The sequence below is a fragment of the Cryptomeria japonica genome, chromosome 7 (assembly GCF_030272615.1).
Source record: "Cryptomeria japonica chromosome 7, Sugi_1.0, whole genome shotgun sequence".
NCBI classification, from domain to species: domain Eukaryota; kingdom Viridiplantae; phylum Streptophyta; class Pinopsida; order Cupressales; family Cupressaceae; genus Cryptomeria; species Cryptomeria japonica.
Window position 1 is genome coordinate 725,611,936 of NC_081411.1, and position 72,089 is coordinate 725,684,024.

The window sequence follows — 72,089 nt, forward strand, 5'->3', positions numbered from 1 at the left end:
GTCGCTGGCCACTATGAATCGCACAGTGAGCACAACCGCCGGCCACTGTGCAGTGCACAGTGAGCTCGGCCCGCCGGCCACTGTGTAATACACAGTGGTCTCGGCCGCCGGCCACTATGCCATGCATAGTGCGCTCGACCCCGGCCGAAACCCTTCGCTTAGGCTTTTTTTTTTGTTTAAAATTTTTTTTAAAAAAAATATAAATATATTATATATATAAATATATATATATATATATATTTTTTCATATATATATATTTATATATATTTGTTATTACGAATGTTAAAGGAAATAGTGATAGGAGTTTCATTTTTTTTTTTTTTTTTTTCTAAAACAGAGATGAATAATGCATATATTTTAACATTCTGATTTTTTTTGTTTGTTTTTTTTAAAAAAAACTGTTTAATATCTAGGGCATAAATTTGATTTTTTCTTTGCTAAAATCTGAAGTAATAAATGTAAAAGAAGGCAACAAAATAAATGGATATAGATTTATTCCCTACATTAAAATAACCATAGATATCAATAAATTAATAGCATCTTATCATTCTAAAGTTTAATAAACTCAAGTTAAGGAATTAGAAGAGAGTAATGTTGTAGATTTTGTTCCTAAAATTAATTGTGAAATTTCACTTCTTGCAACTGATATTTACTAGGGTTCATAAAACTTAGATCTTGCAATAGGAAAATAAACTGCAATATACACCTTTAAAACAACATGCATACATTCATTAAAATATTAACAATAAATATTATCATATTTTTTTGCAAGTAGAATGAAGGTAAATTAAATAAAAAGCTGATTTTTCCATATTTCAAAAATAACTTTTGCATGCAAATCAAAGCACCCCCTTTTCTTTTTAAAATAGAAAATAGAAGCATATCTGGCTTTTTAACTCTATCGATATTCTGCAAAATTACAAGATGTTTCTTTATTTATCTACAATATTAAATCTCATGTCCTATTTCAAAATTACAACTTGCCTCTCATTCAACGAATGAGGATATATTTCTCCTATCAAATTTAAACAATTAACTGCAAATGGATTTAAGTTTCTTCAACAATAATCTTCTGCATCTTTTCATTGTTCCTATTCTCTTCTCCTGACTTTCCTGCATAATAAATCACAATATGACCACGGAGTGCTCACCTCCCAGCCTAGGCTAACTGGTAGCCACCCCCGAGCTCAGAGAACCAAGTCCTAGACGGGTAACAAACATGCAAACACATAGTAGGCAAAAATACACACAGATTTTCAGGCACACTCCCATCTTGGCTACACAGCACCACACTTTGGTGATGATCATTTCAAGGGTGGTAGTGGACCAATACCCTGAGGAGAACTGCAAGTATGGAAAAACAAGTAGCCACCTCATGGCACAATAAATACATCAAGAATCTCAACCCCATTTTTCTTATGCCCCACAAAGGCATTCTAGCCTTATATCCCTCTTTATGACCCCCATTGCACAAACAGGTCATGCAACAAGGGTCATACAAAGATCCCTTGTGATCGCTCTCAAATGAGAGTCTCTCACTCGATGGTTGTCACTGCTACCACCCACAAGATCTTCCTCTCTCCCAAGTGTAAGAGGTCTTGAGAAAACTCCCAAAACACAACAAAGCATAATGCAAAATTTTCAATGAAATTCTAAAACAAGCCATTCAAGAACACAGATTTCTTCACCAATCATACATTCAAACACATGCAAGAAAATAAACATTTTAAAGAATAATCAAACCAACCTTAATCTGCCCAATGGTAGTATAATATTTGAGGAAGAGCTGCCCAATCCACGATTCTTCTTCTTCTACCCTTAGTTAAAATTTTTTTTTCTATTCCAACACTATTCTTTTCTTTTCAAAATTTCTCGTCTCCAAAAATGGAGAGTGGGTGATCACCCTCAAATTCTCAAAATCTTTCTTAAGAAGCTCCTTCTCTGAGTTCTCACAAGTTTCTAAAAACCAAAAAGGAAAGTAAAGCAGAATGGGAAAAAGACTCCCATTTGAATAGGAAAAAATCTAAATTAGATTTAACTTCTATTTTTCTCAATTTTCGCACAACTCAAAAAAGCCAATTTTTAAAGCATCAAAAAGATCATTTAAAAGTAGAAACTTGCCTAAAATTACCCCTAACCCCTAGGTATACCTTATGAGCTTTAGGAAACCCTATTAAACTACCCCTAGGTGTTCATTTAACCCATTTTAAACCCCTCTGAAGTTTATTTTCGGGTCAAACATATGTTGACCACTCCAAAGATTTCTTTCCCAAGGTATTTATGACAGCACATTAAATTATTAAAGAAAACTATAGTTAAACACTTTCCCACCAAGAGACAAAAATAAAACATTTAAATTTAAATCCACACGTGTCAAGTGACACAAATAAAACACTTTTACAAAATAAAACATGAAATTGTCTCTTGTGGTTTTTACACATTAAATTTAAATAACACTTAACACTCATGCAGCATATACTGTTACGAATAAAATACAACACAAACGGGGTGTTGTCTCTCCAATAGACAACCCTTGGCTCACGAACATACATAAGTCTAGGTTTGATTCTCCGTAATTTTCCATGGTCACATGGTAAATTTCTTGCGCATCTCAATTTACAAATCAGTACTTCCAAATATCCATATATAATATAATTCAATAATATAACAATACACATCATCACTTGCATAAAATTTTCATCTGCACAAATTAAATACATCTTTTATCAAGCAAATTCTCATAAGTAATTTCATCCCAATTCACATAAACTTAACCATACATCATAGTTCTATATTCATAGTAAAGTCCTGCAAAATTAATATGAAATCTATCATTGCAATATCATCCTATCTAACAATCATGTAGTGTTCTATCTCATAAAGCATATAAGTAAATCATCAAATCATAGCAATGTTATCCAAATCCTGAAATCATATAAGTTCTAAGTCTCAAAATGCATCAAAATAAAGTATCCATAATAGTCTAAATATAAAATCCACTGAATGTCAGACTGAGTCAAGGTGAGGCCTCACAGCGAGTGCGAGGGTGCTCTCCCACCACTCACATTGACAAAAATAAATGAAAGGAATCAAAAGCATCCAGTGATCATTACCACGGATTAAATCTAACCATTACCATTGAATTTGATTTTGATTGAGACAAGGAGCTTTGTAGGGTTAATTCAATATTTTAGAAAGCTTATCAAATCATATTCCATAATCTCAATTCTTTATATCATAGATTTTTGTTGTTTATATTCATATTATTGATTGCATAGGCAAATATTCATTTAACTTTATAAAAGGCCAACCACCAAATACACAAAATAGTTTGAGCAAAAATTAACCGTATCAATTATAAATAATCATTTATATATATTAAAATTCACAATAATCAATACAAAGAACAATTTTTGTATGTATCAAATATGCCTATCAATATCAATGAAATACACAAGAATGAACACAATACACATTTATTGGATAGAATATCAACATTTATATATATCAAAAAAGGCATTTATGCCAAGTCAATACAATATTTACAAAAATGTGTTATATGCCATGTCCAAATCGATATACAATAAAAATTTAGAATATATCTACAAGTATTGGTCATTCAATGAGCACAACTAACACTATATGATCCTATACTTGTGGCAGATCATCAAAATCAAGCCACTTTGATGTAGTACATGACTTTGTAGATGGCTACACAACCACAATTCAAAAGACAAGTTAGAATCCTTTTGTAGAAAATAGTTCACAATTACCAGCATAACTATGCATTTAACCATAATTTCTTTGCAATTGAAATATAGATTACCCCATCTGCTGATCTAGGATCTTCTATCTTCTTTGTCTTCTCCTTGTCAACATTAGGAGTTTTCTTGAACAAAAACTTCAAAGGATCCAAGTTATGGTCAAACCACGAAAGGGCCTATTGTAGATTAAATACAAGTAATATAATGTACTAGCATATATAGATCAAAAACACTAAAAATCTATAATATAGAGAACAAAAGTATACCAGAGCCTCAGATGCTTCTCCCATAGACTGAGGAGTACTCATCATTGATGGAGCAAATGTGGCTATTACCTATACGAAAAATGCTTAAAGATTAAATATAATTAATATGATGATAAGTATTGTAGATTAAATACAATTAATGTAAGACATTAAATAAAAGTGTATCAGAGCTTGAGATGCTTCTCCAATACATGGAGGAGGGCTCACAATTGATGAAGTAGCTATGGATATTTCCTATATGAAAAATGATAAGATTATAATTTATCACAAGTTCACATGTACACATGCATATAATCATCAAATCAAGAAAATAAAGTAGAGATACATACCTCTTCCCTCTCTCGATCCTCGAGCATATCAGGTCCATTCAACAATTCTACAAAGCCCAATGGCCGCTGTATATAAAAGGAAGAAAAATACTAATCAATCTATAAATTACAACTAAGAAAATTTTAACCTTTTCAAACAATTGTACAATTAAAAATGTGTTCAATTACCTTCTTCCCACATTTAGGCATCGTCGAGGATTTCTTTCATTGAGGATGAGGCCTAGACAGGAAGGGGGTACCCTAAAACAAACAAAATTAATGCAAGAGATATTAGAAGATAATATTAAACTTAATTTAACAAATCTAAAATTAAATGACTTGCATATTCCATCAAAAGAATACATAAAATAAGGTGTAGAAAATATGATACAGCATAGCTTTGTAGGCCAAAATCGATTACTGAGAGCGTGACATCATCAATGTGGGACATTTGGTCCCCTGTCAATGCCTACAAAACAAATAATTGTCAAGCATTAAAGAGAGTTAGTATATCTTATAATTTTTTTTGAATTCAAAGTACTATTCTATTTTAACATGTTACAAAATTTATACCTCAGGCGTCGAAGTTGCAACTGCAATAACTGTGGGAGGAATATCAAATGGTGTATTAACACCCGATGCTACATCTTGAAATACATATTGTTTGTATCAATTTAAATCGATCTATAAATAAAAATTAATTTACAATTATAAATTTAAAGTGACTAATAAATAAAATTTTATAAATTCAAATTAACACACCTATGTCTGCGGCTGACTAGAAAACATGTCCATCAATTCATCTATTAGCACCACATCCTCAATCATGTAGGTCTGACATCTACTCCCACAAATCATGCATAGATGGGACATGGAGCCATCTGCACTAGCTTCGACATCCATCCCTATGCATATGCATGAGCAAGTGGGACACACATGCTCAATGGGCTAACCAATGCCAACTACCTTAGCTAATGGATTATCGTTCAAGCCAAGAGGGTGTGCTAATTGTGTCCCATGATGGATACTCACATCAATCAATATTGTGGTTACCTAAAGAGTCTATAGCTCCATTGACTCTTTCAAGGTTGTTGGGACCATCGCATGCACCTTGGGTTTGGGTGCTAGAAGGCGACGACTTTGCAGGTCTATTACCCTATGGGCTCCAGGTCTATCTTGGGCAGAGCCACCACCTATACCATGGAACTCCCTCATACCAAAATAATTAGGCCACTCATTCAGGACAAACTCACAATATACTTTCCTCAAAAAATATAATTGAACCTCAAAATTATTACAAGGTGGTTTGGCAAAGACCATCCACCACCTATTCCAAAAAAGATTCTTCATCTACACATTGGAACACCAATGTATGGGAAAAGCTCTTTGCATTAAGAGGTAAGGACTCACCAGTTTTAGGATCAACAAAAAGAGCACATATTTGTGCTTTACTTATGTTTTTTCTTTTCATTGCATCATATGATAACCCATCAACATAATAAGTGCGACACCTATCCCTATAGTTTCCCTATTTTGTAATCTGACTCGAAATTGTAGTGGTATCACTATCTAAAGTTTCTAGGCTAGTGGCAAGGGATAAATGATGCTCAAGATCAGATGTTTTCAGTCTATTAATCAATCTACTTATTTCAGTAGTGTTTTACCCTAACTGATTAAGCAAATCCTCCTATGTAGTTTTTGTATGGTCTAAAGGAGGAGCTCGAGGTGTATCTTGAGGGTTTTTCTATGGGTTTTGAGGTGCATTGTGTTGTGGTTCTAAATTTTCAGAATCTAATATTGGTAACAAAAAGTCAAAAAACACTAATCAAAATCAGCGAATTTAAAATGAAAACGTAAATAAAATTTATCCAATGTGGAAAAAAATAAAAAAATGCATAACCGACCTCTTTCCATGGCATCTAGGTGTGAAAATATGTAGCTTGTGCATGGTTTGAAACAAAAAAATGCCTAAACCTTGCTCTCGATCATGAAAGAAAAGAATACAATCAACTATGAAAAAAAATATTTATTGATAGGGACCACGTATGCGGTCCTTTAGGAATTAAAACTGTGTACGAGGTCCTAGTTCCTAAAGGACCATTTATGTGGTCTTATTTCCTAGAGAGCCACATACATGGTTTTGTCCCTTTAGGATTAGGCACAACGAACCTAACCATGTATGGGGTTTTTTAAAATTTTAAAACCGCCAACACGGTTGCTGTTTCTCAACTTTTTTTTGGTGTGTATCCACTTTTTTGCACACCATCTTGGTGCACACACTCTTCATTCTTTCTGGATTGTACTTTGAATCTTATTGTAAGTTAGTGACACTTCTCTGAGGGTTGTAGCCTTCTAGGTCATTATCTTTTGAGCAGTGATCTCTAGGCAGTGTGCTTGAATGCATGTGCATTTCCCATTGTAATATTTTCACATACTACTATAGAGTATCATCTTATTATGGGTAGGTTCTCACTGCGGTTTTTCCCTTAACTGGGTTTTCCATGTCAAAATCTTGGTGTTGTGTGTTGTGCTTTCAATTTTCTTATCTTTGTTATTGTTGTTGTTTATCATATTTTTATCTTTGGTTGAGTTTTTAGATTTGGTGAAAACTGATTCACCCCCCCTCTTAGTTTTCCTTCATTGTTGTTACGAATAGATTCTTCCTTTTGAGAAGATCTTATCTATCCTTAGGAGGAAGAATAGACATATCCATAAGAAGAGGCATATGATCATTAGTTGGAGGAAGAATAAGTGTTGTATTTATAGGTTTACTCAAGGATAAAATCATTTCATTTTTCCATTTTTGATAAGATTTGAAAAGAACATCACTTCTAGGTTGAAGAGGTTGGAATTGTTTGGACCAAAAATAATCAAGACAAACATCTCCATGCCTCATTTTAGGTTGATACATATTGTGATTAATAGTTATGATTTTACCATCATGATAAAATTTCAAACACTTATGAATAGTAGAAGTGATCTCTTTCATGGAAGAGAGCCAAGGATGCCCCCACTTCATACAAAATTGATCGGATGTAGGAATACTAGCAATGACAAAATATAAGGATTTAGACATAACCTCAATAGGAAGTGTAATAGAACCAATAGAAGGAAAAGAGAAACCATCAAAGACTTTAACTATCACATCAAATTTATCATATGTTACTTGATTAAACTGTAAAGTATAAATATATTCTTCAGTTATAACATTAACCATGCATGTAGGATCAATAAGAACTCCTCATGAGATCATGTTTTTTATTCTCACAGTGATATATAATGGACCATTAGGTGCTTCAATAGTTTTTCTAGGATCAAATGTAATGCATAAGTCTTTTGGAGGTTCAATGTAATCAACAAGGTTCACCACATTATTAGACTCAAGGCCAACATCATTAGGAGAGAAAGAAAGACAATCAATCTCAATCACATTAGTGGAATGTGAAGGTAAAGGATTAGTGAAGATTATGATTACCTAAGTAGCTACAGATTTGTTTCCTTTATCATTCACACTAGCCACATTTATGGTATTGTTATCAATAAAATCTTGAATCTTACTTCTCAAGGAATAACACATTTTTAGTGTCATGACAGTGTTGACGATGGTATTGGCAGAAATCTTTGGAATCAAAGGTAGGTGATAAAGGCTTAGTTGTGTCAATTGGTTTAATAGGGGGAAGTTTTAATACATTCCTTTGTAACAATTGTGACATAATACTATGCAAAGATTTATTAAGAGGAGTGAATTCTTTTCTAAAGTATTTGGACAAGGGAGGCACATCTATTATTGTTGTCATTGAATTTGATGAATCCCTTATTCGGTTTGAACTTCACAAATGGTTGTTGAGCACTTTCACTTTTATCCATTGGAGCCACTAAAGAGGATTTATCCAATTGGATTATAGTAAGATGATAATTGTGAATTACTATGCACAATTGTGTAAAGGAAGTAAACAAAGAAAATAGAAGTTTGTCTCTAATTTCTTTTGCAAATTAAAAATGAAAACTCTTTGAATATCTTAATCAGTCACAAGAAAAGAAATTTGAGAATACAAATGTTTATATCTACCAATAAAAAAATAGTCACTTTTTCTTTAACAACTTTCTTACAATGCTTCAAATCAGTCAAAGTAATCTTAGGACCAATGTTATTGTGAAATTGTTGAATGAAAGCATTAATTATTGAAATGAAGTAATATAATAAGGAGGCAAAGAAAAATACCATTGAAAAGATTTATCTCTAAGTGTTATAGTAAACAATTTAGCTAAAAGCCTTTGATCATGAGAAAAGTCACTACACAAAGTTTGAAATGTTTTCACTAGAGTCAAGGGATCACCTTTTCCATTATAAAGCTCCAATTAAGGGACTTCTGCATGTTTAAGAGGGACAACACAAACAATTTCATTGGATAATGGGATCACTACATCAAATGTGGGCACACTATACTTAGATTGATTCATAGAAGCAATTTGTTGTTGCAAGGATGACATTATTTGAGGTAGGTTATTAATGGTAGCTTTAGTGGATGGATTGAAATTGGACATGCTGGATTGAAATTGGACATGTAGGTTATTTATCACTTTGAACCATTCTTTTTAATCCTTCAATTAGTGGTAGACCCTCACTTTTTCGGGTATTGTTGACTCATCCATTGTTGAAGATTTTCAAATTGATTGTCAATCTTCTCTAATTGGTCAACGAAAACCCTAGTTAGTGATTCATACATTATGAGAATCATGTAAAGAATAAGAATAAATGACATCATTTGTAGGATTGGAAGAACACCAAAATCCTCATGGAACAAGTTATCCAAACTAGGCTCTATTTCCTTGGTAATTAAACCTCGGGAAGCCTTAATTCAACAACTTCTTCTCACAGGGATACTATAGGTTGGACTAATAGTAGTAAAACTCATGCTCTAAAAGACGGAAATTTGAATTTGAAACTTGAGATTTGGAAATAGAATTTTAAAGTAATTAAACAATACACAATTTTGTAAAAATGATTGTTCAATTAAATAAGCAAATTTATTTGTGATTTTGAAAAGATAAAGAATAATTGTGAAAAATTATGCAATCTTTAAAATTAGGGCTTTGTGAAAAAAAACCTCTTAATTTTAAAAATTAAAATTTTAAATTACATCTAATATTGCAATTTTTAATTTGAATCAACTCTAAAATGGTAAACTCAAAATTTAAACAACCCACAAGCTCAATTTTAAATTTAAAAAAAAATAGGGTTTTTGAAATTAACCACTTAATTTTTAAATTTAATTTTGAAACTAAACTTTTAAGTGAGAATTTGAATTTTGAAATTGAAAAACACTTAGATCTGAAATAATTAATCCAAATTAAGCCATTCACAACCTCAATTTTAAATTTTAGAAAAATTAGTGGTAAAAAATTAAGGTTTCCACCCCAAGAGAGATGGAAACCACTAATTTTTTCTTGGTTTGACCATTACATTCAAAAGAGGGGAAATCCAATAGATTTAGTCAAAAACCAACAAAGATTAAGTCTGAATACTGACTGGATTGATTGGGGATTTCTTCTTTTGTAATTTGAAATGCCGAATTAAGATAAAGTGTTGGAAATGAAGGTAAAAACATGAAAACAATGAGCTACAGATGTGGGATTGAGATATGCACCTGGATCAGAGAAATGTTCACATACTCGGATCCGATCCCTGAAACAACACCTAAAATGTCGGGATTGTGGTTCATGTTTCCATGGTCCTCCTAACTTTTCGCTCACTGAAGGGGGATTGATCCGTCTTTGCAAATAATTTTGATTCCGAAAATCACAGCTCCGTCGATGCTTCCTACACATAAAGAAAGGGAAATAGGTTAGGAATAGGGGCTTGCCTAAGTCAAACCCTGATTTTGGAATTAACCATGAAATTGAGATAAAGATAATTTAAATTGTTGTAATGAAAGATTCTCCTTTTGAGGGAGACACTAAATAATGACTAGAAATCAAATGATATACCTCCTTGTGAATATTTGTTTGTCTCCACACAAGATTAGGATTTAATGAAGTCTTCAACAAAATAGGATGAAAAATGTCTTCTTCAATGCTTGAATCTTGACTTTATTGCTGCTCCAAGGCTTGAAAGAAGACTTATTACTACTCAATTGCTCTTGAATGCTTGATTGCTTGATATCATATGATTGTCGGATGATGTAATGTCATCAAATGAGAGGGGGAAAGATCATTTTATAATTGCCCATTGGGAAAACTAATTAATTTTCTGACATGAGCCGACACAAAATAGGAACCCCACTCGAATTTGAAATGCTAAATTGGGTTTTTGAGGGGCCCAAAATGAGGAGGAGCATGTCATGACACCATGCCCTAGTCCTACCCTTTTTGGGGCTAGGCCAAGGTGTCAAATGCATGGAAAAAGTAAAAAATAGCACAATACATGAGGGGCATAACCATAATTAGGTCCCAATCAGGTCCCAATTAGGCCAAGGGGCGCAAACACTAAGGTAGGGACCCAATGCAGTCAAATTCTAAAGAGGTGCAATGTTAGGATGCTACAATATCAAATGATGCATCTGGTTTTAGGTGTGAAGCATCTTGTATAAGAGTTTGTTTTCTTTGGTTCCAAGTCTAAGCACCCTGCTTAAGACATGCAAAGAGATAGTGCAATATTGTACAAAAGAGGGTGATATGTATTCCCCCACTTAATATGTCAACCAAGCCCTATGTTGATGTCTTAAGGAAGCTAAGAACAAGGATACTCACCTTCAACACCAAGTTGATATCGTTCAAGAAACAATGTTATAAATCTAATTTAAAGAGAATACTCTTACAAGAAAGGATAAGATAGTTGAAAAAGAGATATCTTGCAACAAGTGTAAAGAGGATCCTTGGAGGAGAAGAGGTCTTTTATCAAAATACATCTACCTCCAAGAGGAATTCTTGAAAACACATAGCATATTCTACCAAAATAAAGAGAAGGTGAAGAAGAATGTCTACCTTCCTCCTATTTCTAGGTGAAAGAGATTTTTGATGATGGATTACACACTTTTGATCCAAATGTGAGGGGGATGTTTATAATAGATATACATTGCCAAGTAAAAAAGAGGTTGTAGCCAAGGGAATACACCTCTTGTATAAGAGAGAACCCTTGAGCAAACAATAACTTCACACAAGGAATGACATCAAATCATAAGCAATTACCACTCAAGAAAGGAAAAGTGGATCCTTAGAAAGGATAAAAGAGTGTAGTGTCGTAAATTGTACACCCTTCCTAGGGTGGTACAATTCCACACTTAGTTTAGCACCTGCGTTAGTGTGTTTGCATCTTGCATTGCAGTTTCCCTTTAAGCATTTAATTAATTAATTTAATTAAATCTAAATTCATATTTCACCACTTCATACATCATAAAATTGGGCCCTTTACCCCAAGTGTGCCCCTTTTTGTTTTGTTCCTCCAATAAATCATTAAATCATAAACCCTAATTATGTCCTATTTCTACTTTTAAGGCCCGATTTCACATATCAAAACATCTCTAAATAAGCTATAACTTTGGGATTTTCTCTAATATCATCATATCTAACGACCCTGAAAATTTGGTGAAAAGTTGGTTGGACCATGTGCACCCCGACTTTTTTCCCAAAATTTTGGGAGCATAATCCTATGATATTATGATACTTAACCCTAAGAAATTGGCAGGAAATTCAATCCTAGGTCACCCTAAAGATGAAATTAAGATCTATGGTTTCATACGTAAGAGATATCTTTCTTCATTTGAAGGGATCTATCTATCTAATCAAATCCAGGAAAATCTTTTGGAGTGTGCACAAGGAGCCTTCTATGTAGTGAAAGAGAAGCCTATGTGGAGTCTTCAAAAACATTCAACAAAATTCATCAAGAATTCATCATCAATTAGGAGCCTTGAAGACATTGAAGAATAATAAGAGATCATCGACTGATGATTGGCTTGTACCCCTCCCTTAGGGGTTGCATGTGATTTCATGTTGTTTTCATCTCTTTGTATGAGCTTCATTACATTAATTTTAATATTTACATTTATTCTTTAGATCACTTTGCATCATTTATTTAGAGAATTTAGGGTTTACTCTTTAGGGTTTCTCTAGATTATTTGCATTCATTTTAGGGTCTTGCACACACACAAGATTCCAGCACATGACTATTTGTGGAGGTTGAAATCACCAACATAGGGATTTGACTAAGGCAAAACCCTATATAGCAACCCAAAACTCTATTTTCAATTGCAAGTGGAGGTACAGGATTCGATCGTCACTACAAATTGTAGGTCCGACTGAGCTCACAACCATAGTTTCAAAGATTAAATTTGAGCATAAATCATTAGGACAGGGGTGTGGCATGCTAGTCCTATGACCTGGTCCTCCCTGAGTTCCCTAGTACTCTCTAGGAACCTTGGTCCTTTCTGGGCACTATGGTCCTCTATAGGCATTCTGGTCCTTTCTGGGTACCCTAGTCCTCTTTGGGTACCTTGGTCTTGTGCCCTGGTCCACCCAGTTTTAGGAGAAATTTGGCAGAGTGGAAGCTCAAAACATCAGATTTGCAAGTCTTCAGTTGTAGCTTTCTTTGACTCATTTTTCAACACTAGGTACACATTCAAATTCTTCCCCCTTTTGTACTTTCAGTATCTTAGTTCCAGTTCTACAAGTTTCTACAATTTTAGTTCATATATGTTTCATTGTTCATCTCCTAGTCTAGTTGATCAATATTTCACATTTTATCTTCATATTTAGCAAGAGGAATAGAAACCCTAAGATATAATCCTTGGCTCTCTCTTTCTCACAAGAAGTAGCCAAAGTGAGCTATCTACCTAGGCTCTTTCATATTCCCAATGTGTTCACAAAAGTGGGATTAGGTCCTAGTCACCTGGTCTTGCTTTTTCTCCTCCACAAAGAGAAAGGAATCATTTTCCACCTAAGTGTAAGGACAATGAGAATAATTACACAATCTCTTAGGAGAGATTAGACATAAGAAAATTCACAATGTACTCACATGAAAGAATATTGCATGCAAGAAAAGGCATTAATATATATAAAATGCAACTCCAAAGAAGAGGTAATATTCAAAGGGAGAAAGATAACATTAGAATGCAAGATCACATATTCCACTAAAGAGAAAGAATAATCATAAAATAGATATCTTTTCATGCAAGAAAGGATATCCCAACATTAACAATGCAACCTCTAAAGAGAATAATGACACTTTAGATAGAGAGAAATAAAAGGACAAGGCTCTTGCCCCACAAGTATAGAGCCAAGAATTAATCATGTTGATTCCCTAAGATGTTTGGTATTTGAAAAATCATGACCTCTTATGACAAAGAGCCCCCAATTAAGCTAACTACTTGTGTCATAGGATGAGAAGCAACTTGAAGGGATGAATGTTTATTATACAGATGAAATTAGATTAGAAATCACCCCATCATCATCAAATTCTTGAATGATATGAGCTATAAAAATTTGTCTAATTTTATGTTCCAAATCATTACACTCATTGATGGAATGACCTAATAATATGATGAAACTCTAAAGATCTGGTCAACTACTAAGAGGGGGGGGAGCTGAATTAGTAGATAGAAAATTAACTGGGATTTCACCAAACTTATTTTCAACTCAATAACAACTCACAAAGTTTATCAGTTTAGACACTTTAAAAAATCTACAACAACATGTTAAACCTTACCAGTTGACCAAATACTCCAGTGATACAATGCAATAGGTCTGAAACTTAAATATCCTTTGACCAAAACCTTAAACCACTTTACTAATACCAGTAATAACACATTTCAGATCATTTGCAATCATTTAAGTATATCTATATAGATTTACCAATCATTCATATCAACCATACCAAAAACACATCCACAAAATCATTCATCACTTGACACATTCATGTTTCACATGGAAAACCAAATAGGAAAAACCATGGTGGGGATGAATACCCACAAGTATTTTGAACTCTTATGAAGTTCACCCTGTTAGGAGCCGAGCCTTGTTAGAAGCTTATACAATAATGTCTTGTTAGGAACAGATCCAATTAAGGACCACCTAGTTAAGGGATTGACTATAAATACCCTATTAAAGGTAATACCTTGTTAAAAGTAACCTTGATGGAGGATTTTAAATCCAAGCTAATGGATCACCTAGTTAGAGGAATTCAACAACAAGCATGTTAAATCTTACCCGGTTAAGGGATTTTACTGTTGTAATGGTTAGAGAATAACAAGTTCTTGGCTGATCTGGAAATAACACTTCCTTGTTGAATCAAATCCTTTATCGCTCCTATCTGCCTTCACATCTTTCTATAGACACAACTCCTAGTTCAGAAACAATCACTTACACACTTAACCAAATTTGCCAACACTTTACTGAATCAAATCATCAACCTTATAAGCAAATACATTAGGTCGGTAACACAGAACAAATTCTACAAATCTCATAGAGATTACAAACACATCGATTCAATCTTGATCGTTAGATTACATGCAATCAACTTCACATTCTTCTAGGCATCTATAACTGCTCCTAGATCACCGCACTTTGAATCTTGTAACACATCACACATTTTTCACTTCATACTATGCATTTGATTATTACTAAGATAAACTATTATCTTTACCTACCAAAACCTTTTCAAAACTCATCATGTACAATATGCTTACATGGCATCTTCATGACTGATAATCATTTGGTCATAGATCATCACAACCGATCTCCAAGCTCCATTGGTTAGGGTTCTAAAATTTAACTGGTTAGGGTTACCGGTTGATCATCACTATATCATTATTGATTGCTTTACTGCTTCATTACTGGTTGCTTTACTGCTCCACTACTGGTTGCTTTACTGCTTTATTATCGGTTGCAATTGACATCAATGACAACACTATACTTCTTTAATACAATCTTCATGCAATGCCAACATTCTCCGCCTTTGGCATTGATGGCAATAAAAATATCAATACCAATTGATTTTCATGATTGAGAGTAAAGCACATACAGAGGTATAGGAATCCTACTTTACATTTTTTATCCTTCAATTGTATCTTCATATCTTCAGCTAGTAACTAGTCTGCAACCTATCTTCTCTCCTTAACATATAAGGCTATCAATCATATACATTTCTTCTCCCCCTTTGACAACAATGCCAAAGTGAAGGTAAGCTAATCGGATTCTCATGCATGCTTCATCGATTTGCAATTAGTTGCTCCCCTATGGAGTAGCTCCATTCTTCATGAATCCTTCTTCAATATTTTCAATGGGCTGTGGGATTGATGTCTTCCACATCTTCTTATTTGACTTCATGTAGGTGTACAACCCCTAACTCACCTCGAAGGTATTCAAATGTAGCCTTAGGTAGAGGTTTAGTAAAATATCTGCAAGTTGTTCTTTAGTGCAAAATGCTCCAGTGATACATCTTTGCTTTGAACTTTCTCTCTCAGAAAATAATACTCAGCTCTATATGCTTTGTCCTAGCATGCAACACCAGGTTCTTAGAAATATTTATAGCACTAGTGTTATTACAAAAAATTCTTATTGGTTTTTATATATTCATATTGAAACCTTCCAATATATGTTTCATCCAAATTGCTTGGGTAAAATTTATTCAAGCAACAAAATACTCAACTTCTATTGTTAATTGAGAGATACAACTTCGTTTCTTGTTGCTCCAAGACAGTAATCTTCCTCCAAGAAAAAATGCTCCTTTGGTTGTACTTTTCCTATTATCAACATAGCCTACATAATCTGCATTGGTATAGACTTTTAAGTCAAAGTCTCTTGCATATGGAAACCATAATCCATAATCTATTGTGCCTTTCAAGTATTTGAAAATTCTTTTGCTTGCAACCACATCTGACTCCTTTAGATCCTTCTAAAATCTAGCAACCAATCCTACTGCATGAGAAATGTCCAATCTGCCATGGACAACATAATGTAGCTTACCTATCATGGATCTATATTCCTTTTCATCAACTAGTGCAGAATTATCTTCCTTTGACAATTTACAGCGTGTAACAATTGGTGTTCCAACTGGTTTACAATATCCCATTCCAAAAGTTTTCAACACTTCTTTCACATACTTGGATTGTGTGATAAAAAAACCTTCCTTCATCTGTTAGATTTACAAAACAATGAAATTTTTTATCTCACCTAACAGTGACATCTCAAATCCATTCTTCATTTCATTAGCAAAATCATGACACATATCATCATTACCTCCAAAAATGATATCATGAACAAACACCTCACCTACCAATATCTTATCTCCTTCTATCTTGAGATATATATTACTATCTCCACTAGTTCATTGAAAACCTATCTTTACTAAACAAGAGTGCAATCTTTCATACCATTCTCTTGGTGCTTGGTTCAAACCATATAATGCCTAATATAGCTTGCACACCATATCCTTTTCTTCTGTTAATGCATAACCATCTGGCTATTCTACGTAGACTTCTTCTTCCAATATTCCATTTAAGAATGTTGATTTAGCATCCATCTGATATACCTTAAATCCTATATATGTTGCAAATGCAAGTAGAGTCCTTACTCCTTCCAATCTTGCTATTGGTGCAAATGTCTCACCATAATCTTCACCTTCCTCTTGTGCATATGCTTTGCATACCAGTGTGGCTTTATTCCTAACCATTAATCCATCTTCATTCAATTTGTTTCTGAATACCCACTTTTTGCCTATTACATTCTTGTTTTCTGGTCTGGGTACCAATGACCATGTATTATTCTTCTCTATCTGATCAAGCTCTTCTTCTATTGCCTTGATCCAATCTTCATATGCAAATGCTTCTTTTGTTGTTCTAGGCTCAATGATGGAGATCATACAAGAGTTCTCTCTTAGCCTTCTTCTAGTTAACACACCCACATTCTTGTCTCTAGTAATCTGATTGGGGCTGTGATTGAGTCTGACATACCTTTGAATAACTTGATCTTGGTTTTCAAGTTCTTCTTCTTCTTCACTTTCTTCATCTTTTGTTGGACCTTCCTGTTCCAGTTGAACTGGGGTGTCTATGTTCAGTTCTCCAACTTTGATTCTTCATCAAGAATACCTCCATCTACTACAATGAAACAATTTCTTTTTCCTTTTCCTTTAAACTTCCTACCCTCTTCTTCTTCATGCTCTCATTATTTTCTTGTTTTCTCTACCTACCCTCTAATCATAGCCGATCATTTATCTTTTACACCTCTCAATCTTATCCCTCCATTTCTTATAGTGTCCTCTATATAAGGAGATGCTTACTTCATTATCCAACCCTCACTATGCATTCAACCCCGCTTACGACTCGACTACACTATGCTTTTGCACTTTCATATGCGATCCTACTTGCAATCATATTTCCGTTCTTTGTTGAGCTCTTGTGCACATATAACATTTGGGAGCAAATATATCAACCAAGATCAATGGAGATAGGAAGAATGAATATTCAAACCCTATTGGACATGTGATGGTATAATCTTTGTGATTTCATTTGATTTGCATTGTCTTAGGTAATCTTCATATGTTATGGTGGATCTTTGTTGTTGTTAGGCTAGGGTTTTGTGGTTGAATTCATTTAGTCTTTCAATATTGTTTATCCACTTTCACCATAAAAATTTTGGCACACCCTGTGGGACATGGATTTTTGTTAGATCTATGTTTTTTTTGCAGATTTTTCTAACCCTATATTGCTGTTTTGTAAAACAATTTAGAGAATAACCTTGTGCAGCTAAGGTTTTGGACACAAAATCAAGGTCTTGGAGAGATTCAATCATATCTCACAAACAGCTAATATTTTTTGCACCAAATTTTGTTTGCAAGTTGACAACAGTATTAGCAGCTCTCAATCCAAAATTCAGAATTTTTGGAGCACATTTACATTTTCCATGATTTTTTTATGATTTTTCATAAAAAAATTAATTTTGAGAGCAAATTAGCAAATGTTTTAGATTTTCTTATATTTTTGAAAATATCTCTGATTTATACACATGATCTATTCTTTGTGATATTAATTTTGATGCAAAATATTTCCCTAAAAATCGGATCTTTAAAAATTAGGGTTTTTCCTTATTTTGATCAGATCTCACAAACGGCTTCAAATTTTGGCATCAAAATTTTTTTTTGCAAGTCAAGAAAATTATCAGAGGTGTTCAGTAAAAATTTCAGATTTTTTGGATCAAGGTTTCATTTTATATGAATTTTTAATGATTTTTCATAAAAAATTAATTTTGAGAGCAAATTTGTGAATTTTTTAGATTTTCTTACATTTTTGGAAATCTCTCAGAATTATACATAGGATTTGTTCTTTTTGATTTTAAATTTGATCCAAAATCATTCCTCAAAAATCAGATCTTTGAAAATTAGGGTTTTGCATTATTTTGCTCATATCTCACAAACTGTTTAGATTTGTTGCATGAATCTTTTTATGCAAGTTTGGAAGACCATCGGGAATGTCTAGTATAAATTTTAGATTTTTTGGATCAATTTTGCATTTTATATAATTTTTTTATGATTTTTCATAAAAAATCAATTTTTGGAGCAAATTAGCAAATTTTTTGGATTTTCTTACATTTCTGGAAATTTCTTGAAATTTTACAGGTGATTATTTTTTATGATGAATCAGATCTTTGAATTGGTCAAAAACAACGCATTGTTGAAGGCCCCTATTTCACAAAGTCTTTTGGATCTAAAATTTACCTAACTTGTGTGCTTGCAGGAGGGGTATTATTGCAAAACTACTAACAAATATTTGTTGCAGAATTTTAGCAAGCATTTTTGATCTTTATTGTGTGCCTTGTTTTCATAGAATAGCAAACACTTCAATTGGTGCACTAAAATTGAACCATTGTCTTTTGTGTCTTGAGCAATAGGCTCTTTTTGTTTAATCTTTAGAGGGCCTATCTCCCCATGTGGTCATTAGGACTACTAGTGAGGAGAGAACGACCCAAGTGGTAGCAAAAGAAAAACCTTCTTCTTCCAAACCACTATAAATAATTATCTCCATGGTGAAAACTATGGATAACGTGTGTTGATTAGTTCATATCGACACTATATCTCCCCATAAACCTGTTTGATCAAATTTATTTGATCAGTTGTAGGGCGTAACCCCTACCGAATGGGATCCTTCTGTATTTACAGAGCTGAAAGTGCTGCATGTATGGCCACACAAGCGGATGCCCTTACTAGCCCCTTTTTGTTTTAGAAGCCAAAATCCTTCTAGTTGTTGAGGCAGGAGGTCGGACCTCTGGTAGCGGCCCACACACATACAGTTCTTAGTAGAGATACAAAGTTCGCCATAAGGAGTTTTTCATGGTGACTGATGCTTGGCTACCCTGAGAAGTGAGTACCGAGGGTGGAGCCAGTGGGGTCAAGCATCTAATTATCCACTCTGAATAGCGTAGCCTTGGGGGAAAATCCATGTGGGATCAACAACTATTGTCCTGGCCAACCATAAGAATTGTGCTTGTCTTATTTTGAACTATCAAACATTCAAGACCAAACATTAAAACATTGTGTCTTTTGTGTCTTCAAGTGTATGCAAAACAAATTTTACATCAAACAACACACTTTTCTTTGAGTCATTTTTGAGTCTAAACACTTGCAAACATTGAGTCTTCATCATCATTGTGTCCTCTTGTCACGAAAAATAGTCAAAAAATTCAGATTTGGTCACAACAACAACTTCACAAATTGGAAAAATTTGCAGTCCAACAAACAAGAGCAATCAGTTTCAGCATTCTTGAGCTTCCTAGGCTATCTCTTTAGGTTTTCATCTAGCATTCAACCTGTCTTTGGGTCTCACAAAGTCCATCATTGTTTTACACCTTACATTACATACACATTTGTCTAAACTTGAGTCAAAATGTCACTTGCTTGTCCTCATCATACTTTGTCAACACACTACATACAACAACATTTTGCTAAGTGGTCCCTCATCAAGGTCTATCACCTTTGGGTCTCATTTGGTCTTACTTAGAGTCAAGGTCAACTTACCTCATCAAGAGAAACTATCATCTCTTTGGAAGCCACACCTACTCTACTACATACATACTTGGTCTTACACTTTGGACATTGTAAGTACACTTCAAATTCATTTACATTCCATCCAACTCTTAGTCTTCTATACTATTTCCATTTTCATCTAGTCTCACACTTCTTGGTCAAGACCTAGTTCATGGTTGAAACTCATTCCCAAAAATCTAGGAGAGAAACTAAAGAGGCTCAAGAGTCTGCAAATATGAGTTCCTATGAATATGACAATGATATCTTTTTCAATTCTGATCATAACACATTACCTGACATGGATGCTTATAGAAACATTCCAAATGTTGAGCACATGGACACTACAAACAACAATGATACACACAATGACAATATGGACAACTTCTCTGTACATTTAGCATAAGTGGAAGACACCATTATGAATCCGCATTTCAATCAATTGGTTGAGGAAATAGTGAGGAGAGATAGATAATAATTTCTACAAGTGATGGCACAAAGTGGAACCAAGATCCCTCATGATTTTGACATGTCTCAAATAATGGAAAATCGACCTTTGCAACAAACTCACTCCAACATCAATCAAAGGAGGCCTAATAGTGGAGGAAATAGAGGACCATGTATGGTTCCTGAATCACCATCATCTTTGTTTCAAAAACTAGAGGTCCCATACACACATGGTCAAGCATATGATACTCACCTTCGCAGACCATTATGGAAGTCTTATGCAGAAAAATATGCTCAATCACATACCAATGCTAAGGATCAACCACCAAAGCAATTGGATATTCAAAGGCATGCTCAAAATTTGGACACAGGGAAACCCCACGTAAAATTTGGGGGCAACACACTAGAACAAACTCATGACATTCCTATAGAGTATGGTATACATGGACAAAATAGACATTCTATTCCTCATCATGACTCTATACCAAGTGGTCCATATACGCAACATCATTATAGACCTCCTCCATATGAACATGTGTATGATCAATATCATCCATATATGCAGCATGCTCCTCCTCCACCCAGTGCTTTGGGCATGGGGTATGGTCCAAGAAGTCGATCTCCACCTAAGAACAATTTGGAGCAACAAATCAAGGATTTACAAAAGAAAATGGAGGACATAAATACATCGAAGCCAACATACACAATGAGAGACATATGTCCTTATCCTTTTGACAAGAGCATTCCAATGCCTTCTTTTCCTACACACTTTGTGACACCTAAGTTTGATAAGTATAGAGGAAAAGGGGATCCTAAGGCACACATAAGATATTTTTTCATAGCTTGCATTGAGGTAGTAGCAGAAGAGACATATTTGATGAGATTATTCCCACAAAGTTTAGGAGATCAAGCAATGGAATGGTTCTCCCAACTTCCACCTAGAATTAAGTCATGGGGTGACTTGGCAAAGGCATTTATCCAACATTTCTCATACAACATAGAGACAGACATATCAGTCACTACTTTGTGCAACACCAAGCAAAAGGATGGAGAATCTTTTTCATCATTTTTACAAAGATGGAGAAATCTAGCCAGCAGATGCTCTTGTGAAATTCCACAAAAACAAATGGTAGAGATGTTCACCCAAAATGTTAACAAGGACATTGGTTATGACTTGAGAAAAGCTTGTTTATCCACCTTCAAAGACATCATTGAAAAAGGCTCAGCGACAGAGAAGGTCCTAATTGAACAAGGAGTCATTAAGATATTCAAGGAAAACAAAGATGACTTTAAAGGAAAAGATAAGCCAAGATTTTGGAATAAAAACAAGAACACAGTCAATGATGGTGTTGCTGATGCCAATATAGTATGACCCAAAATCATTTTTTCCGAATCAAGCTTTACAAACAATTAGGTGAATACTCAGACAACTTCCAAATCGCGAAGGAAGTACACTCCATTGGGAGAACCACTTGAGTCAGTTTTCAAGAAGCTAGTGGCAAACAAGATAATCACAATTCTAGATTTTCCTCCATATGAGCCAAAGGTCAAACCAAATTGGTGGAATGATGATGAATATTGTGAATTTCATAAGAGCAAAGGGCATAAAACAAGAAATTGTCAGCAACTGAAGAACATCATACAAGATCTCATTGATAGAGGTGACATTGAGATTGAAGGACACTCATCCAATCAAGAACATGAAATGTTTAAGGAACCATTCCCAAAACATGACAAGGGAAAAGCTAAAGCTAGAGATGATAAGACCAACTATACCAGAGCATCTTATAACTATGATTCAACTGTCAATCACATTTTGATGGACAATTATGTCTCTACCATTATCATCAAGGACAAAACACCTGAAAATTCTACCCAAAGAACCAAGATTGTCCTAAAAGGCATTGGATCTTCTTTTGAACCTACCTCTGAATGTAATGTTACAACTCATCGAGGTAAATTCACTTTGTAAGGTGCTCCAACTATAAACACCACTTCTGCATCAACCAAACCTAAGTATGACCTTGTAGAACAGTTAGGGAAGACACTCACACGCATCTCCATCCTTAAGCTCTTACGCATATCCCCCACACATAAAGCCATTCTTGACAAAATCTTGAGAGACACTACTATCCCTACTGATCTAAATGTGGACTAGTTTCAAGCCATGGTGGGATACCTTTCTTCTCCACACTCCCTTACATTCATAGAAGTTGATGATGCCTCCGTAAGTCAACCACATAATGCACCTTTACACATTGAAGCCTTCCTACACAAAAATTGAATAAAATGAGTCCTGATAGATGGAGGAGTAGGTCTAAACATTTGTACATTGAGAACTATTAAAAAATTGGGATATTCAGATAAAGCTGTGAATTCTACAAACAAAATTACCATCAAGGCATATGATGATGAAGAGCGTTCATCCAAAGGCACAGTCACCTTACCTCTCAGAGTTGGGCCAATTACTAAGGATGTGGTTTGTCAAGTCCTAGACCTTGATCTCACATACAACATATTGCTAGGATGTCCATGGATTCATGATATGAGCGCAATCCCATCTACATATCATCGATGCATTAAGTTTCCTCACAATGGAGTTGAAGTGACCATCAAAGGTGATCCGAATCCATTCATATATTGCAACAATATATGACCTAACTCAGAAATAACAATACCAGTCAATTGAGAAGTTGTTCCATCTTCAGCATATGTTGATACAAAATCATTAAAAGCTTCTACATCCACACAAATAGAGCTCAAAGAAAAACTCAAGGTTAAAGACCTGGGATGCAGTGAGTATATCTTTCATGTTGATCAACTCCCACTATCTCTTAAGACATTCAGTCAATAGGAATAGTCTATAAGTAGTATGCAAGACCAAGGAATTAGGTGTGAACCACCTAGTGTTGTGGCTACTAAGTCTAAATGCAAATCTCCTCTACTGGTGAAAGCATCTCTTGATATAAATAGTCCTAAGAGTGGTTCCAATGAAGAATCTATTGAGTGTATTGCTATCTCTCTTGATAAATCACATAGCTTTACCATATAAATCTATTCATTCCATTTCCACTCCTCTCCCAGACTTGGATCGACAAGAATTAGAAAAGCCCTTACTCATTGGGAATCACAAATCAAGCTTTGAAAAGAAAAATCTAAATGTCAAAAATAAAGAAAAGTCCTTTAGTCCAAATCAAAACCAAAAGCTATTGGACTCTGCAAAAATCAAGGTCAAGGATAAAAATTCTATGAAAGAAAAAGAAAAGAGTTGATCTCCCTTAATATCAAAATAATGGGGGGCAAAAGTCCTAAAATTTCAAGTCAAAAAGCATATTTGTTGATCCTAAGTCTCCATCATGCTATCCTACTTTCACTTCTTTTCACAATCATAAGCCTTCATCACTCATTCACTTGTTCCGCACATCATTTCCCTTCTGGCGATACATCATGGACCTTTAATGGTGCTTCCTTGAAGGACTTTGTTATCAGTGATACCCAAACTTCTTTAGATGACATGCATATGGGCCTACGTAGTCCACACATTAGTAATTCTATCTTAGTTCCTTTATCAAGGAAGACAGTCACTCGAGCTATATATCATTCAGTCAAGGAACGTTGCAACTACAATCTTAAAGTGAATCCTTGCACATTTGAGGTGGGTGACTTGGTTATTAGAGAAAATCCTAAAAATTAGCAAGACAGAGAGAAGAAGGGCAAGTTCGAACCAAATTGGCTTGGTCCTTACATCATCACAGTGGCCTATGGATCCAGTGCATATCAGCTCTCAACCATAGAGGATGAACCTTTGGAGGATCCTATCAACAACATGCACCTTCATAGGTTTTACACAGCTCTTTAGAGTATCCTAATTCAAAAAAAAAAAAAATTCAAAAATACAAAAAAAATCATAAAACATAAAAAAATCGTTACTTGGTGAAAACCTGGCAAACAGGCACCTTGTAACACAAAAAAAAAATCAAAAAAGTAAAATAGAAAAAACATTTCATCCAAAGGTGAAAACCACTTCGGTGGTGCCCTGGACAAGTACCATGGTGAAAACTAGGTCACCAGTGCCATGTGTAGAGACATTTCTCCTCCTTCTTTCAGGATTCCATCTCATCCTTTCACTTTGCACACACTCACAACCTATCTATCCATAATAAACTTTACACATTCCCATCATGGCTTGTTATTGATCTACCCAAGATTGGTTAGCCATTCATAATAATCCCTCCTTTTCACCCCTTTCCATCCATAATAAATTAGCTCCTATCTGTGGCTAAGGAAAATCCTACGTCTAGTGATGGGTGTGTAACCGAGATCATCACACGTTCTGAGGAGTACAGTTTCTTCCTGTTTCCTTCACTCTATCCACGTACAATCCACAATAAAGTAGAATTTGCATTGCCAGTCTGCAATAAAGTTTCATCTTCTTCACAATAAAGTATCAGTTTTAGATGAGACACAACAACAACAATGGACTTTCAACAAATCAAATCTTTCAACAAACTTAGACAACATATGGTTCAATGCTATCTATCCTTTTTGTGAAAGTAAACATTGTGACCACAATCAAATACGACTTATACAAGTGACAAGAGACACTAAATTTGAGGACTACAGTGGATGTTGGTGTCGAGTCTTGGTTTTTAGCTTTTTTGGGATGTCTTTGACTAGAGATTCTATCTCCAGGATGTCTTTGACTAGAAAGGTGAGGATGGGGTATCGTCACCTATTTTTCTTTTGTTGTCTGTGGATTGTCTCTTAGTAATGCTATGACTTGTCCAAGGATATGATGACACTGAGAGTCTAGTATGAACTGGGGTATTCCTTGTTTGTGAATATCTTATCTCCATGCAAACAGGTACAATGACTTTCCAGGTCGAACATATGCCTCGATTGTCATAACCTACTTGCCATAATAAAGCTCAATGATGATAACACACAAGACACTCTTTCACAAGACACTCTTTCACTTTCATATCTTCTATCTTCCATCCCCCTTTCTTGATTGACTTGCATCGTCCTTCTTCAGTCCGTGTAGCCTGCTATCATATGACTGAGTATAATGACACACCAAAAATATTTGCATTTCATGTATTTGCACCTGCATTACCACATATAAGCATTTCATACATACATATAGATATCACAATTGCATCACATCCTACACACAACACATGTTAGCACATTTTACATTCTCATCATGTAAATAGTTATTTGCATTTCATACATTCACATTTGCATCATGCATAACATATGAAAAACATAAAAGAAAAAAAATATTGCATTTCATTATGTACATATTTACATCTAGATCATAACCATCACATAGAAACATACATCATGAAACATACATAGCATAGGTAGACATGCATATAGCTGCCACAAAGGTGAATCATTTCATATATATATATTAAAATCATAAGTATCATGATACAATGATGTCAAAATACATATGGCTACACAGCCAACCCTCGTGTCGCCCTATCCGGACGGAGAAACTCACTGATCACTCCTACCAATACTGCTGGTAGTGCTAATCATGTCTATGTCATGGTATCCCAAGTCACATGTCCAGCCCTCATCTCCAATCCCGGATCCTGGAACACTCATCTTGGGGCATCCTTGTCTCCGTCTCGATCATAGGGTATCTACACCCCATCGATCGGTATCCTCAGTATCCTGTATACATCCTCTAAGGTGACTGTCATCTCACCCATCGGCAAATGAAAAGTGCACGTATCTAAGTGCCATCTCTCAGATAAAGCAGTCAACAGACCCATGTTCGCCTAAAACTCAGGCACATACAGAATGTATCACAGACCCATAACCTCAATGGCAGCCCTGTCCTCAAAGGGCAGCTCTAGTCGTAACCTCTGCGTCGATGGGAATCTCTCTTGTGACTCCAGCATAGGCAAGTACTCCTGCAGTCAAGCAAATCAATCATGTCAGTCAAAGTGACACTCACTGCTCATCACAAAGTTTTGCTTCTATTCTAGTGACACTCACTGTTCATCACAAAGTGTTTCTTCTATTCTAGTGACACTCACTGTTCATCACAAACTGTTGCTATCTATCCTAGTGACACTCGCTATTCATCACAAAGTGTTGCTTCTATCCTAGTGGTACTCCCTGATGAATACTAAGAGGGGGGGGTGAATTAGTATGCCAAAAATCTTTGCACTAAAGCACGTACACAGTCTAAAGATAAACCGGTAAAGAAGTCTAACAATCAAACTGGTTATCACACATACAAACCAAAATGCGAATAAACCATTCACCCACAAAAGCAATACAACCATAACACAAGATATTTGACGTGGAAACCCAACTGGGAAAAACCACGGTGAGATGGAACTCACAAGTCACTATCTACAGAATAGAAACCAGACCGGTTAAGGTTAGACCGGTTAAGGTCTTACAATGTTCTTCACCAAAACAAATCCTGTTATGAATCTCAATCTCTGTTAGGAGATAAGTCTGATTAAAGACTACCTTGTTAGAGGATTTTAGATTCACGTGTGTGAACCACCTTGTTAGAGGATTTTACAAAGGCTTTGAGGCCTACCCGGTTAAGGGCTACCGACTTGTCAAAGATGTGAGTAATCAACACGTGTTTGATCTATCTACTAGCACAAATTGCTTGGTTAGATCTAGTATTGCTCATAGCTAATGCATTCCAGCATTTCTTCAGTCTCCTCTATCTTTCTCATAGTTACAACTTGATCTTCTTTGATAAGATCGCTCTCCACTTCCACCTTAAACCCTAGCTCAACATAAACCCTATTTGCAACTTCTTCAACAACATAAAAAACCCTAGACATGATGTCCTTTTAAAGGAATCTGATTTCATGTTGGTCCAATAGGATTACATTACAATTTCCTAGGTTCAGTGAATCTAGACATACTCAGTAACACAACACAAGAATCACCGTCAATGTATCGGCACCGTCAAACAATTGGTGGATTGGTAACTCATCACAGAGTATTACCAGTTCATACAAAATGCTGGTTGCTGGTTTGACAAAAATGAAGACTGGTAAGAATGTGTTGTGCCACTTTGCTTCCTCGTACCACTTGTGATTTGTGAACCGCTTGGGGTCGACATGCCGCTTCAGACCGGGAAACACATTCTGCAAAATCACCTCTAGTCTAAAGACTAGAATACAACATACCGGTTGGAACAAATACTGGTTGAGCATGAGCTCATACATATAAAGGGGATCTCAACACAAGTGTGTGTCCATCAATGACAATCACAACATAAACATAAAAAATGCCAACAATCTCCCCCTTTGGCATTAATGGCAACACTTAGGAAAATAAAATTCTGACATCTAAGTGTTTTACAACAAAAACTTGCCATTAACAAAATTGCTCCCCCTAAGCATATACACTATCCCTTATTCAACAGAGTGTATAGAAACTTTGCATTCAGAGCATAATCATCAGAGCATATAGCATATATCACAACATATATCAAAATTTCAAAATAGATACTTCTCCCTTTGATATACTTCTCCTCCTGATATATCAAAATTTCAAAATTTTAAGACCATCAAAATTTTAAAACCATATACTTCTCCCCCTTTGCCAACAATGACAAAGTACCACTGCAAAAACCTGTTTCCATATATATATAAAAGATTTTATGACAATAATGAATAATACTTGTCAAAAACTACTTTGTAGTCCTGCAAAAATTGTTTCATGGAGAGAGACCAGGACTCAAGTAGGGAGGTTGCCACTTCCTTCTCTATCTGCATTTGTGATACCTATTCCTCCATGGCATCTATTGTGCTCAGTTCTTGGGTGACTATCAGTGCATCCAGGTTCAGATAGCATTTCTAGAGAATTTGCAGTCGTGGAAGTAATACCAGTTGAAGTTCCTGCAAATCTCTAGACCTTGTGCTGATCTCTTGCTCTATCTTGGCTGACTGGATCTGGAACCGGTGAATGGTTTGCCCATATGCTGCAAAGGAGTCGTAAGGAGTCTTGAATGTGCTTAAGTAGGACTGTAAGTCCATTTGAAGCTATTGCTTCTTGGCTAGCACATCATCATAGAATAGATGAGGTTGATAGATTTTGCTGAGTAGTAGGTTTCCCTCATCCAAAGCACTCCTTATGTCCTTTTGATCCTTTGACAGTTCAGTCCTAAGCTCATTTTGTTTCTTCACTAGAGCAATGTTAAGAGCCTTTTGGTTCTCTTTCTTTACATTGGCCTCAGCTGCTTCTTCTAGGCTCTGCACCTAATCATCCACTATAGTACACATAAGTTTGAGTTGTGCTAGTGATGAATCAGTGTTAGGAAGATTAGTACCGGGGATTAAACCGGTAAGTGTGTCTATAGCTGCCTGAATGATGTCTTGTTACTTTTTCCTATGAATGATCTCAAGGCACTCTTGAGCAACCTTGATGCTCTACATAAGCTCTGACTTGCTTGCAAATTGGAGATCGATAGGACTAGAAAGATCAACCGGTGAGGGTTGACTTCCGGTTGCCTTTGGAGTCTCCACCTGAGAGATTTTTGCGGCTTCACATTCCTTGGCTTCTTCAGCTTTCTTCTTTTCCACTTCTCTTCTCTTCTCTTCTTCCTTGTCTTCTTCTGCCTTTTTCTTCTCCTCTGCTCTCCTCTTTTTCTCTTCCTTTTCTTCTTCTTCCCTCTTCTTCTTCTCTTCCTCTTCCTTTTTCTTCTTTTCTTCCTCTTCCTTCTTCCTCTTCTCCTCTTCTTTCTTCTTCTTTTCTTCCTCTTCCTTCTTCCTCTTTTCTTCTTCTTCCTTCTTCCTCTTTTCTTCTTCTTCCTTCTTCTTTTCTTCCATGTCCTCTTCTTCTTTCTTTTTCCTTTCTTCTTCTTGCTTCTTCTTCTATTCATATTTTCTTTTCTCCTCTTCCTCTTTCTTTTTCTCTTCCTCCTTTTTCCATTTCTCATCTTCATCCTTCTTCTTTTTCTCTTCTTCCTTGTCTTTTTCCACTTGCTGTGTGTCCAGAGCTTGTTCACCACCCTGTCTGCCCTGTTACCCCTATTGAGTTCCCTCAAAAGGTATGTCCTGAGTGACATCTTCTATATCTAGGGCATCGACATCTATGGTGTCGATTGGTTCCTCCACTAGGTTTCCTTCCTCATCAAAAACTTCATCTGGTTTGGAAATAACCGGTTCCTTTTCCACTTGGAGGTTGGCCATTCAAGCTTTGTGTGAGCTGATAGCATGGGCCATGTGTTGATGTGTATCCTTTTCTACATCATCAACTCTCCCTTCCAACAACTAGAGTCTTCTTCTCCTTGTGAAGAAGAGACCTTTATTTTGATCTAATACATCAAATAATTCTGAATTTGAAAGTTCAGGGAAGTAATGTGCAAAAACTTTCTCCTTAATCTCTTGTTCCTTTTCAATGGCAATGCGCCATTTGTTATCCAATGCTTTAAACAGTGAATCCAGTGTCTGAGATTTAATCTCTGATGGTGACTAGTCATTTTTGCATAAATAAAGAATGATTTCCTATAGTACTTCATCTTTTTCTTCACTATTGAAATCATCATAATAATCAATTAAATCATGAAGTAACTTTCTCCTAATATTCTTTACTGTTCTTTGACAATGTGTCAAAGGTTTGTAAGAGGAGATATCTATATTTACTAGTGCAAATATTGCTGGTTCATTCTTCTTCACCTTCTTGGTTTGTCTAGCCTTCTTTGGCTGTTCATTAGACTCAGTTTCTTCAGAATCTAGTTCATTTGCCTTAGTCTTCCTCTTTCTTTCGAAGACTTTTGATGGTGTTACCTCCGGTTTCTTCTTTGCTGGTGACTACTTGGCCACTCTTGGAGTCTCAGTGGTAGCTGGTGTTGATGCCACAGGCACTACCTTAGCTTTCTTGGCTACCAGTTCTTTTCCCTTTTTCACTGATGGTTCTTCAACCAGTGCGATCCTCTCCAAGTAGGTTCTGGTTCGCTTTTCCTTTGGATCAAGAGGCGAGGCAATAAGGGTTGAAGCATACCCTTCCAGCATGTCAAACATGACCTCATAGCCCATAGGCTCCACTTCCTCCATTCTAGGCTCAACAACCTCCATTAGACATTTGTCCACCTGAATCATGAAACAGATGTCATCTTCATACTTCTTCACTATGTCACCTAAGATTTGCATCCTCTGACTCATCTTTCTTCTGAACTCATCAAATTATTTGTTCAGTATCTCAGGGTAGCCGTTTCCAATGGCTTGCACACTTTCCTTTATCTGCTTGGTTACTGGTTGGTCAGGGGACCACTGGACATCTGCTACACCCAGAAAGTAGCCTTGGAAATAGAAAAATAACCCTACCAGTAGTTGTCCAAACTTAAATCTCAGTGAATTGTCATTTTTGATTGCCTTGAGATTTAATAGGAGTTACCTTTGCATACCGGTGCATAAGTCAAATGATTTATCCTCTATAATCATCCGGTAAGCGACATTTACCACTACAGCAGATACAGAATTAATCCTACTGGCTGAGAATGTTTTGTAGCCTATCACCATGCAGGCATATTTTACCAGTTCATCCTTGATAGGATTAACTGTCATACCTCGTGCATCACTTGTCAAATTGGTGAGCTTGGTCATTTCCATTTTGCTTACCGTTCTCAGGGCTGACACTTCCCCTGTGTTGTAGAAACCAATGACTGCATGAATTACCTGAAGCATGATATCATGCATTCTCTCCAGGTACATCTTGTCACCATGGACTCTGCTCAAGATGATTCTAATGTGATCCTCTATGAAATCTTCAAAAAATACACTGCATTATGGAGTTTCTTCTTCTCTAAGATACTGAACTCCGGTTTGATCCTTTTGTCCTTTCCACAAAATAGACCTAATTGAGTATGAATGGCTAAGGACCCTAGGTCTTCTATCTTGCAATCAATATAGTCTGAAATTCCTTCTTCGACTATGACTCTAGCTGGAACTTGTGACAAAGCATTATATTTGTCCTTTCTTTGAATAAAACTTTCTGATTCAATGGATGTGCTTGAACTGGTATGAGATGCGGAAGCCATTGAAGAGTATTTCAAGAACACAAAAAATATCTTTCAAACACGAATTTAGGGCTTCCTGATTTTCTTTACTTTGCTCTCCGTTAGATGCCAAATCACCACTTTGTGTTCTCCACTACCGCTTTCAAACTATATTTGAATCCCTTTCAAAGCTCTTCAATTTCTTGAAATCTAAACTCAAATCACCTTTTCTTCGCTCTGCACTTGAAAACTTTTCTTCGCTCGAAAACAGATAGTGAGAAATGATTTGAAAACTGCATTTATACATGTCTCTCACCTACCATCATTAATGCTCCCATATTAGGGCGTAAACCCTAATTTGCCTCTTTACTATTTCTAGTCTTCTACCAAGCGATAGGTGTAGCATACCAGTTAAGGTCTTTTACCGGTGTTAACTGGGGGTTCGAAAACATTTTGCCATTTTCTCCCCCTAAGCCTTTGAGGCTTAGTTTGTCGGTTCCGATATTTCCACACTAGGTGCAGAAACTGGTTCCTCCTCCAATAATACTGGTTTCTTCTTCCATATTTTCTTCATGTCTTCTTGAACTTTTTCAACATCTATTTCTCCTTCCTGAGTGACCGGTATGTCATCAAATATACTTTTTCTACTTCTACAGAATCTTGCAATGTGACCCGGTTTGTTGCAGTGATAGCAAAAAAGTCCAGGTGCTCTCCAAGGTCCATTATACATGTTTCTATTCTTCCTTCTGCATGTTGCAGCAGTGTGACCATGACCATGACAGATCATACAACTTTCTCTCCATCTGATTGCCGCTTGATGACCACCGCTTCTTGACTGATGATTGAAGACATTAAACCGGTTGTGGTTCTGGTTCATAAAAGATTCAGGACCAGTTCCTTTGGTCCTCTAAGGATATCTTCTAGTGTTATCCATTATAGACCTGCATTCAAATGCTCTATGCCCAAACTTGTTGCATGCATAACAATGACCATTGAACTTATTGGATCTAGGTACATTGTTGATAAAATAAGGAAAAATATTGTAGGCTTTGCTCCTACATACATTGGCAGTGTGTCCTTCTTTAAGACAGTTAAAGCAAACATGTTTGAATTTTTGCTTACCTTTTCCTTTGAGTGTTGGTTGCTTCTTTGATGCTTCAGCATTTGTTCCTGAGGATTCTCCTTCCTCATGTCCAGAAAAACCAAGACCATTGGTATTCTTTGCCAGTCTAGATGACTCAAGCTTTTGCTCTAGCCTGACTGTACTTTTGCCAAACTTAGCTAGTATTTCCTTTGATTCAAAGAGTTCTTTGGAAATAGTAGTGTTTGTCTCCATAAGACTTGCATTTTCAGAGATGGCAATTTCCAGTTCTCCTTGCATGTCTTCTTTTTCCATTCTACTCTCATGAAGGTGAGCAGTTAGTGCACTAATCTCATGTTTCAACTTGGAGATCTCATGATCTCTATCTTTTACCAGATCTTCACCTTTTCTCCAGCTCTCAAGCTCTTGGCTAAACCAAATAGTTAGTCCTTCCAACTCCTTTCTCAAATTGGAGTTTGAATCATTCAGCTTATTCACTTCAGCAATCATAGCTTCCATGTCAACTTCATCTTCAGAACTACTTTTAGATAGTTCCATCAACCTCTCTGCGTGTTCTCTTCTTTTTGCTTGAGATGCCTTGTATTTGACCATAAGGTCATCATAGGCTTGCTCAAACTTAGTGAGCCGTTGAGTAAGTTCCCTCAATGTGTATTCCCCCATATCTCTTTCCAAGTGGTTAAACTTATAGAAAGGTTGGCTCTGATACCAATTGATGAATACTAAGAGGGGGGGTGAATTAGTATGCCAAAAATCTTTGCACTAAAGCACTTACATATTCTAAAGATAAACTGGTAAAGCAGTCTAACAATCAAACCGGTTATCACACATACAAACCAAAATGCGAATAAACCATTCACCCACAAAAGAAATACAACCATAACACAAGATATTTGATGTGGAAACCCAACTGGGAAAAACCATGGTGAGATGGAACTCACAAGTCACTATCTGTAGAATAGAGACCAGACCGGTTAAGGTCTTACAATGTTCTTCACCAAAACAGATCCTGTTAGGAATCTCAATCTCTATTAGGAGATAAGTCCGATTAAAGACTACCTTGTTAGAGGATTTTATATTCACATGTGTGAACCACCTTGTTAGAGGATTTTACAAAGGCTTTGAGGCCTACCCGGTTAAGGGCTACAGACTTGTTAAAGATGTGAGTAATCAATAAGTGTTTGATCTATCTACTAGCACAAATTGCTTGGTTAGATCCAGTATTGCTCACAGCTAATGCATTCCAGCATTACTTCAGTCTCCTCTATCTTTCTCACAGTTACAACTCGATCTTCTCTGATAAGACCGCTCTCCACTTCCACCTTAAACCCTAGCTCAACATAAACCCGATTCGCAACTTCTTCAACAACATAGAAAACCTTAGACATGATGTCCTTTTAAAGGAATCTGATTTCATGTCAGTCCAATAGGATTACATTACAATTTCCTAGGTTTAGTGAATCTAGACATACTCAGTAACATGACACAAGAATCACTGTCAATGTATTGGCACCATGAAACAATCGGTGGATTGGTAACTCAGCACAAAATGTTGGTTGGTAACTCATCATAGAGTATTACTGATTCTTACAAAATATCGGTTGCCGGTGTGACAAAAATGAAGACTGGTAAGAATGTGTTGTGCCGCTTTGCTTCCTCATATTGCTTGTGATCTACGAATCGCTTGGGGTCGACATGCCGCTTCAGACCAGGAAACACATTCTACAAAATCACCACTAGTCTAAATACTAGAATACAACATATCGGTTGGAACAAATACCAGTTGAGCATGAGCTCATACATATAAAGAGGATCTCAATACAAGTGTGTGTCCATCAATGACAATCACAACACAAACATAAAAAATGCCAACACTCCCTGTTCATCACAAAGTACTACGTGTTTTGCACCCCCTGTTCATCACAAAGTGCTGCTCCTATTGGTACTTCCTATTTATCACAAAGTACTAGTCTTGGTACTCACTGTTCATCACAAATTGCCTCGATTTATCCTATCCTAGGGCCTCTACTTGAGTGTATCCTCTTGACTAGTTTCCTAATTGGCAATGTATGTTCTATCATAGAATTGTCAATCCTAGCCCTATCTGCTATCCTAGTCTTCCCTAGAGGACCTGCTTGAGTGTATCCTCACAACAGCTTATCCAATTGATAGCGTATGTTCATCATAGAACTGTTGATTTAGCCTTGAAGACATAAATGCGCCTTCATGACATAAATGCTCTTACAGACTGCACAAATGTGCCTGCTCTACAAAAACACGCCTGAAATACACAGACGTGCCTATCTTGCACAGATGTGCCCACATTTCACAAATGCGCCTGAACAACGCAAATGCGCTCGCATCTGGCACATACGCTTTTCCTAGCATAGACGTGCCTGGCACCAACGTAGACGTGCCTGGCACCAATGCAGATGCGCCTACACATTTTTGACATTTTTTGACATTATCCTAAAGTGCATTTATTGCACTACCTAGCATGCATTTATGACAACAATTAATGTGACAAAGTACAAGGAGGTTTGGTGGTACTTACCAACTCTCCTGCATCTGCTGGCCTCTGAAATTAGTGAATGCGAACAAATCTATGCACCAATGCCATCACTGCTGCTCTATTCTCTCTCTGCACTCTGATCTCTTGGATGTGTGGATGACAATGAGGATGTTTTCCCCTCGTGGTCTATCTTATAGACTACCCTATCCCTAGCCCTAGTCTCCCGAGTCAGTCTTCTTTATCCCATGACTCTATCACTCTATCCTATCCGGTCAGTCCATTCTAGCCTTTCTTTCTTATTGAGAGATTGTTTGCAATCTTTCCAGACATTTTCGTCCAATCTCTCGAGGGGGCATATCATTCCCATCTTGGGGGAACTTTGTATCAGTTCATCTTATCTTCTTTGAAACAACGCGACAAGTTGCATTGTCTCAAAGAGGGGCAAAAATGTAGAGACCTAAAATTGTCATTTCCAATTAAATAAATATTTTATTTATTTAATTATCTAAGCCTAATTCTTCTATTAATTAAATGAATCTTTATTTATTTAATTAATTCATTTATCCTCTTCTAGCCTTATTTCTCATTTAAATAAATACATTTATTTATTTAAATTATCTTTTTCTCCTAAATTAAATAAATATCTTATTTATTTAATTGATCCCACTTCCTCTATTAATTAAATAGATCTTTATTTATTTAATTAATTCATTAACCTTTTCCACCTATGACACATGTCATTCATCTCTTAATTCCTACACTACCTACCCTCTCATTATTTTCTTGTTTTCTCTACCTACCCTCTAATCATAGCCGACCATTTATCTTTTACACCTCTCAATCTTATCCCTCCATTTCTTATAGTGTCTTCTATATAAGGAGATGCTTCCTTCATTATCAAACCCTCACTATGAATTCAACCCCACTTATGACTCGACTACACTACGCTTTTGCACTTTCATATGCGATCCTACTTGCAACCACATTTCCATTTTTTTGTTGAGCTCTTGTGCACATATAAAATCTGAGAGTAAATATATCAAGCAAGATCAATGGAGATAGGAAGAATGAAGATCCAAACACTATTGGACATGTGATGGTATAATCTTTGTGATTTCATTTGATTTGCATTGTCTTAGGTAATCTTCATATGTTATGGTGGATCTTTGTTGTTGTTAGGCTAGGGTTTTGTGGTTGAATTCATTTAGTCTTTCAATGTTGTTGTTATCCATTTTTACCATAAATAGATAATATGATGAAACTATAAAGATCTAGTCAACTACTGAGGTGGGGGGGGGTGAATCAGTAGATAGAAAATTAACTTGGCTTTCACCAAACTTATTTTCAACTCAAAAACAACTCACAAAGTTTACCGGTTTAGACACTTTAACAAATATAAAACATCATTGTTAAACCTTACTGGCTGACCAAATACTTCATTCATATAGAGCAATAGATCTAAAACTTAATATCATTTGACCAAAACCTTAAACCACTTTACTAATGCTAGTAATAAAACATTTTAGCTCATTTCCAGTCATTTAAATACATCTATGCAGATTTTCCAATTATTCATATCAACCATACCAAAAACACATCCACAAAATCATTCACCACTTGACACAATGATTTTTCATGTGGAAACCCAAATGGGAAAAACAACAGTGGGGATGAATACCCACAAGTATTTTGAACTCTTATGAAGTTCACCCTATTAGGAGCCAAGCCTTGTTAGAAGCTTATACAATAATGTTCTGTTAGGAATAGATCCAGTTAAGGACCACTCGGTTAAGAGATTGACTATAAATACCCTTTTAAAGGTAATAATCTATTAAAGGTAACCTTGGTGGAGGATTTTAAATCCAAGCTAATGGATCACCTGGTTATAGAATTTCAACAAAAAACCTATTAAAGCTTATTCGGTTAAGAAATTTTACTGTTGTAATGGTTAGAGAACAACAGGTTCTTGACTGATCTAGAAATAACACTTCCTTGCTGAATCAAATCCTTTATCACTCCTATCTACATTCACATCATTCTATAGATACACCTCCTGATTTGGAAACAATCACTTACACACTTAACCAAATTTTCCAACATTCCATTGAATCAATTCATCAACCTTATAATAAAATACATTAGGTCGCTAACACAACACAAACCCTACAAATCTCATAGAGATTACAAACACAGCAGTTCAATCTTGACCATTAGATTTGTTAGGCCCAATATGGAAAGCTAATGTACTGAGATGGGAGGGGTGAGTCAGTACTTCAAATCCTTTCTTCAACAATGTCTTTACTATTATGCATAAACAAAAAACTGCTGTAACATAACATAAAGCTAAAACAAATAAATAACAACCATACATGATTCACTCCATAACACATATATTTTGGTTACGTAGAAACTCTTGGTTAGAGAAAAAAACTACGGTGAGGATGGCACCCACAACTTCACTACTGCAATAATAAAGGTTGCTTGGTTAGAGCTACATGTTCAGCTATTTCTGATAGCTTACCCTGTTAGGAGTATTGAGATTGTTAGATCTACCTTGCTAAAAGATTTTACAACACTTAAACTAAATGTTGCACCTGGTTAAAGGCTTTACAATTTATAGACTTTGTTAGAGTCTTTTACCCTGTTAAAGGTTTCTCTTGCAACTTCAAAATATTATAATAAAATCATTACAAATATCTGCAACTTCACATCTGAAATGTTATAGTAGATTCTATGTGCTCAAAATGAGATTACCTTGCTTATAGGATACCTCGATAACCCATAGAGTAATTCGGTAAACCCTTCTATTTACTCTATTCTTTGACTGTTCTTTGAAATGCATCTCGGTGACCTTTGTGTCTCTAACAGTCGCAATACTCAGTGCTTCCTTATCTATCACACATGTCTTGCTTCACATACCTCTGTATTTTCACATTTTTATCCTTAATCCATGTTGTATAAATAGATCTCTTATGTTGGCGATCTGGTTCATTGCTTCAATCTTACAAACATGATTAACCATACAAAATATTTCATTGGATAGATGACCTCGAAATCATACAAAATCTTTAAGTGCAATTTCCAATGTGATAACGGTTCTTTGTTCCTCGATCTTATAACATTTTTTCCCATGTTTCTAGTTTCAATGAATCTAGTAACACGTTTCACTCGATGTATATCAGCTTGGTGTATCATTATTGCTGCTCGGTAGACATGAAATGTTACTCGGTAGATAGCTTGGTGTATACTAGGCTCAATGACTACTTTCTTCTATAATCGACTGCTCTGTACTTACCGACTAAATATTTTGGTAGAACTAACCGACTAGAGTATATAGAATGACTTTGGACATAAAACTAATGGCAACTTAGTAAGTAGTGACAATCTCCCCTTTTGACATTAGTTGAGATGTTTGACAAAACTCCTTTTTCAAAGTCATAACTCAAAAATCTATATACTTACAAAATTTTGACAAAACTGATAGTATATACATTTTTGACAAAACTGACAATATATACATTAGTCAATAAAATGGTATATTTAGATATACTCCCCTTATCAATATACTATACAAAACTCTGATTTTGCATGCTCGGTGATAAATATTCTGTATTAATTGCTTGGTTGTCACTTCTCAGTTCACTGTCAAAATTAACTATGAATTTGGATACTCTATTCTGCTCGGTATACTCCCCCTATATACTACACTCCCCCTTTGGTACTTTGATGCTATACTCCCCCTTTTTGACAAACATCAAAATTTAGTTACCATTCGGTGGTGGCAACTGGTCAAAAATGGATTTATACTTTGTCTTTGCATCGGTGAGAGAGATAGAGAGGGCATCCTTGACACTATCCATGAGTGAATTTTGAGCCGTAATGTCAGCTAACAGTGAAATTAGTCCATCTAAGATGCTTTTCTCACTTTACCAAGGCATGCTATCTCACAATAAATTTGACAAGTTTAACTTTGCCAATAGCAATAGCTTTCTGTACCTCTTCAATCATTTTAGCAGTGAGCATCTTGTCCTTCAATTTGCTCAAATATTCAGATGCATTTACTCCAGATGTCTCTATCTTGGTTAGGAGTTCATCCAGTTGAATATGGATGGCGGCATATTTTTTCACTGTTGCTTCAGGTAGCATATCGGTTAAGAGTGCTTTCACTTTCTGAAGTACTTTGTTTTTCTTTTGAATAGCCATTTGCTTCTCCTATTCTGCTTTGGCCTTGCATAGTTCACCGAATTCAATGAGTGCTTGCCCTTTTAATTTGGATATATCTACATTTGGCAACACTATTGGTTTTGACAAATCTAATTTGAAACTATGCTTCTTCATTTTATTGTCTCTAGAAGATGAGGCTTTCATCGCTTGAACTAAGACAATGGCTTGGGAGGCTTGTTGACCCTTGGTAGGTTGCTTGGTAGAGGCAACACTTTGGTTAGTTACTTTAGCCTCTGTAGTGTCCTTTGGTGCCTCTATGCTTGGTGTCTTGGTTGTAACATTTTTAGTGCTAGAAGGTTCTTGTGAGGTCTATTCCCCGGTGGCTTGAGAAGTAGCTTCTCCTTCTATAGACTTGTGACCTTCTGTTCCTTGTTCAATATCCTAAGGGGCCTCGGTTGAAATAGGTTGATTGACCAGAGGATAGCATTGACCTCGTTCCAAAACTGACTCACTAGATACAAGTTGGGCATAAGAATTCCCTTCTATCATTTCCTGTTCTGGTCCCTCGGTGTCCATGATATCCTCATCAATTTGTATAGTATTAGCAGGGTCTTGCTTGGTGATATCAGGATCTTGCTTAGTGACATCAACTATTTCAACTTCAGCTTGTTCACCAGCATTCGTGATTCAAAATATTTCCTGCCACTTTTTCTTGGTTTCATTCTCTACATCCAAGTAAAGTCCATTAATCAATTTTAAGGCTCTTTGCTTTACTAGGAAGCTTTTGTGGTAGTTTTTCAAATGTTCTTTGATCTCATCTACCGACATGTCTGGAAAGAGATGTACCAGACTTCTTTCTATCATCTTCTTTTCTGAGTCCATGGTATATGTCCACCTATTATCAATATGTGAATACAATTCTTTTGGAAGAGAATTAGTTACTTCCAATGGGATCAATCAGAATTTCAAAAGAGTGCAGATTACGACTTCTTCAATTTGTCTATTTTTTGCATCATTTCTAGATTCATATTTTACATATGTGAATGATCCAAATCCACCATGTTGCTTCAGATTAGCACAAAAATTTTCAACACTGTGTACATTTTCCTTTTTACTCTTGACAATCTGAAATTTATTTTTGTCTTTAGATTCAGTGTCACTAGACTCTTTAGCCAAAATGAGTCTCTGAGTAGATTTCTTGAAGTTTTTTGTTACCTTGGGTGGGGAAACATTCTTTTGTTTCTTACTTGGTGATGTGGCAAATGCTCTTGTATTAGGTCACTTTGCTGGAGGAGTCGGTGATACCTTTGATGTATCATGTTTCTTCCTTTTCAAAACTTTCCCTTTAGGCAATTCGGTGCTCAATGTAATAGCTTGCCTCTTGGGCTTTAGATTCCTCCTCAATGATGGATAGAGTGCCCTTGACAGGTGTGGAGGAAGAACCTTCTCCAAATTTCTCCGTTAATACCTTGATCATTTTTGTTGCCTTCCTTGTAGCCTTGGGCACTACAATGCTCATCTTAACTTTTTCTTTGACTTCTTCATATGCACCGTATCTTAGCTCGGTAGCATGCCTTGGTAAAGTGAGAAAAACATCTATCTGTTGTTGTGTGATGTCAAAATCAATCTCATAACCCATAGGTGGCAAAGATTGAGTTCTCGGTTCCACAACATTAACATAGCAGTAGTCGGTGTCTACTTCAAAACATTTGTCATCTTTGTATTTCTCCACTAACTTGGGTGGAATTCTATACCTGTTATGCATCTTCTCTTGAAACTTGCTAAAGTAATCATCCATGATATCATTAAAGTTATCACCTAGCTTCTTGATGAAGTCATTGATTTGATGGGTGATTGGTTGGTGTAGCTCCCAAACTACATTACCGATTGATGGAAAGAATTTCTCAAAATAGAAAAACATGCATACCAAAAGTGATCCAAACTTTAGTGTATTAGACGAGTTGTTCTTCTTTGGCATCCTTATGGTATTGAGATTTTCAAATAGGTTTTTCAACAATACTTTGCATAAATCAATTTTCTTGCCTTTCTTCATGATTTTATATGCTAAATCGACTACTGCACAAGGTACACTATTTTCCCTTGCTGATTGGAAGAAACAATAACCTATTACTCTAATTGCAAACTTCAGCTCTGCATCTGTCACATTGTTCAATTTTAGTCCTCTGCAATCATATTCAACTCTAGTTAAGCTGATCATATCCTTCTATGATATCATTTTCTGAGCTCGGGCATGATTGAAAATAGGGTAACTGGTGATCAAATGAATTATTTGGGTATGTGCAAGCTAATGAGTCACAAATTCACGGAAGTCTACGCGTTGGAAAATGCGCTCTACAAAACGGGCCCCCATTTTTAAAAAATGGGGGCCCGTTCTAAAAAATGGGGGCTTGTTAATGGTTCGGCCTCCTGAGCCGAAAGGTCATGGGGTGCCGAAGCCAAATAAAATGGGCCCCCATTTTCTCACAAAACGGGCCCCCGTTTATGGACAAAACGGGCCCCCGTTTATGGACAAAACGGGCCCCCGTTTATGGACAAAACGGGCCCTCGTTTATAAACAAAACGGGGGCCCGTTTTGAAATTCCATTTTTACCATTTTTTTGGACAATTTTTCATTTTCACCGTTACAGTTAGTTGACAAGAGGAGATCAAAAACGGGCCCCCATGCTGTGGTTTCCACTTCAAGCCTCCACCACTATCCCAGGTACACATTCAGTCATCTATTTTCACATTTCATAATTTTCTTGTATATTTTTCTTTTTTTTTTGTTTATTATTTAGTTTTTTTTTTATTATTTTAGTTTTTTTTAATAGTAGCATATAAATAAATTATTTTTTATATTTGTAAATTCTTGATTTTGATCTAAAATATTTTTGAACAGTTAACCCTAAACCGTAATCAACAAATTTAGAAACCAAAACCAAACCTAGATAATTAACAAAATGAAATCGACACAAACAAAAAACCAAAAATGAAATGGAAACAAAAACAAAAACGTTCGAAAATGAAATTGAAATAAAACCAAACATATGTACCTAAATTGTTCTTAATCCTCATTAGGCAACACAAAAGTTACCACTAAATTAGTATAACCTTAAAAGTAATTAACATTACTCTTCAAATTTTAGATATGAAAGTTTAGGCTTAGGTTTATGCCATGTCATGGCATAAAGGTCCTATTATGGTCCTCTTATGTCATGTGATGGTATAAAAGGATCAATTATGGACACAATTTTAGAGCAAAGCTAGATAAGTTACTAAAATTGGAGTTTGGTTTACATAGGTTCATAAAGGAAGCTAATATGCCAAATATATAATTCATTAATACAAAATAAAAAATATTCTTGATTTATAATGTCGATTGATAATGAGTTTTCTAAATGGGGTGCTAATTATATATACATCCAAAAGATTTGAAAAATATAATTCCCAAGAAGTATTTTGAATATCTTTAGAAGTATATTGGTATATCTAGAATGTAATTTATATTATAAAAGATTTAATATATGATTTGAAGTTGGTAGATATTTTGAGGAAGATTTATTAGATTATGTTATGATTAAGCTAATATTAGAAGAATGGTTTTAACAACATCTTTTGGTTTTAAAAGGTGCACAAGGTTTGAAGTTGAAATCATATTCGATTGTATATAATATTAAATTGTTAAGGAGCTATTTTTTTTAAAAATAGTTAATTTAAGATATTAGTTGAAGCTATTTGAGAACGTGAGATAGTCCTAATGAACACACGAATTAAATTAATGAACCTAGGACAATCACAATGAACATATGATAGTCCCAATGAGCCTCAAATGATCCTAATGAATGTAGGGCATTCTTAATGAACCTAAGAAAGTCCTAATGAGCCTAAGAAAGCCATAATGAACTTGGGACAATCCTAATGAACCTAGGATAGTCCTAATGAACCTACGATAGTGTAAACAAGCCTAGGGTAGTGTAAGAAAAAAACACTACAAAAAAGACCTCAAATGCATTAAATGAATTTCCCAATAACGCACTCGTGTTTATCTTTTTTTGGTCATTTGGCTACCTTTTTTTACAACATCTTGGTGTATACACCCCTAAGAAGACCTTTTCCTCAAAAATTTCTTGGATCATGAACTCCTCATGTGCACCAAACATAAGTTGCCACTTGGAAGCTTCTAATGCACACAATCCTTTCAATCAATCTACTCCATTGATCTCTCAAAACAATCTAAGTATTTAATCCTCTATCCTTCATGACTATAAATAAATCATTATATGAGCTATTTTCAAAAACTCTTGTAATGCAATGTTATGTTGCCAATTTAAGCACCTTACATCCTATTTTTTATGCTTGCTTGCATACACATATATTGCTAGAATTTAGCAATTCTTTATAGCTTCTATTTTAGTTTATTTATGAAAGAGTATAAATGAAGCTATATTTAAAGTCAAAATTGTGAGATCCCCTCAATCATTGAGGTAGAATTCAAAATTGATTTCACCTCTAATTATATGAAAAATTTAATTTGTCTATACATATCAAAATCTTTCAAAATTTTGCATATTAAACAATAAAATATTGTGATGAACAAGTCTCTAAAGTCTTAAAAACCTTTATTTTCATAAAGTGCCAACACTGCATTTTTTCCCTAAAATATTCTCTTTGATTAATACGAAATTTAAAAATGGTTGCCACTAAAAGTATTAGGTCAACGAAAGGAATTGGGATATTTAAAAATAGGCTTGCATCACTTTTTTAGCTTCATTGAGTTGTAGTTTGTTCATTGACTTAATAATTAAGTGCTTGCAAGTATGATAGTGGACCCCTTTGTGCGTGAGCACATTCCTAAAGCTTTCAATTATTAAAATAAAAAGCATTACGATGTGATGATTTGAAGGAGATGTATTCGTTAAAGAAATATTATGGATGCGTATTAATGAGGATCATATAGTATGTTAGGAATTTTATTTGGAATGTTAGTCAAAATAATATTCTAGTTGATAATTATAAATGCATGTGTAAAATATTGTTGAAATTGATTATTTTAAAAGTAAATATTGCAAGGTCAATTTTGTTTTTAATTGTTGGCATGTTGTGTTGATTTTTATGTAAGAGTTTCATTTCTTATTCAACTTTGTAAGAGAATTTGTGTATGGATTGATATCTTAAATTTTATAGAAAGATTATATATGAAAACAAATGATTGCGGAGTTTTATAATAAATGATTTATAGGAAATAATATTTTTTGAAGGTTTTGTAAATTATAATCTTGTGTAGATTTGATTATGGGAGAAATTTAATGGTGAAATATGCTTAACTCTTCAAAAGTTTTGATGTTTTGTCTTTACATGACAACCACTTAGAATATAATATGTTTTAAGTATGTCATTTATAGTCATGGGAGATTAGTTTTTTTTTAAGATTGTCTGAAGACTAATCAATGTAATATGAATTGATGGCAATTATCTCAAAACTATGTAATTGAATTCTAATAAATTATCATGTGTACACTAAAACACTAGAAATATGGAGCATCCAAACACGCACGTGCATTTTTCAAAATAACTTTAAGTTAAAGTTAACAAAATATTATGTTGTCTTAGTAATATTGTTTCCATGCTATATATTCTTACACTAGAAGGAGGATCATCTTATTTCTCACTTCTTTATTGATCTTATGTATGAAATATTTTATATTGATTTTAATAGTTGATGCATTTTACAAGAAATGAATTTATTAAATTGAATATATAATAGATTTATGATGTTTCATTGAAAGTTTTTATTAAGTTTTGTGCGCAAATTTTATATTTCAAGATTCAATAGTATGTACATGTATATTTTTTTAAGTTCAATATTATATTATATATTTCATGTGTATCTCATTCAACAACATAGAAATGTTACTATTTATAAATGTTTTTTTTTAATTTAGTAAAATAGATTCTTGTTTGACATAGAGTTGTATATAATTGATGTATATCTTTATATATGCAAGAGTTCTTTGCTATCATGGATGTCTTTGACATAGATGAACTATTAGGTGAAAATCCCCCACCACAACCCCCTCCTCCTCCTCCTCCACCTCCACCACCACCACCACCACCACCACCACAACCCCCTAGATTGGATGAAATTAGTTTAAGAGAATGAATTAATGAAAACCTACAAGTGATTGAACAAAACATTGCTGCTATCCAAAATGAGAAAGTCACACCACCCCATCTTGTAGAGTTTGCAAAATCAATGCAAACTGTTGTCGAGTCAGTTAGATATGTTGATTCTCAATTAGATCAATTTCATAGACGACGACAAGAGTTGCATGATTTTTATGCCGATGGTTTAACTTATAGACAAATCACTGATTTGAAAATAACCAAAGCTCATTTATGTCCATATTTTACCAACCCAAAAACAAGAGAACCAATGCAACCTAACCAGAAAAGAATTTCAATTAGGTGGTGTGTGCATCCAAAAATGGCTAGATACTTTTGGGATAGATGGTGGATGGTTTTTGATTATCCACCACATCGTAATTATGAGGTCCCTTTTTATTTTTTGAAGAAATTATACTGTGAGTTTGTAATGAACCAAAAACCAAATTATTTTGATATTAAGTCATTCCAGGGTGTTGGTCGTGGAATGCCACAGCATAGATTAGGGGCACGGAGTAATAATCCCCTACCGGATCCACCCATAGTTCCACTTGTTGCTCCATCGATTCCTGCAGATGTCCAAAATACATCATTCATTTCGACATTAGATGCTTTGACTTCCCTCATAGGTAACTTGAGTGAGCAAGCTGCTCACATGGCATCTGCTCCTCGATGGATGCCACATATGTGTTCGAGTTGTCATGAGACATGTGTAGGTCCTACTGCTGCTGCAGGATCTACTTCAGTTCTAGATGAGCATGATGCAACAGATGATAGTATGATGACATCTTATATGGATTTTCTTTGCTCGGATGTTCATCTTGACCAGGTATAGATATATATACATGTACATGTCAATCTTTTTATGTACTTCATTAAATATAGGTATAAACTAAGTGCATCTCTTTTTTTATACAATCTAATACTTCATTAAATAAATTTTGTTTATGTAGATAAGGACTACGCCTAATATTAGAGTCAATATTGCATCTACTGGAACACAACTCGGCACACCTTATGGGGTATAGTATAAATTTCTATCTAGACATTGTACTAGATCTTTTTAAGTTAATATGTTATCATCGTATACTATATAAATTTTCATGTTGATACATTGAATGCTTCTTTCTCCAAGATTCAGGTCATGAGGGACCCTCTACATCACATCGAGAAGAGGGTCTGACTATTGTGACACCATCTATGGTATGTATCTTATAATTCTTAAATTAAATATGAACTCTTACAATATTGTAACTTAACTTGAAATTATTTAGTACACATATATATGTTCACTAAATATGATTTCATTAAATGCATGTATGCAGGTGGACACTACCATTAGGATAGGTTATCCTCATAATTTTGATCAGAGCCAATTTGAATGCACATCGACATCCTTTGAGGTATTAATATGTAATACTTAATTTGATCTTATTTTGACTCTTAATTTAAGATTTAATTGGACACTTTGAATTTGACCTTGTACTGGAGTTAGCTAGCACTGCATTTGGTGTTGATACTGCCCAAGATACTGCTAGAGGAGATACTGCTAGAGGGTTTGATGAGCATATGGTAAGTTTGTAACTTAATTTATGAATTCTACTATATTTGATAAATGATTTTTTTAATAGTTAATTTCAAGTAATATTTTAATATTATTTTTTTATTGTACAGCATGAGACAGGTGGATCTAGACCACGTCCCGGGGACAAGAGAGATACTGCTATAGGATCTGATGAGCATATGGTAAGTTTGTAACTTAATTTACAAATTCTACTATATTTGATAAATGATTCTTTTAATAGTTAATTTCAAGTAATATTTTAATATTATTTTTTTATTATACAGCATGAGATAGGTGGATCTGGACCAAGTCCCGGGGACAAGAGAGATACTGCTACAGGATCTGATGAGCATATGGTAAGTTTGTAACTTAATTTATGAATTCTACTATATTTGATAAATGATTCTTTTAATAGTTAATTTCAAGTAATATTTTAAAATTATTTTTTTATTGTACAGCATGAGACAGGTGGATCTGGACCACGTCCCGAGGACAAGAGACCACGAGATGTTATTGGTGATAACACTTAGATTTTACTGTTTATTTGGCTTTGATATGTACTTTTTTATGGACTTTACACATTTGTTTACACGTGCACATACTTTATATATATGGATAGTTGCATAATAGGATTAGATCATATATATTTTGTGCATAATTTATATATTTTGTGCACATTAGATATTATGTGGAGTGAACATCATGTTACCATCTAGACATATATATGGATTAGATATTATATGGATTATGTGGAGTTGAAATTTTACTGTTTATTTGGCTCTGATATGTACTATTTTACGGGCTTTACATATTTGTTTACACGTGCACACACATACTTTATATATATGGATCTAGTTTCATAATAGGATTAGATCATATATATTATGTGCATACTTTATGTGTATTGTGCGCAGTAGATATTATGTGGACTTGAAATTATGTGCACATTAGATCATATATATTGACTTGAAATTATGTGGACTTGAAATTTTGTGCATACTTTATATATTATGTGGACTTGAAATTTTATTTATGGAAGTTGTGCTTAAACAACTTTATAGGCATTATGTGGACTTGTAATTTTATTTTTGGAATTTCATTTAAATAGTTCTTGTGATTAGATAAACTAAATGTGCATACATCATGAACTAAGTATCGAAACATATCTTATAATTATAACATATTCTAAATTAAAAAGTATCATTTAACAAATATAATGAATAGAACTTGATTAAAACATAATTATCTCATTCATAAATTTGACCAATAGTCTCTCATTTATGTATATTGTACACAAAATGTAATCAAGAAGACATATCTAAAATAAAATAAACAGTCTATTTAAATAACTTTGTTTTCATTGATGCCTTCTACTTGTGGTAGACCTGAAACAAAATTTTACTAGATTCATTCCGTTATACCATCTGCATCCTCTCTCTTTTGCAAAGCATCTATAATTGTCTCGTGCTCTTCCATAGAGAGAGTCCATAATTGTTTATTAGCAGGCCTGCCATGATATCTATCCAATTTTATATTAGTTGCCACTACCAAATGCGAGTAATGTATAATCTTCTTCTCTAATTCATAATCTTCAAATGCGGGCAATCCATTCTTTCTTGTTAGATATTTGCGTAGCCAAGTGCCAACAACAACCACAGATCCTGTTGGATAGTCATAACCATCATCATCTACTCGAGGAGTAGTTAGCTTATGTTTTGGCTCTACACATCGAGCCAACCAATACTCTGTCCCCTCTTCATTGTCCTCTAGTGCAACAACAGCATAGACATGTCCTGTGCACAAAACAATTTTATTTTAATATTTAATGAGAAATAAAAACAAAAATATACACTGTAAGATTTCATAAATTTATGTACTATTTAATAAATCAAAACAAATTTCAAAAATAATTTTACCTTGTTGTATAAGATCTGAAATGCGATCATAGTCATTTGATGCAAACATTTGATCCATATCTTCATCAGTTCTTTCATGCGGATCATTTGCATCTATGGGTGTCAATGATCTTTGTTGCCATTCTTCAACCCATTATTTATTCTCACAAAATTCCCAATCTCCGGAAACACAAAATTGACAAAAGCAAGCAAGTTGCCTTGTGAATATAGTCCATGTGTTTGAATTAGAACTCTTAAACGAATGCCATTTAGCTGATCCAATGATGGTATTACAATCATGCTGAATAGGAATACTATCTTCCTCTATCAAGCAGAAGAAACGTCGAATTGTAGAGTTTTCAGTTGATCCTTTTGACAACTTTGAATTGCACCAATCTAGAACTGCACGAGCATCTCTGACTTTTACTGCATCCTCAAATTTCAATTGTTCTCTAGCAAGAGCTCTTTTTATACAGGCACCGGCTCCATCATGTTCCCCCTTACCATGTCCCACTTCAAAAAAACTCCATAAATGTTGGACATTGGTTATCTTGTGAACTTTGCATAGCCAATAAAACATTCTTGCATTTTTTAATTGTCCAGTGCAGTTATCTGACCATATCATATGTTGTTTCATGTCAATTTCTCTTTCCTTAAGATTATCATAAAATACCTCGAAGCAATGTTGGACAAACTCTGAAGAGTGTAATCGATTATCACTAACATAGAAATGATACTCCCTCAAAATTTTTCTGTTATCTTCTGTACTGTCATGGTCATGTCTATATATAATGTGCACAAATAATGCCACTTGCACTGAGTTGTAGTATTGTGATTGAGTTTCCTCTTGTGGTTTTAGAGTATAATTTTCTGCAAAATCCACAACTGATACTATTGTTCCAACTGGAAATGTGTTCTTGCATATGCGAACCTGTCCATCAAGCCATCGGGCATGTTGGGAATGTTTCACATATTTTGGAACAATATGAGTTTTAAACTCACTAATAAATGCATTCACACTATTATGTTCTATAATCAATTCTAAACGTTTCCCCATCTTTCCATCCTTTAGAGGGTATTCTATATTTTTAAATCTCCTAACATCAACCATTTTTTGTCCAAACTCAGATGAAACATGTTCATGCAAACATTCACCTATCGAAGAATAGTTCCCACATAAATTGCAAAGACCATAAATGCATGAACTGGAAAGAAATAATTGTTCATTAGGTGGTTTACAAAATAAACTTCCAATAAAATCTTTTATAGTTTTAGGTGGAACATAAACACCACAATCCTGCACAAGATCATTACCATGCAACATACAACGAATATATCGAAAAACATCATAATAGTAACGAAACTGGACATGAGTTTTACAACAACAAGATATTCTTTGTTTATTGATTTTAACATACCAGGGTTTGCATTTTTCAAATGATCTTTGACTAATTTGTAAATTCATTAACACAGATTCATCACTAAATTTTTTAAAGAATTCAGTTTGAGTCATGTCAAGAAGATGTTTTGGATGAGGATCACGAATTTTTGATCCCACCCTTAACTTTAAAACATCTCTAGCATTTGATGAAACTCTAGGGTTATCATGCCAAAATTTTGCAATTAATTGTTTAGTTTCATCATTTAATTTCATGTCCGACCTTTGAAGTCTACCACTAAAACTCCAACAATGGTTTAGTGGATCAATTTCAATTATGTCTCTTCTTTTGGCCGCTCTTGACAAGGTTCTATGATGTAAGTTCAAATAGCCACTTATATCACTTAACATTCTTTTACTAACAATCATTTTGTCAACTATAGCAATCGTTATAACTCTACGTGCTACATTCTTATCTTTAGATCGACTTGTTTTTCCTATAGAATCAATGGCACTGGCAATAGTAGATACAACTTGCTTATATGATTCATCTTTTCTTTTTGGTTTTGCATAAATACCTATTTTTTTCATGACTTTACGCATTTTTAACATTTTTATTAATTGTAGCATTAATTGACATTGGAATCCTAACTTTTTATTATAGAAAAATTGTTTATATAATCTGTTTGCATGTGTTCTGATTTGTCTCCAAGAAACTAACCCATTAAGATTGTCTAGCACATTGCTATCAATAGTAAACAAATTACATTCATTTTCTTTTAGAGAGGGTGGTGTAATATTTTCAATTTTTATTTCTTTTCGTATTGGTGTATGAAATTTATATCCAGCTTCATTTAAATCAGCAATTTGATTGGCATCATAGTCATCAGGATTTAAAAACATACCAGGATTCGCATCCACATCAACATTTGCATCAACAGTCATACCCGTGTGTGGTTCTACATTTCTTGCATCCATCATGATGTCTTCAATGGTCTCATCTACAATGGGCACTGAACTAGATGCTTCAGAAGTGTTATTCAATTGCCGTTGTTGTGATCTTCGATCTCTTTGGCGTTTTGCCTCCTTCTCTCTTTGTGCTTGAATTTCGTCCACTGTCATTGTCCTCTTTTTTTTCTTTTGACGTTGCTTAGAACCCATTTTTACAAACTCGTCTTCAAAAAATAATATTTTTTAATTGAGTTCTTCAAAAAATCGTGTAAAAAATATTAAAAAGTACTGCCAAATGATGTAAAAAATCTTTGTCAGTACGGATTTCAATGATAGTGTGGTAAATCGATGCAATCTATTTTTTTTTTACAGTAACGGTTATTTAGAAATGGGGGCCCGTTATTTAAATAACGGGTCCCCGTTTTAATAATGGGGGGCCGTTATTTAAATAACGGGTCCCCGTTTTAATAATGGGGGCCTGTTATTTAAATAACGGGCCCCCGTTTTGGGCCCGTTGTTAAATCCAACAGGCAAAAAATGAAACGGGCCCCCGTTATGCAAAATTTGAATTCACAACCCGCCACTTGCCTCGGGATTAGGCCCAGGATAGGCCTGGGATGGGCACACCTGAGACATGAACCTGCAAATTCAAAGCTCCATGAATGAAAGCACAAATATGATGAAATGAAATAGTTTACGTGCCTCTAATCAAAGAATTTTTATAGGGAATTGAAACCCATTTCAGATTATACTGTCTAGATTCTAAATATGTAAATTAATTTAAAAATTGATTATTTTAACTATTTTTCATTTAATTTATACTAAATCAGGTTCATAAATTTGAAATATTAACTAATTTTCTTAATTTAATAACTTATTTATTTTAATGAATTTTGAAAAAAAAATTATATGTCATCAATCTACACAAAATTCTTTTCAATTTAAAAAAAAAAAAATTCAAAAAATGCTAAGTTTACGTCAAATTATGTGGGTCGTACACGTCAAATTTTTAAAAAGATAATTACGGACATTAAAAAATTAATTAAAAAAAAAATATTTGAAAAAAAAATACAGAAAAATATGCTCATCAATATTTAGTGTGTTACAAACCATTTCCCAAAATGGTTTGAGAAAATAATTTTAATTGTGTCAAAAAGTGTGGGTCGTACACATGCATGGTATGGTCCTGAAACAAGCATTTTTAAAACATAGCTTTTAGAAATCCATTCAAAAAGTTATTTTTTATTATGTGGGTATTAAAATAAATTACATATTTGAAAAGTACACTCAGAGAGCTATCTTTTATATTCCTGACTTTTTCCAAGATTCAATCTCTAAGTGTTTCAAAATTTAAGCTCAAGTGAGACAAAATCTGAAAAACAGGGAAAACACTTCCACTTTTTGGCCAAAAAGTGGACTCATCTTCTTACACTGACCCATTTCCTTGGAGATTTTGAATGGTTTCTCTATTAAACACACGAAATCATCATGAACTCTTCTTAGAACAAACTTAACTCACTGGGGTTTGAATACACGGGGATAGGTTAGGGCTTCAGTCAATCCCTTGATTTTAATGTGTTCATACTTGCTATCCAATTTCCCATCGGTACACAATTCATCATATGTGTCCTTGATTTCAACATGACCTAGTTCCTCAACATGACACTTGGTGAAGAATCTCACATCCTCAACTAATAAAACTCTATCCGGAATGAGTGAAAATGCAGTTTTATCATCCAATTCAGATGCAACTTTGGGAGTTAAAGAGTATTTCAGTGAGGGCTTTTCAATGTTCTCAACAACAATGGGCTTCTGGATCTTAGGCGCCATTGCCAATTTGGGATAATTTCTTAACAAAATATTATTAGGGTTTGAAGACTTTCAAATGTCAAACAGATATAAAGTAGATAATCACAATTGATATTTCTTGGTAGCTAGCTCTAAGAAATGCTTGAGATCGATGTGTAAATACCTTGAAATTTGCTCGGGAGCTGGTTTGATCACCTTTGAATCGCTTTGCTCTGCTTTCTTGAAAACTTGGTAAGTGTAAAATGACCGTGCAAAGTGCTTTTAAGTACACAATATACCTTATCAGGCTCCATGCAGTTAGGTCAGAAAACATTAAATGCACTTGGTGCCACTCCCTTTTTATGCTTTTAAAAAGTAGCTAGACTTCTTGCATTTAAGGACTTGATAGCCTTCCAAAAGACTTGATAAAATTTCAAATTTTCTAATGCATCTTTAATTATGCAGATTTTGAGTTAAGTACATGATAAAATAGGAACTGTTAAGATTTAACCTTTGAGAGAATGCAGCCCCTTCATACTTTTACCGATTAATTTGGAATAGGTGCACCTAACTCGGTAGATAAGGTGCTTTCTTCATTTGACACAATTGTAAGGCCTTCCCCAAATCAAGCTTTGATTAACTTAGTTGACCATGTTTGACCCTATTAATAAATGCTTTATAATTCAATAGAATGGACTGTGTTAGACAGATAGATTGGTGAGAAAAGTAATTGAACCAAGTTATAGAGTTATTGCACCTTGTGGTGTACATTTTTATGTGTTATAAATTTGAAATCCTAAAAGATCCATTGATTGGATAATCTTGATTTAACATATGTCAGCTATGTCTAGATTTAGAACTTATATTATTCCATGATTTGGATAACATTGATGAATGTTGATGCTTCATTTATATGCTTTATGATATAGAACTCTATATGATTCTAGAATAGGACAAATTGGAAATGATGTATGTCATTATTGGATTTGTAGGACTTTACTATGATGATAGAATTAGGATGTATGTTTTATGTGTGGGTCAAAATTATGAGAATTATGATAATTTCTTATGTGGATTTATTTGGATATAAGATATATTGAATTGTTTAAATGTAAATTATATGTGAAATGTTTGATGTGTATTCTAATTCATGTGTTTAATATTATACAAGGTTATTGGAAATTACTAATGTGCATTTGAGTGGCACAGGAAAAGATATCCATGTGACCATGGAAATATTATGGAGAACCAAACCTAGACCTATGTATGTTCATAAAACCAGGGTTTGTCTATTTGAAGAGACAACACCCCGTTTGTGTCGTATTTTATTCGTAATAGTAAATGTGCATGTGTGTTAAATGTTATTTATTTGATATATTTAAATCCAACAAGAGACAAGATTTCATGTGCAATTTTGTAAAAGTATTTTCTTCATGTCACTTGACACGTGTTGATTTATGTTTGAGTTTTTAAATTTGTCTCTTGGAGGGAATTGTTTAACTATAGCTTTTTCAATTAAATTTAATGTGATTCCATAATTGCCTTAGGTAGAGAATATTTGGGGTAGTCAACTTAGGTTTGACCCGAAAATTAACTTCAGAGGGGTTTAAAAAGGGTTAAATGGACTCCTAAGGGTAGTTTATTAGGCTTTCCTAAAGCCCATAAGGTATACCTAAGGGTTAGGAGTAATTTTAGGCATGTTTCAACTCTCATGTGACCATTAAAACACCCTAAAAAGTGGCTTTTCTAAGTTGTGCGAAAATTGGAATTAGAAGACTAGAACTAAGTTGTGAACCTTCCTTTTTGAATGAAAGTTCCCTTTCCCATTTTACCTTACCTTCCTTTTGAATTTTTAGAAACTTGTGAGAACTCTCACAAAGGGCTTCTTAAGCAAGAATTAGAAAATTAGTGGGTAATCACCCACTCTCCATTTTTGGAGACAAAAGAATTTTGAAAAGAAAAAAGATAGATTTGGGATTTAGAATTTTGGCTAAGGGTAGAAAGAGAAGACTTGTGGAATAGGGCTGCTCATCCTCAACAAAACTAGCATACCTTTGGGCAGTTTAAGGTTGGTTGTACTTTCTTGTAATGTTTTCTTATTGTATGTTGTTTTAAAGGAAAAAGCCTGTAAAAAAAAAAGACTGGTTTTCATGCATGTATTTCTTGGAAATTTATTTGGTGTTTTGTGCTTATGCAATGTATGTGTTTTGGGAGTACTCAATACCTCCTACTCTTAGGAGAGAGGATGGTCTTGTGGGTGGTAGAAGTGACAGTCCTAAAGTGAGAGGCTCTCGTTATGGGAGTGATCACAAGGGATTTTATGTGACCCTTGCTGCATGGCTTGTTTATGCATTGGGGGTCATAAGGAGGGAAATAACACATGAATGCCTTGGGGGGCATAAGGAATGTGGGGTTGTTACACTTGATGTAATTGGTTTGCCATGAGGTGGCTATATGTCCTACCATACTTATAGTCTCCTCAGGGTACTTGGTCCACTATCACCCTTCAAAAGACATCACAATGTGTGGTGCAGTGTAGCCTTGGTTGGGAATGTTACTGTGGTTGTTTTCCCTTATTTATTTGAGTTTGTATGTGTGTTACCTGTCTAGGGCTTGGTTCTCTGAGCTCAGGGGTGGCTACTAGTTAGCCTAGGCTGGGAGGTGAGCACTCTATGGTCATATTCTTGATTTTATTTGCAGGTTGTTGGAAGGAAAGGATTAGGACAAGTGGAAAATTCGATGGAGTTATTTGTTGCAGAAATCTGATTGGAAATATTTTTATTATTTTGTTTTAAAAGTTCTCATTTTTAATAACGAGAGACCCATTTGTAAAATGACAATAGTGTCTTGAAATGTAATTTAAAGAAATGAAATATGTTATTGCTATATTGCAAGAAAATGAAATGAATAAATCTAGATTTAGTTCCTAAAGTTTTTCTGAATTTTAATATTTGTTGAATAGATAATATTTTGAAAAAGCAATAAATTTATTTTATCCCTTAATGCATATGAAATAAATCAAGGAAATAAAGAAATGACGTAAGGATTGATGCATGTTGCTTTGAAAATAAATGATTCAGTTTAAATCCTAATTGCATGGTTAAAATTAAGGAATTCTAGATAAATAAAGTGTTGTTGAAATTTTATTTTAATCTGTCATTTGTATAGTTGCTGTTCATATCTATTAAACTCTGTTATCACTTATTTGCTAAAATTAAACCTATAGTTAAATAGTCTATCTCTGTTTTAAATAAATCTGTTAAAAAGTTCAAAGGAAACAAAAAAAAGAAAATTAATACATTGTTATAAATCTGAAAATATTAAGTATATGTTTTAAAAGTCTCAAAAAAAAAAACATATTATATATCAACACAGAAAAAGACAGCCCTAGTTATCTTATGCATCTAATATATATATATATATATGGGTATATATATATATGTGTGTGTGTGTATAAATGTATATATATATATATATTTATATTTATATTTAAAATATACTTAAATATATATATATATATATATTAATATATTAAATTAAAAAAATAAAAAAAAGAAAAAAAAATTATTTAAAATTTTTAATGACTTTGGGGGGGGGGGGAAAGGCCGAAGGGCCGAACCACTATGTGGACACACAGTGGTCGGCCCGCGGCCGCCACTGTGTGGACACACAGTGGTGTCACGGTGACCACTGTGTGGACACATAGTGGCACCCACCCGACACCTCCGCTTCCCTCTTCCCTGCTTCAAACGCCATGGCCGCCGCCATTAGTAGCCTTCATCCTGCCTTCAGTTCCTTCCTGCATTCAAAAAAAATATTTCATGAAACCCTAACCCGGTTAGGGTTAGGGTGAATTTAATAATATAAAAAGAATAAAAGAGGGATTAAGGTAAGATCATTTATTTATAATTTTGTTTTAAAATTTTAGGGTTCCTATTTAGGTTTAAATGTTTATGAAACTCTAAAACAAAATATGCTATATATATATGTGTGTGTGTGTGTGTGTGTGTGTGTGTGTGTGTGTGCGTGCGTGTGTGTGTGTTAGTTATATATGCATACACATACACATATATATGTATAATTATATACATATGAACGTATACAATAATGTTGTATTTATTGTTTTACGATCATATTATATATGCTTATAAAACATACAGGCATATGGATAAAGGAATATGGGTTCTTAAATTATAGTTCTTGGAGATAAATTCTTATAAAAAAAAAAAAAAAATTTTGGAAAAGTTATTTTTCTTTATGAGGAAAATTATATAGTCTGCCTAGATTTAGGCTATTCCCGATTTAAATTTTTAGGTCAATTTACTTTAGGGGTTTAATTGGCCCTTTTAGTCGGGTTAGATTGAACCCATTTTAATTATCGTTGAATAAAATATAGGCATTGATAATCTAAGTGCCAAGACTAATTTATTTGCTTCCTAAAAGAAAATAATGACTATTGGAAAATTAATATGGTCCTTGTTTATCAATTTAGATTTTTGGATTTAATTTAACCTATTGGGCTAAATGGATGAGTTAAAATAATTTAGTATTTCGCATTATATTTAAATAATATTTGGCTTAATTGAGTTAGTGGTTAGAGTTAACTCACACATAGATAAGCCATACTTGTTAGTGCATTTCATATTTGCTAATGTAATGTTTTAAGTTGTGATTTAAAAAAATTTATCCCGTTCGTGCCCAAAAGTTTGGGCATGACATTTTGGTATCAGAGCCCTAGGTTCATACACTAGTGAACATGGGCTACATTCTTAACTTAGTTGAAACCAAACTATGGCTTGAAGTATAACACCTAGGTGGAAACTTGTGAAATAACAAAGAGAAACATAAGTGAAAAAAATTTAAAAAAATAAAAAATTTCTTTTAAATCAACAAATGATTTCAATTCAAGGGGTTCTAAGGGACACTAAGAGCCCAAAAATTTGAACTTTTTAGTCATAAGGTTTATGGCGTAATAAAACCCCAAAGGCTGCGAAATTTTCAACTATTTATTCAAATGAAGTAATTTTGGTGTTTATTAATGGGATTTAGTTCTTTAGTACTTATGGGGTTACCATTCAATTGGAACCTAAATGCAATAATTGCCCTAATCAAATCAAGTATGAGGAGTTAATTCTTCACTAAAATACTCTTGATGGTAACTAAGAGAATGCCTTCCATCGAGATATGTTCATGACAATGGCAAGTCAAGAAAGATAGTTAGACCTAAGATAAAGGCAATAAACAAGATAAATAAAATCGAGACAGTCCAAGTTAAGTTTTAAGCTATAGGAAATTATGATGGTTATAAGGATCAAGGCCGCCATTGGAGACATAAATGAAGAAGAGTTATAAGGAACTCTTGCAAATCTCTGATAGAAGCATTGACCTATCCTAATGACTAGGTACCTTAAGAATGTGGTTATGCTAGACTTCTTATAAAGAGCATTTGTTAGAAATTTTTTGTAGTAATGCAGTGAAGCTAGAGTTGGGATAACCCTGAAGATTAGATCTAAAATGATGAATGGCAAACTCCTTGATCAAAAAACCCTAGTAATACTATAGTTGAGTTAAATAAGGAGAAAGGAGACATGAACTTCTTAGGTGAAAACATGTTTTTTACAATAAACCCTAAAAGTTCATCCGTGGATTATATAATTGGGGAAACAAGCAAGTAAACCTCAACTAGTTCCTTTATGGGAAGATAATTCTGGAAAAAGTAAATAATGGAAGAGAAAGTAGAGTTGATTTGGGAATCGTACGAAGATCTCCATTGAAGTATAAGGAGTATAAAGGTATTAGGATCTTATAATCTAGGAATGAGTAACTAATATTCATTCAGAAACTAAGGAGGAAAGTGCAACCCAATCATGGTTAGTCACTAGGTACAAGACAGTATGTAGCACAATTTATCTACTAGGCACAAGCAAGGTAGGTTTGTAAATTTATGGCACTCAAGTGTGGAGGTATGCAAAAACATTAAGGATGGATGAAACAACGTGTAGATGGAAATGGCTTAGGTAAAGATAGTATAATAGTAATATAATACCAAAGCTTTAATGAGAATTAGTTGGCAGTATAAAATATTTTATGAGAACATAGATAAGGAGCCGAATTATGTGGTTAGCCAAGGGAGAATGTGGAAAATTATGGATCTTAAGACATTGGTAGTTATTGGACACCCTTAAGTTATACCGTAATTAGGTAGCAAAATATTATGATGATAAGGTGTTTATTTTTGTGGATTGAAGGAAACCGTAAGTTGTGATATGTCGGAAATGGCTAGTTAGTAAATATAAATAAGTAATATGGAATGAGACAACTTCCCTCTTTACTAAATTTTAATTAAAAGGATGAGTGTTGGTCACTTTTCAAGTGTACACCCCCTTGATTTTATAGTTGCATAAGTGAAGTAGGAGAGAATAATTCCACTCTCCGAGTTGCTTGAAATATGTCTTGAAATGTGTGGGAAGAAATGGTTATCAACCATTATCAATCTTACTTGACAATAATTCCACCCCAAATGGCTCTTAACCTTAAGTGTGAGTAATTTGACAACAAGCTCCTACCTAATGAAGGCAAGTGAATGTTAGAGGTAAAAGTATAAGGAGCTAGCATTAGGTGGTAAGAAAACAAATGATGTCCCTAGTAAAATTATATGATTACATTATTCAAATCCTAAGAGGTTCTAAGTAAACAAGTGTCAATGTTGTACCGAACTATTAACCATATGTGTAAGACATGAAAGTGTCGATATTTGAGCTACCACGTAACATTGAATCAAGGTTTAGCATATTAAGATAATTAATAGAAGCCATAATAAATTAAGTTATTAAGGAAGGATGTATTAACATGATGGAGGAAACTGGATATTTATTAAATAATTGATATTGAACCAAGTAACTATATAAATGTCTATTTAGTAGAAGATGACCTAATTAAGTACTATTAAACGCAACTGTAATGAAATAGACTGTTGAGTGAAATTATTATTGCCCTTATTAAATTCATTCGATCCACTTGAGAATAGGAGTTATCGTATTTGCTATGTTAGTAGTTTTCTTAATCCTATCGCCTAGGAGTTTTATCGAGACCTAAGGTTTCATTGGATCAACTTGTTAAGCTTTAACTTCTAATTAAGCATAGATTGCGTATAATTAAGTGTTCAAAAAGATTAGTGCAAGGGGGAATGGATGGAGAATGGTAGAGTTAGTGCAAGCACCTGTTAGAATATAATTAAGGATGTTAATAACCCTGAATAGATAGTGGATTATATAGGAAAGTGTTTCTTGAAATAGTAAGCACGTGAAGGTTAAAATGGAACATGATTTATAAAAATGAATGCGATCTCTTGTGTATAAGAATTTACTTCATAAATCAATAAAGGATTTTAAAGAATCTAAAATCTCAAGAGTCTAATAATCACTTCCTAACACACTCAGGACGTGTGATCTTGGGTGATGTGCTGCAGTTACTCCCTATAGCATGGCTAGAATGGTCATCTTGTTTCAAGTTTGATTCGACATTAATTTTGATTTTCTTTGAAAAGTATATTGTGACACAGGGGCTAGAACTTTCCTTTTATTTTTTTTTATGAAGAGAGGACCACTAAATTTATGTTTCTTTTTATATGAACTATGGCACTTGCCATGTTTCTAGTTTTAATATTTTTCAATTGCTGGTATTTTTCTTCTTTTTATTGGACTTGGCAGAAGTAGCTTGCATTTTGATCTTGTAAAGTGTCAAAGTGGTCATTTTGATGGTTGATATAACTAGCCCCAGTGATGTGATTTGTGTAATATCTATCATGTTTGTTGAATCACTGATAGTGTGTCAAGGGAGAATACCGCAAGGAGTGAAATTAGGCACAAGAATTAACAAAGGATGTATTTTATCAAATTAAGATAAAGGAAGGAATATCCTCCTAAGTAAAATTTATTGCAAGTAATCTGAAAGAGAAAATTTTTATAACAATAGTGTGATCTAGACCTAATGAATTGCGAAAGTAATAATTGTCGATTTGTAAAATTAGCATGTGAATTGGGAAGATTGTGTGGATAATGTCTAAAATAAGAAATAATAAATTCCATCACTCCCTTAGAATGGGATTGCTATGTACCTTAATGTTTGGGAATTGCGAATAGTGTACCCTATGAAACTTAAACCTTGGTGCCTAGATATATAAAAAAAACAAAAAAATAAAAAAAATAAAAAAATTTAATCCCTAGTGATAGAAAACCACCCTATATAGGGGTGGATTTGAAGAACCTAAATTTAATTATGCCTTGTTATCTAAAAAGAAAAGTTGGAAGAAATTATGCACCTAGGATGGGTTAGCAAATATTTTATTAACACCCTAATGAGGTACCTTGATGTAGAATAAGTAGATTTATTTGGGCTAAGTGTGATGACAATTTTCTTAAGTAACATGCTTGGATGAGAATACAGTAGGACAAACATGCTTTTAAACAAATCCGAAACAAGTAGGAACCCTAGAAATTCAATATGTGTAACCTTGATTATGGAAGTTGATGTGTGTTATTGATATAGTTTGGATGGCACATTAATGTAAGTTGTTGGAAGATAGAACTTTGTAAACACCTACCTAAGCTTTAAGGGAAATATATTAAAAATACTAAGAATCTAACCTTGTGCAGATAGTAAGTTAATTACAAAAATAGGTTGATTTTGGTAATTCTTGTAGGCAAGATAAGATTTTGAGTAACTTATTGAAATTGTGGAAAATGTTATGTCCCTACTTCGTAATTCTACTCGTGTGACTTCCAGGAGTAATTCAAACTCTAGGGGAGGAGGATGTAAGGCCTTCCCCAAATCAAGCTTTGATTAACTTAGTTGACCATGTTTGACCCTATTAATAAATGCTTTCTAATTCAATAGAATGGACTATGTTAGACAAATAGATTGGTGAGAAAAGTAATTGAACCAAGTTATAGAGTTATTGCACCTTGTGGTGTACATTTTTGTGTTATGAATTTGAAATCCTAAAAGATCCATTGATTGGATAATCTTGATTTAACGTATGTTAGCTATGTCTAGATTTAGAACTTATATGATTCCATGATTTGGATAACATTGATGAATGTTGATGCTTCATTTATATGCTTTATGATATAGAACTCTATATGATTCTAGAATAGGATAAATTGGAAATGATGTATGTCATTATTGGATTTGCAGGACTTTACTATGATGATAGAATTAGGATGTATGTTTTATGTGTGGGTCAAAATTATTAGAATTATGATAATTGCTTATGTGGATTTATTTGGATATAAGATATATTGAATTGTTCAAATGTAAATTATATGTGAAGTGTTTGATGTGTATTCTAATTCATCTGTTTAATATTATACGAGGTTATTGGAAATTACTAATGTGCATTTGAGTGGCACATGAAAAGATATCCATGTGACCATGGAAATATTATGGAGAACCAAACCTAGACCTATGTATGTTCGTAAAACCAGGGTTTGTCTATTTGGAGAGACAACACCCCGTTTGTGTCGTATTTTATTCATAATAGTAAATGATGCATGTGTGTTAAATGTTATTTATTTGATTTATTTAAATCCAACAAGAGACAAGATTTCATGTGCAATTTTGTAAAAGTATTTTCTTCATGTCGCTTGACACGTGTTGATTTATGTTTGAGTTTTTAAATTTGTCTCTTGGAGGGAATTGTTTAACTATAGCTTTTTCAATTAAATTTAATGTGATTCCATAATTGCCTTAGGTAGAGAATATTTGGAGTAGTCAACTTAGGTTTGACCCGAAAATTAACTTCAGAGGGGTTTAAAAAGGGTTAAATGGACTCCTAGGGGTAGTTTATTAGGGTTTCCTAAAGCCCATAAGGTATACCTAAGGGTTAGGAGTAATTTTAGGCATGTTTCAACTCTCATGTGACCATTAAAACACCCTAAAAAGTGGCTTTTCTAAGTTGTGCTTGGAATTAGAAGACTGGAACTAAGTTGTGAACCTTCCTTTTTGAATGAAAGTCCCCTTTCCCATTTTACCTTACCTTCCTTTTCAATTTTTAGAAACTTGTGAGAACTCTCACAAAGGGCTGCTTAAGCAAGAATTAGAAAATTAGTGGATAATCACCCACTCTCCATTTTTGGAGACAAAAGAATTTTGAAAAGAAAAAAGATAGACTTGGGATTTAGAATTTTGGCTAAGGGTAGAAAGAGAAGACTTGTGGAATTGGGCTGCTCATCCTCAACAAAACTAGCATACCTTTGGGCAGTTTAAGGTTGGTTGTACTTTCTTGTAATGTTTTCTTATTGTATGTTGTTTTAAAGAAAAATGCCTGTAAAAAAAAAAGATTGGTTTTCGTGCATGTATTTCTTGGAAAATTATTTGGTGTTTTGTGCTTATGCAATGTATGTGTTTTGGGAGTTCTCAAGACCTCCTACTCTTGGGAGAGAGGATGATCTTGTGGGTGGTAGAAGTGATAGCCCTCGAGTGAGAGGTTCTCGTTATGAGAGTGATCTCAAGGGATTTTATGTGACCCTTGCTGCATGGCTTGTTTATGCATTGGGGATCATAAGGAGGGAAATAAGGCATGAATGCCTTGGGGGGCATAAGGAATGTGGGGTTGTTACACTTGATGTAATTGGTTTGCCATGAGGTGGCTATATGTTTTGGTTTTCCATAAGGTGGCTATATGTCTTACCATACTTGTAGTCTCCTCAGGGTACTTGGTCCAATACCACCCTTGAAAAGACATCACAATGTGTGGTGTAGTGTAGCCTTGGTTGGGAATGTGATTCTGGTTGTTTTCCCTTGTTTATTTGAGTTTGCATGTGTGTTACCTCTCTAGGGCTTGGTTCTTCGAGCTCGAGGGTGGCTATTAGTTAGCCTAGGCTGGGAGGTGAGCACTCCATGGTCATATTCTTGATTTTATTTGCAGGTTGTTGGAAGGAAAGGATTAGGACAAGTGGAAAATTTGATGGAGTTATTTGTTGTAGAAATCTGATTGGAAATATTTTTATTATTTTGTTTTAAAAGTCCTCATTTTTAATAATGAGAGACCCATTTGTAAAATGATGATAGTGTCTTGAAATGTAATTTAAAGAAATGAAATATGTTATTGCTATATTGCAAGAAAATGAAATGAATAAATCTGGATTTAGTTCCTAAAGTTTTTCTAAATTTTAATATTTGTTGAATAGAAAATATTTCGGAAAAGGAATAAATTTATTTTATCCCTTAATGCATATGAAATAAATCAAGGAAATAAAGAAATGATGTAAGGATTGCATGCATGTTGCTTTGAAAATAAATGATTCAGTTTAAATCCTAATTGCATGGTTAAAATTTAAGGAATTCTAGATAAATAAAGTGTTGTTGAAATTTTATTTTAATCTGTCATTTATATAATTGTTGTTCATATCTATTAAACTCTGTTATCGCTTATTTGCTAAAATTAAACCTACAGTTAAATAGTCTATCTCTGTTTTAAATCAATCTATTGAAAAGTTGAAAGGAAACAAAAAAAAAGAAAATTAATACATTGTTTTAAATCTGCAAAATATTAAGTATCTGTTTTAAAAGTTTCAAAAAAAAATACATATTATATATCAACATAGAAAAAGATAGCCCTAGTTATCTTATGCATCTTATATATATATATATATATATTAAATAAAAAAAATAAAAATAAAAAAAATATAAAAACAAAATTTATTTAAAATTTTTAATGACTTTGGGGGGGAAAAGGCCGAAGGGATGAACCACTGTGTGGACACATAGTGGATGACCCGCGGCCTCTACTGTGTGGACACATAGTGGTCGGCCCACGGCCGCCACTGTGTGGACACGTAGTGGTGCCCGTGGCCACCACTGTGTGGACACACAATGGTGTCGCGGTGACCACTATGTGGACACACAGTGGCCCCTGCCTGACACCGCCGCTTCCCTCTTCCCTGCTTCAAACACCATGGCCACTGCCATTAGTAGCCTTCATCCTACCTTCGGTTCCTTCCTGCATTCAAAAAAAAATATTTCATGAAACCCTAACCCGGTTAGGGTTAGGGTGAATTTAATAATATAAAAAGAATTTAAGAGGGGTTAAGGTAAGATCATTTATTTATAGTTTTCTTTTAAAATTTTAGGGTTCCTATTTAGGTTTAAATGTTTATGAAACTCTAAAACAAAATATGCTAAACATATATATGTGTGTGTGTGTGTGTGTGTGTGTGTGTGTGTGTGTGTGTGTGTGTGTGTATGTGTGTGTGTTAGTTATATATGCATACACGTACACATATATATGTATAATTATATACATATGAACGTATACAATAATGCTGTATTTATTGTTTTATGATCATATTATATACACTTATAAATCATATAGGCATATGGATAAAGGAATATGGGTTCTAAAATTATAGTTCTTGGAGATAAATTCTTATAAAAAAAAAACGTTTTTTTTGGAAAAGTTATTTTTCTTTATGAGGAAAATTATATAGTCTACCTAGATTTAGGCTATTCTCGATTTAAATTTTTAGGTCAATTTACTTTAGGGGTTTAATTGGCCCTTTTAGTCGGGTTAGATTGAACCCATTTTAATTATCATTGAATAAAATATAGGCATTGATAATCTAAGTGCCAAGACTAATTTATTTGCTTCTTAAAAGAAAATAATGACTATTGGAAAATTAATATGGTCCTTGTTTATCAATTTAGATTTTTGGATTTAATTTAACCTATTGGGCTAAATGGATGAGTTAAAATAATTTAGTATTCTGCATTACATTTAAATAATATTTGGCTTAATTGAGTTAGTGTTTAGAGTTAACTCACACATAGATAAGCCATACTTGTTAGTGCATTTCATATTTGCTAATGTAATGTTTTAAGTTGTGATTTAAAAAAAAAATTTATCCTGTTCGTGCCCAAAAGTTTGGGCATGACAACAATTTCCTTCTTTTTCCAAATCATCTGTAATTTGCCTTTTATTTCCTCAGTGTCTCCTCTTGGTTGATCTTTGCAATCTCTAGCTAAGTGTCCAACTTTGTGACAATGAAAACATGTCATACCGGGATTTCTCCATGATCTTCGGTTGTTCATTCCAAACCTTATAAAGCAGTTGGCACTTATATGTCCATATCTTCCACAAAATTCACACCATATCCTTGTATTGTAATCCCATGGTACTGCAGAATACTATCGGTTAGGATCTGTGTGAGTTCGGTAGCCTCTAGTATTTACTCGGTGTGAAAACCATATATAGTTCTTTTGCTTAAACCAACACTTCTCAGTACTATGTCCATATCTATTGCAGTTTTTACAAAACCCTTTGAATTTTTCCTTCTGATAATTGCTAGCAAACTTTGTCCTACATTGGTTAGATGTGTGACCATATTTATTGCAATTGTGACAATAACCATTAGACCTAGTGACATTTGGTTGCTTACCTTTTCTGATTTGGCACAAATTAGTAGTATGTCCTTGTTTTCCATAGTAGTTAAAGTAGGCTTCTTTCCTATCTATTGCAGTTTTTACAAAACCCTTTGAATTTTGCCTTCTGATAATTGCTAGCAAACTTTTTCCTACATTGGTTAGATGTGTGACCATATTTATTGCAATTGTGACAATAACCATTAGACCTAGTGACATTCAGTTGCTTACCTTTTCTGATTTGGCACAAATTAGCAGTATGTCCTTGTTTTCCACAGTAGTTGAAAGTAGGTTTCTTTCCTTTGATGTTCTTCTTGTTTCCAGCTTGCCTTGATGATTCTCCTCTCTCGGTAGTATGGATTCCCTTCTCGGTAGAGTCTTTTCCTTTGTAACTAAGTCCTGCATCTTTGTTGGGTCTTCTTGTATTCAGTTGCTCATCCAACATCTTTGATGCTTCATAACTCTTCTTCAGTGTTTCTTTGGATTTCTTCTCTGTTTCAAGTTCATCAGTCAACCTTGATATTTCAAGTTTCAATGCTTGATTCTCATCATCTTTTAGATTTGCTTCATGATGTGCATAACCCAATTGATCTGACAGATTTTGTTGAATCCCAGTCAACCTTGTGATTTCATCATTCTTTTCAGATACTAATGCTTTAAGCTATTGTTTTTCTCTTTCTAGATCTCTTACTTTATCCTCAGCTATCCTTAATGCATCAAGATTTTCAGTCATCTGTGTGCTGAAATGTGCATGTCCTCTTTTCATTGCTTTTAGCTGATTAGTCAGCACTTTGTTCATCTCCTTCATTTCTTCAATCATCTCTTCAGTCTCTTCAGATACACTATTCTCAAATGATGTCTCAATTTGTTCTACTAACTCTTGAGAGTCCTGCAAATCATTAGATAATCTTCTTCTAACTTTCAATGATTTTTGCATTTATCTTTGCATGTCTACAATCACTTGATTAGCATGATCCAACTCTTCTTGTAGATACACAATTCTTTGAGATTGTTTATAGCCTTCCATTGATAATATCTTTCTCTTTAGGTTGTTAAACCCTTTTCCAAGATTGAAGCTCTGATACCAATTGTTAGGCCCAATATGGAAAGCTAATGTACTGAGAGGGGAGGGGTGAATCAATACTTTAAATCTTTTCTTCAATAATATCTTTACTATTATGCATAAACCAAAAACTACTGTAACATAACATAAAGCTAAAACAAATAAATAACAATCATACATGATTCACTCCATAACACATATATTTTGTTATGCAGAAACTCTTGGTTAGAGAGAAAAACTGTGGTAGGGATGGCACCCACAACTTCACTACTGCAATAATAAAGGTTGCTCGGTTAGAGCTACATGTTCAGCTATTTCTGATAGCTTACCTTGTTAGGAGTATTGAGATTGTTAGATCTAACTTGCTAAAGGATTTTACAACACTTAAACTAAATGTTGCACTTGGTTAAAGGCTTTACAATTTATAGACTTTGTTAGAGTCTTTTACCCTATTAAAGGTTTTTCTTACCACTTCAAAATATTACAATAAAATCATTACAAATATCTACAACTTCACATCTAAAATGTTATAGCAGATTCTATGTGCTCAAAATGAGATTACCTTGCTTATAGCATACCTCGGTAACCCATAGAGTAACTCGGTAAACCCTTCTGTTTACTTTGTTCTTTGACTGTTCTCTAAAATGGGTCTTGGTGACCTCTATGTCTCTGATAGTCGCAATACTCAATGCTTCCTTATTTATCACACATGTCTTGCTTCACACACCTCTGTATTTTCACATTTTTATCCTTAATCCATGTTGTATAAATAGATCTCTTATGTCGGTGATCTGGTTCATTTCTTTGATCTTACAAACATGATTTATTGATTGAATAACCATACAAAATATTTCATTGGATAGATGACCTCGAAATCATACAAAATCTTTAAGTGCAATTTCCAATGTGATAACAATTCTTTGTTCCTTGATCTTGTAAAACATTTTCCCATGTGTCTAGTTTCAATGAATTTGGTAACAAGTTTCACTCGGTGTATATCAACTCAGTGTATCATTATTGCTGCTCGGTAGACATGGAATGTTACTCGGTAGACAACTCGATGTATACTAGGCTTTGTGACTACTTTCTTCTATAACCGACTACTCTGTACTTACCTACTAAATATTTTGGTAGAAGTAATCGACTAGAGTATATAGAATGACTTTGGACATTAAACTAATGGCAACTTAGTAAGTAGTAACAAGATTACATGCAATCAACTTCACATTCTTCTAGGCATCTACAATCGCTCCTAGATCACCGCACTTTAAATCTTGTAGCACATCATGCATTTTTCACTTCATACTATGCATTTTATCATTTCCAAGATAAATCGTTATCTTTATGTGCCAAAAGCTTTTCAAAACTCATCATGTACAACATGCTTACATGGCATCTTCATCATCGATCATCATTCGGTCATAGATCATCACAACCGATCTCCAAGCTCCATCGGTTAGGGTTCTGCAATTCAACCGGTTAGGGTTACCAGATGATCATCACTGCATCATTACCGGTTTCTTTACTACTTCATTACCAGTTGCTTTACTTCTCCATTACCGGTTGCTTTACTGCTTCATTACTAGTTGTAATTGACATCAATGACAACACTATACTTCTTTAATACAATCTTCTTGCAATGCCAACATTATCCCTCTTTGGCATTGATGGAAATACAAATATCAATACCAATTGATTGTCATGATTGAGAGTAAAGCACATACACAGGTATAGGAATCCTAGTTTACATTTTTTATCCTTCAACTATATCTTGATATATTTAGCTAGTAACTGGTTTGCAACTTGTCTTCTCTCCTTAACATATAAGGCTATCAATCATATACATTTCTTCTCCCCCTTTGACAACAATGCCAAAGTGAAAGTAAACCATTTTGGTTCTCATCCATGCTTCACCGATCTACAATTAGTTGCTCCCCCTATGGAGTAGCTCCATTCTTCACCAATCCTTCTTCAATATTTTCAATAGGCTTGGGGATTGATGTCTTCCACATCTGCTTAGTTGACTTCATGTAGGTGTACAACCCCTAACTCACCTTGAATATATTCAAATGTAGGCTTAGGTAGAGGTTTAGTAAAAATATCTGCAAGTTGTTCTTTAGTCCAAACATGCTCCAGTGATACATCTTTTCTTTGAACTTTCTCTCTAAGAAAATAATACTTCAGCACTATATGCTTTGTCCTAGCATGCAACACCGAGTTCTTAGAAATATTTATAGCACTGGTGTTATCACAAAAAATTCTTATAGGTTTTGATATCTTTATCTTGAAACTTTCCAATATGTGTTTCATCCAAATTGCTTGGGTACAATTCATTCAAGCTGCAACATACTCAGCTTTTGCTATTGATTGAGAGATACAACTCCATTTATTATTGCTCCAAGACACTAATCTTCATCCAAGAAAAAATGCTCCTCCGGTTGTACATTTCCTATCCAATCTGCATTGGTTTAGACTTTTAAGTCAAAGTCTCTTGCATATGGATACCATAATCCATAATCTATTGTGCCTTTCAAGTATCTAAAAATTCTTTCAGTTGCAACCATGTGTGACTCCTTTGGATCCTTCTGAAATCTAGCAACCAATCCTACTGCATGAGCAATGTTCGATCTACATCTCCACTCCTTTTCATCAATTGGTGCAAAATTATCTTACTTTGATAATTTACAGTCTGTAACAATTGGTGTTCCAACTAGTTTGCAACCTCCCATTCCAAAAGTTTTCAACACTTCTTTTACATACTTGGATTGTGCGATAAAAATACCTTCATTCATCTATTGGATTTGCAAACCTATGAATTTTTTTATCTCACCTAATAGTGACATCTCAAATTCATTCTTCATTTCATTAGAAAAATCATGACATGTATCATCATTACCTCCAAAAATGATATCATCAACAAACACCTCACCTACCAGTATTTTAGGTCCTTCTATCTTGAGATATATGTTACTATCTTCACTGGTTCTTTGAAAACCTATCTTTACTAAACGAGAGTGCAATCTTTCATACTATTCTCTTGGTGCTTGTTTCAAACCATATAGTGCCTTATGTAGCTTGTACACCATATCCTTTTCTTTCGTTAATGTATAACAATCTGGCTATTCTATGTAGACTTCTTCCTCCCATATTCCATTTAAGAATGTTGATTTAATATCCATCTGATATGCTGTAAATCCTTTGTATGTTGTAAATGCAAGTAGAGTCCTTATTCCTTCCAATATTTGTACTGGTACAAATGTCTCACCATAATCTTCACCTTCCTCTTGTGCATATACTTTGCATATCGGTCTAGCTTTATTCCTTACCATTACTCCATCTTCATTAAATTTGTTTCTGAATACCCACTTTGTGCCTATTACATTCTTGTTTTCTGGTTTGGGTACCAATGACCATGTATTATTCCTCTCTATCTAATCAAGTTATTCTTCCATTGCCTTGATCTAGTCTTCATCTACAAATGTTTCTTTTGTTGTTATAAGCTCAATGATGGAGATTATACAAGAGTTCTCTCTTAGGCTTCTTCTAGTTAACACACTCGCATTCTTGTCTCCAATAATCTGATTGGGGCTGTGATTGAGTCTGAAATACCTTGGAATAACTTGATCTTAGTTTTTAGGTTCTTTTTCTTCTTCACTTTCTTCATCTTTTGTTGGACCTTCCTATTTCAGTTGAACTAGGGCTTCTGTGTTCATTTCTTCAACTTCAAGTCTTCATCATTAATACCTTCATCTACTACAATGAAACAATTTATTTTTCCTTTTCCTTTAAACTTCCTATATTTCTCTCATTTTTCCTCATTATCTCCATTAGGACAGTGAGCAGCAATATGTCCTATCTAGTTACAGGCAAAAAATTTAAGTGGTAATTTACCTTTATACTTATTGGTACCTCTAGGTAACCTCTTGTCCAACAATGCTTCCAGCTCGATCGGACTATCATTATCATCTATCTTTCTGCTAGATCTAGAATCATGACTATAACTTACTTCTCTTCTTTTCCTTACATGTGGGGTTGAGACTAAAAATTTAAATGCAGATTCTGACCTCTGAACACTTCCATCAAAACCATTTAATTCAAAAGCAATCAATTTACCAATGATAGAGTCAAGAGTTACCTTTTTCTTTTCAATAGATTTAAGTTCTTGAATGGTTACAACTCTGATAGCGTAGACCAGTAGATGGGTTCTCAATACCTTGCTAACCACAGTGGCATCCTCCACTGTACCTCCAACGCTTTTGATTTCTCCAACTATCTCCTTGATTCTCTAACCATACTGTTGAATGTTTTCACC